The sequence below is a fragment of the Cygnus olor genome, chromosome 6 (assembly GCF_009769625.2).
Source record: "Cygnus olor isolate bCygOlo1 chromosome 6, bCygOlo1.pri.v2, whole genome shotgun sequence".
Lineage (NCBI taxonomy): Eukaryota > Metazoa > Chordata > Aves > Anseriformes > Anatidae > Cygnus > Cygnus olor.
The window spans coordinates 34,421,672-34,493,760 of NC_049174.1; the positions used below are offsets into that span (position 1 = coordinate 34,421,672).

Sequence of the window (72,089 nt, forward strand, 5' to 3'; positions counted from 1 at the left end):
TCATTTTGTAATCTTTTATTTGGCTCTTACAAGTCTACGAGTGTCAGAATTGGCTTCTTTTCCTGCTGATAAAAAGGGTTTAAGTGCTTGTAATGGAGATGCTAATTTCCCCAGAGCTGCCTGCCATGTGCTGCCTTGGAGGAAAGGAAAAAGGAAAGGCCATGGCTGGCTTGGTAGGGCTGAGGCTTCAGTGCTCATCTGCTCACAGTTAGTGTCTTTGCACGTGCTTGTCAAAGGCATTCAGTCAGCAATTTATGCCAAAAGAGTGAGGTGGAGGGTGAAGGAGTACGTTCATGTGTTGTCCACAACAGCACTCTCAGGCAGGGCAGAAGGGTTATTGGTGAGGCAGTAAAACCTGTACTGGAGCCCTGATCACTGGCTGCTTTCATGGTCAGTGTATGTCTTACATCTAGCCTTCAGCTTCTTCAGCTGTTGCATCAACACCTTTCTCCATCAGTTGAAATACCTGTTGTTTTTTTTCCTAGCCAGTTCTCTAAATGTGTAATATAAACCTCTTTGAGCATGATACATTATTAGAGTTCGCAGCTGAACTTGCTACTGGCTTGATCATGAGCTCCTTGTATTTAGGATTAATTTCCCTGTAGTACACTTAACCATGCATGCGTGTGTGCACAGACATGCACAGAGCAAAAATGCCTGGCTAGGATTTGTCAAGAAGTTGTTTGCTGAATTCTTGTGCATGAGCAGTCATAGGAATGTCTTTTGCAAACCAGAATGAGAAAGGTACCGTTGCAGATTTCTTAAGTTGTGGATTTTTCTTCTGTGCCCTAAGTAAATACCACCTATTGTTATCAAGTAATTGATAAGCAGAATGTGCACAGGTGATGAGGGCTTTTATTTCCAGTGAGTTTGAGCTGGAAGGACTTGACACCTTCACACTGAAGGCCAAGTACTCATCCTTCCCATTTGCACCTAGCAAATTTTTTTTTTGCTCCTACTCTCCTGGGTTGACAGCTGCTTGGGGAATAGGTGAGGAGAAATGACACTGAATAATAGATCCTGGCTCTGTTGTGAGCGCTGTGCTCAATAGCCTGTTTCTGAGTAGGTGGATGGCAGAGTTATCATAACTGCACTTGGAAGATCTGCAGGAAGAATAACTCAGAGGGGAACGGTGATCTTTCTTTGGTCCTTGCCCAGGAACTGCGTTAGCGTGATGCGTGTCCTTCTGGGGCCCCGTAATGGGATTTGAACAAAAATGTGTGCCAGAGCCTGCAAGTTGTAAATGATACTAGTCAGGCTGGCTGGGAAATGCTTTTTCGATTGGTTAAAGAGAGATTACCTCTTGTTCTTTAGATGTGCTGCTACATTGATATGCCAGGCATGAATATTACTGTCTTAATAGCCTTCAAAAGTGACAAAGTTATAGGATCTGTTCATTAGCTTTGCCTTTGCTTGATAAATCATTAAAAAAAAAAAGAGCTGTTTTTCCTTAAAAATATGTAGTACATATTTGAAAATGTCCATAGAAATGAGGGAAATTCTAAAAATCAATGAGCTAGAGGGTTTTATGTTTAATAACACAAGTAGATATGTGCAAAATGAAGAAAAACAGCTCTTCTAGCAGATCTTGGTACTTCCCTCTTACAGCTGTTGTTACCAATTCTTAATTTGTCACTCTCATTAAAGCTTTGCCAAACACTTCAGTCCATCCTCTTACGTGTAGGCAAATAGTGGTTTGAACCAAGTCAAATTTTGGGGGTGTGACCAATTTAAGGTGCATAAAACTGGTCAAGTTCCCAAAGAATGGCTACTTTGAGTGTATTGCAACAGTTTTGAAAGCCCAGTTGTGCCTTTTAGCAAGTGCAGTCCTCGTCTTCAGAAAAGGCTAGTTTACATATAGGTAAGCACGTATATGAAAATGTACAGAGCAGAGGTATTTTTTAGGCAACACATTAACTTTGGTATCTGCAGTTCTAAAGGGTCTCCATGCTTCTTGTAGGTTTTTAAATATTGCTGCAATGGAAAGGTAAAGAACTTCAGGTTTTGTAGATTGCAGTGTTTTAAGTGTTTTCATATAAAGTACGGATTTGAGTCCTGACATACAAAATGCATTCATTATATTGTTTTTAAATTGACCACAAAACTCAAGGCGGCAATCCTATCCTGTGTAAGAGCAAGCTAACCTACAAGCTCCGATATTCGCAATGTTTGTTGAAATGGAGCTGTTTTGTGGTGGAGCAGAGCAGCTCAACACAGGAGGCGATGTTATGCAGCCATGGGAAGTCAGGGCTAAGAAGTATTACACATTTGAAACTTTATCCGTTGAGGTCTCATTGTAGGAATCCAAACATTACAATGAAATCCTACCAGTGCTGACAAAACTGTCCCAGGATCTCTTTTAACAACCATCCCCTATTACCTGCTGCCTTCCATCAAAAGTTAGACTGACAGCCGAAATTACTGATGTATAACTTCAACCTGATCCCTTCTGGCCTTTGTCTACCTATTTTTGTAAGTAGTGCAGAATATACTCCTGTGAAGTCTATCCCTGTCATTAGGAGTCATCTTGTATCCTGTGATCATCTGAAGATCCACTTTCCTGTAGAGAACTCTACAGATTTATAGGGCATCATCTCAAAATTGTTAGTTACAAAGGCCTTAAAAAGCTAAAATAAGGCACTGCGGGTCTGATGTACTGAATTATCGCTGTGTACATAAGTCAGGATTCAGGGAAAAGAGGCAGACATGATGACGGTACAATTTATTTTCTGAAATGTTAGTTGAGTGGAATATTTCCCTTATTACAAAAATGCATTAACCAAATACACATGCATATTTTGAGCATCAATATTATGTTTTCATATCCTGCGCTAGATTAAAATGTCAATCATAGTATCCATATTTCATGGTCCTCTAGAAGCCTCAGGGAAGGTGCACATGTCTAGTGTTACTCATGTTGCGCCAATAAAACAACACTCGAGACGGAAATCTGTGCAGGCCATATCGCAAGATGTCAAATTAATTGTACCAAAATAATGAGTTAGCACCAAATGCTAATTAAATATTGATGGAAGTCATACTTTCAATTATCTTCATTATGGTGCAATGTTTTATGTAGACATGAAATGCTTGGAATGTGGGCATATATTTTAATTAGTCTTGTCATATAAAAATACTTGAGTTATTTCTCTTCCGTAAAATCCATTTTTAATGCGCTGGAGGTCCATGACCTAGTATCTTTTTGATACAGTGAAATTTATTAAGTGCTGGTGTTCATCCCTTTTTTTTCTTCCTTCCATTACAAAAACCCAGAGAAAACAACCATCTTTAATGGGGAGGCTCTGTAAATAGGGGTTGTGCTGCTGCTAACCTGGTTGGCCTTGCTCTGCCTCCATGCCTTTTCTCCTGGTCAGGGCACTAAAACTTGGTGACTCTGCTTTGAGCCTTTGTAGGATTTCTAGTTATGGTGTGAACTTGCTACCTGAAGTCCTTTGGTTCTCCTGGAAGTAGAGATCAGTTTCACCTTGCTGAGAGATTTCTGGGCATTTGTTCTAATTGATGCTCCTTCAGTGTCTCCTCTCCTCCTTCACAAGGCTTTCTGTGCTCGGCTGAACTGAGATGGTGGCAGGTAACTTGCTGCAGTTAGGCTACAGGAGCAGAAGGGGAAGGGTCAACCGCGGCATCTCGGTGTCAAAATGGATAGCGGCTCTAGAGTGGTTTAGCAGAAAGAAATCCAAAAGCATCAGTGTTGCAGCAGGAAACTGAGCTGAGGCAGAGGAACAAGTAAGGAAGGTGTAAGAAGCCAGGAGAACAGGATGGCAGGGCCTGCTCCTCTCTGCACTGGGGAAAAGGCTTTTAAGCTGAAAAAGAATGAACAGCTTTTGAGATAGGGCTTAATTACTCAAAGATGCAGGACTATGTGTTACTAGGACTTGATTGCCTAGAGACTACTAAGAGTCATGCCACAATATTTTTTGTATAGGAAATTCCCTTTGGGGAAAATGGGCAAACTTACCCCAAAACTAACAGTTCAAACACATGTAGTGTGCAACCTAGTTTTCCTCAAGTTCCTTGAGCTTTCATAGAAACACACACAAAAAAAATTCCAAGATTAAAAGTGCTCCTGTAAAATGCTGTCCTAGAACTTTAAGGGGGGAAACAAGTAAGGATTTATCTTTAATAAACTGAGGGTGGAAATAAACATGTGAAAATTAATCCTATCTGCAGACTTTGTGGAAAGGAGAAGTTTATGTCAACCCACTGCTTGGATGGACATTCCCAAGGAGGGCTGGATAAGAGGTCTGCTTGCTGTCTGGGAATAAGACAACGTTGAAGTTGTGCTACTTTGGAGAGGGGGTGCGAGGTGGGGAATAATGCTCTTCTTCTGTCTCTTGACCGTAATTAGTCGTCTTTATAGGGTGAATGCTAAGGATGCCTACAGCAAAGCCTGCATGCTGCACTAGTGTGTGTCCATGCCTCCATCTGCAGGATGGGTGAAAAAAGCCCAGACCCCACAAGAATCGATACAGTCATTTCTGAGAGCACTGGAAACTTGAGTGGGTGCTGGTAGGTGAGATATAATTAGAAAGGAGGGCACAGGGCTTTTCCTTGTGGAAGGTGCAGCCTTAGTGTTCTTATCTGAGCATAAATTGTTCATAAAAGGTGAGCCTGATATTATTCACTGTGGAATACACATGAACCCTGTGAGACGCATCTGAAAATTACCAGCGGTGAAGCATGGCAGAGCAAAAGGAGTACTTCAGCTGAAGAATAGATAATGCCCAGCAGAGCATAACTGCGGTACCAGCTGCTGAGAGGGTAATTCAATGCTCGTAATGATTTTCAACTTCATTCTAAAACTATCACTTTGGAAGTATTCCTCATCTAAAGTACAAAGTTTCCCCAGACCATCAGAATAGAATCTCTTCACATCCTCAACATGTGAAATTAATGACTGGATATTATGCTGAGAGCCATTTAATTAAAAACACTGCCATTAATAATGCAGTTGGAGACTGTATGTGTATTATGTAATTAAAGATAGTACATCAGTAAATGATACTATGCAAAACCAATTCAAAAAATTCAAATGAAGCAGTGTAACATAAGGAACTTAATTCAAGTGGGAATAAAAGTCAATGTGAAATAAGCTCAGTTTTTCCTGGAAGCTGCAATTAATCTGCTTCTGGCAATGCTATTCAATACTTATGTTTTAAATAAAGGGTTCTGCTTGTTTTAAAGGTAACTGGTGTAATGTATCAAACACGTTTCTCTCTCCACTTCCTTTACCAAATAAAATTACAACTATCCCTTCTATCTCAATGCACTGAGCGTGGATGATTTAAGGGGTCTGGACTGCCTTGCATGCTATTCATCCATGGTACCATTTTACTTTGAGCAGCGAGGTTGTGCTTGGCTGTCACAAAACACTGTGGGTCTCGTAAATACAAATACTTTACAACCAGCAGAAGGAAGTTGGAAGAGAGGGCACTCCCTTGGGACAGAGCAGTCACCTGGCATCGCCTCCAGGAAGCTCAGCTGTGCAGGTGCCTTGGTTTTGCAGGATTTCTTTAGCTAATCCAGATCTTCAGTGATTGAAGCCAGAAATGCTGCAGTTAAATGCAATTGACATAAGGCTACTTAATTCCAATCCACTTCTCGAGTACTAGATAATGTTAAGTAGGCTTGCTTATCATCTTAAATGTGGCATCTTGAAGTATTTTTACTCCTTTGTTTTACCTCACCAGAAATATGTGTTAAATATTCTGCACTGGGCTGCTAGGTTCGTGGTATAAGTCAGCTCAGCATCACCTGCCATTGCGGCGTGTGCTTCGGAAACACCTCAAAAGGTGGAGGAAGAGCCTAAGTAGTATTGACATAAAATAGAGTCAAGGTGTCTTAATATTCAGTTCTCTTATCGAGCTGAAACATAAAAGCTTGTATTGAAGTACTTCAATTAAAATCAGTTTGATGAATTTTGAAACCTGGACTTTTTTAGAGCAGACCACACAAAAACAGATGTGAATTGTTATGCAAGTGGCTGTAGTGGGTAATACTGGTGTTGCCACGTACCCAGAGCTTGGCCCTGTAGAGCTGGCACTGCCACAGGTGCTGCCCCTGGGGTGGGACCATGGGGTCCCTGTGTCTGTGCTGCTACCTTCTCCGTGTCCCTGTGAGACGCAGCAGCCCAGCATTCATCCTGCCTGTGAGCAGTGGCATTGTGTCTGGGCTGGAGAGCCCCACGTCCTCCTTCACCCGAGAGGAGCACCCTAGAAGAGCTCAGTGTGAGTTGTTTCCTTGGGGACTTCCAAAAATATGGATGAGGGGTGGTGGTGGGGAATGCAGTCACTGCCCACCTGTCTGGAAAACTCACAGGTGGGGGACATGTATCAGCTCTCAGGGCTGATGAGGTTTTTATCACCTTCATCGGGAACGCCTGTGTGGTGTTCTGAGTCCCAGCTGGAAGGAATTGAGTTACCTGCTTTGAGCTTGCCTGCGACAGTACGAGCTGTAGGCTGGAACGTGGAACATGGTTAAGGTTTAACAGGTATGCTCAGAGAGTTTGGGCAGCTGCAGTGTGCTGTGGCAGCCTTGTGCAACCTTCACCCTTTCCCTGATGTGGCTCAGTGCTGGTGAGCGCAGTGGATCTATGCCTTGGCATGCGTGTGGGTGCTGGCAGCATCAGTGCTACCTATAGGGCATGTAGACCAAAAGATCCCACGTCTTGTTTCTTGGGAAGTAATGTTGGCTGTAGCAGATAAAACAAATTTGACCAATGCTACAAGATCTAGGCAAACACAGTGATAACTTTAGTTGCTCTATTTTTTATTTATTTTTTTTACCATTTTAAACTTTAGGGCTAATTCATATAGCCTCACTGTCTCATAGTCCACTCTTCACTTTCTTGCCAATTTGGAACCAATTATAATGTATCACCTTTCAGGAAGATCACCAGCGTATTTGGAGCTGTTAAGATAAGGTAGCCGAAGCTTAATTGACTGCATAATGATGGCTGAGCCACATACTGTCTGGGAACGAGGCAAGAGACTAGGGAAGCTGAATTTGCATCTGAAGTGGCTAAAACGTAAAGCAGCCAAGGGCAGGTATACAGAATAACTGGAACGTGAGATGCTAGGATCAGGGTGATAATAAAACTGTTTTCTTTACTAACGTTAGTCAAAGGGAGAGGTGCAAGGTGAGTAGTGGGACATCAGAGGAAACATTTCAGAAGCAGATTTTGCTTCTCTCCTGGGACTGTGCCCACTGCCACGGTCAGGTTGCGTTCTGCAGGGTCCTGTGCACTGCTCCCATGGCCCAGGTCTGGATGAGATCCCAAACCCTGCCTGGAGATCCTGCTTGAGAGTGCCTGCAGCTTGAAGTCTTCTTCTGGCTGAAAACCTATGGGTGTTCCAGGCTGGTGAGCTGAGCGATTTGGTGGGCAGCAGCAGTCTGCAGGGCGATGTTGCTGCGCCATGAGGCTGGCAATACCCAACAGATTGCATCTAACTTACATCACTACTAATGTAGTAGCAGCTGTGCTGCTGACGTGTGGCTTAATTTCTTTTCTCTAGCTTCTGAGACCTGAACCCACCTGGGACATGATATCGACCTGTGACCCTGATTTTGGAGACCTGTGAGGGGGTTATGCTAATTCCTAGTTTTTAGTCAGTGACTGATACGGTACAGGTAATGTTCTCTAAGTATACACTTCAGTGCTAGTTGCCCATGTGTTAGAAACATCATTTTATTTATTCATTTTAAAATACAAGAAGGAAACTGCTTCTGGTGGATGTATCTAAGAGATGTTCACAAGAGGCAGAGATGGGAATGGCATAGTCTAACTTTTCAAATGATACAGCCTACAGCTAAAAATGTATTTGATTGATGTGAGTTTCCTTGAGCTGCTTAGTTTGCGACTTGTTATTGTCTTTTCTGCTGTGCATATTTGAATAGGAACAGTGGTAATGACGAATCATTATTATACTATAAATAAAACATTATCTAGATTATGCTGGTCAACGGAGCATAAAACAAATAGCAAATTCTAATGTCCTTGAATTACCCATGATTTTGGGGGTGGGAGGCAGCAGCTCGGGATGCTGATTTGCACTGAACACCTTCATATCCGAGTGATGGGGAGAACAGCAGCCAGCATATTTAGTAAGGAGTTTAAATTCTTATTTGCATTTATATAAATACATGCAAAACTCCACTGTTGAGATTTGGATTGATTTATAACTCAATATATTAAACTTTTTTGAATTAGATGAGAAACATTGGTTCCTCATTCATAAGTCATTCCTGCTCACTTGGGACATTTTCTAAAAAATGGTGTATTTTCTTTACTTCCAAGCAATTATTTTAGGGTGCATGACATTTAATCTACTAAATTCTTATTTCAAAAATCTCTGGATAAGGGTCATGAGTGACAATTATTGAAATTTGAAACTTGTATAAAAAGTCATCTGTTTATACAGAAAAATTCGTTTTAAAGTAGTGCCTGTTCTGTGTAAAATTAAATTTTGTTCTGTTTACACAGGTAGTGAAACTTGAGTAAATGAAGTCTGTCACTGTTAGGTTCATTGGAGCGTAATTTGCTTAACTTGCTAGGCTGAAACACTTTCTTTTTAATCTGATTTTTGAGTGCAACTCCTTTCTTGCAGTGATTTTTCTCAAAATTGATCATTAAAAATGTTCTGTAATGATTTGGGGCTGATTTTTAAGGTACTGATCAGAAACAATGCAGTAGGTGGGGGTGAGTGTTGTGACATAACAGGTTTTGGTACCAGGGCTCCTTCCCTCACAGGGTCGAGCACAGAGCCAGGCTGCCCAAATGCACTGGGGCTGGAGGAGGAGGAAGGGGAAAAGGAGGAAGAGGAGGGTGGTGGTATATGGCTGCCATTGCTGAGCAGGCCAGAGCTCCATGTGGGTCATCCTCTCCCTGGGCCAACGTTTGGCCTGCTTTAAGGCAAACCCTGAGCCTTCAGGGGCAGCCTCTCCTAGGTGCAGGCCCCCCAGGCCAAGGCCTTTTTCTATGTGGAAAACCTTCAGCTCTCGCCGGCCTATGTTGTGTTTGCTGGTGCGTTAGGAGAGTAGCAGGGCTGGCAGTGGTCACTCCTCAGCCCTTAGGGGAGAAGGAAAGCTCCTGGGGGGGATTTATGGATGGGCCCGAGACTTGATTCAAGTCATCCGCTGCTGGCTGGGCACCTGTCTTCTCCGTGTGTGAGCCCATTTTGCTACCTGGCGCTTGGCTCACAACAGACGGAAGCTTGAGGCCTTTCCCCAGCCCTGCTTGCCAGCCCCAGGCCCTGGGCCCTCACCCTGTGGTGCGGGAAGCCCAGCCTGGGCCCTCGCTCTGCAGCTGCAGGTGGTGAACCCAGCTCCTACCCCAGAAGCTCCCCTAGCACGGACAGACCAAGCAGCGGGCCCCTGAATCTCCACAGAGCCTCTGCTGGGGAGGAACCCAGCAGACATGAGCCCAATCCCTCTACTTTTAATGCCCTGGTTCAGGGGCCTTACATAATTATTAAGCAGTTTATGACCATGTTCATCAAAACATCCACTTCTCAGCTGCCATAAACGCTATCAAACCTATTCAGCCCAGGCTTCTAGCACAGTTAGGTGCAGGGCAGACTTAAATATCTCATAGAAGAACAAATTCCAGTTGGGAAAAATACTCAGTGATGTGTTGTAGTATCTTAGTTTTTATGCATAAGGACACAAAGTGATATTGGGGAAAAAATCAAATATACCACAAGTGAGTGACAGATTTAGCAAACTCTCTTTATTTACATACAAATACATGTACACATATATTCTGTATATGTACACATATTCAAGTGTATATACATATATGGTTTCCACGTACTCTACAATAAATAGCATGTAGGGTTTTCTTTTAATTGCCTACAGTGCTGAGTAAAAATACATGGCAATAAAATCATGGCTTACAGCTAAGTTACAAAAGCACCAAACACCGAACCCATAGCAATAAATCCAAGCTTATATACAGCTAGAACGAGGACACGCTATACAGAATACAAAGTAGAACATCTTGTAGGAATCGACGATAACTGACAAACTAAAAACATCATTTAGAACAGGAGAGACTCTATAAAATGGAGGAAAACATTTAGATTTGTGATGAAACAAAACCACACATTTAAGTTTGTCACCTAAAGAGAAAAACAAATTAACCATTACCTTTATATTTTTGACAGAATAAATTTGTGTGTGTGACTTTACCGTGGAAATCAGAATTAATCTCATGAGTGAGTCCTTCTGAGCTGCCAGTCATTTGTCTGGGTGCATAACACTTGAGCAAAGTATTTTAACGGTACTTCATTTAAGCTGCGTGTAGCTTCTTGGGCCCTGCGTGTTAGTTTGATTATAGGTTAGAAAAAGCACTTCCTCAGCCAGCTTTTTGCATGGGACTTGTAATATCAGGCTGTCACAGTGGTCTGTGATAGCAAACCAGCAGCAGCAGTAAAATCAATACTGAAAGAAAGCATGGGGGATTTGTGCTTGGCGCTGTACCGCTGGAGCTAGCTGCTACTGACTTCAGAGGGAGCGACAGCTTTGCTTCTGAAGCAAATTCCTAGCCAGACCCTTGGTTTTTACAACTAAGAGATGCTTTCTGTACAAGGTGTGAGTCTGGCTGAATGTTTTCATATCGATAGCAATTGTTTGAAATCTGCTTTATGAGGTGAAGATGCATAGATTTTTGTTGTCCTCTTTGTTTTTCATTGCTTATGTACTGACCTTCAATATGCAATGCAATGCTAAGGAAGACAACTGGGTGCCGTTAAGCAGAAAGCTTGTGTTACTCAGGCATCATCCTTATGCTGTGATGTATTTTCTTTGCCACAGTATAGTGGTAGCGAGACAATTGCTTCCTTTAAGGGGAAACCAGCTCCTGTTACCATTTTCAGACTTAAACAGAGATTATCTTTTTCCAGGGTATGTACATTCTCTGTCACCATGAAACTAGTACTGGTGGGTGTGTGCAAACACTTGAGAATGATCAAAACCAGTGATGACCACAGAAGGAAGAAATGTACACCAAACCTGCACACCTGGTGGGTCTAATAAACTAAAACTCGTCAGTTTTTAGTTACATCATTGCATATCCATGGGTAAAAGTCTGAAGGAAGAACTACTCACTCTTCACTTCAACAAATACGTACAACTACTACAACTCATAGAAATGCAGCTTCCTTTCCTTTTTCCTAGAAATAACACTTTCTTTCAATATTTAGACTTGATTCTTTGAGCCCTGTGTGTAGAACATTCTTTGTGAAATTAGTGGGAGAGCTGTTTATTTGGGTTTCCGTATAAGCAGCTGAGAATCACTTGTTCTTTATACTGTCACCTCCTAAAGTTCCCAATAAGAAACAGGATTGTTTCCTGCTAAGTGTTGTCCAATTCAAGTAAAAGATAACCTCTCTGCCATTGAGTCTTCTTTAAAAAAACTTATTTTCACGATTGATGCTCATTACAGACAAAATTTGCTTTGATTTCTTTTTTTCATCATGTTTCTGCCTGGTGGTTCCCTTGTGAACGATGAGAGCGCTAAAGTGCAACGGTCTCAAATGAAAATGATTGTTACATAAACAGTTTGATTATTTACGATACAGCACAAGCACAGCTACAGTTTTAAAAGACTTTTTAACCTGATAGGAAAACATATTTCTCCAGAAGGTTAATGGGAATGCTGATTTTTATGACTGATGCTGGATCTCTGCAGTTACTGGCGGCTGTCTCAGCCAGAGGACAGGTACGGAGTCTCGCTATGGTAGTTGTAATCAGGACAGACCTTCTGCACCAGTTTGTAATCTACGCTGTAAAAAGCAATGTAAATGCAGATAACTTTAAAGGGTTTAGAACACAACCAGGAGACATGGCTTTGAGTCTGCTCTTGATAGCAGATCTTGGAGGGGTCGAAATTGCACAAGGCAGTTTTTTTAGCGCGATCTGTTTTTTCGTACTCGATCCGGCAATTGAAGGACTTGGATTCCTTGGTCTCCAGCGTTGACTGTGGAGACGACTCAAACTCAACCACCTTGGAAGGTGGCACCAGGCTTACAGAAACGTTCCCGAGACCTGTGGAGTTATGTCGGAAATAAACACTGAAGGTGCCGTTGCCATGATCAACGATTTTCCCTGTGATCAGGAGGTTCAGTTTAACAGTTTTGATGTTAGAGTGGAAGTCGCCCCATCCAAACATCTTCTTGAATTTCCCCGTTTTTACAATAGGTCTGCGTTTAGTTCGTGCGAGAGATTCCTGAACCTCCGTGATGTTGGACAACCAATCCCAAAAGTTTTCTGTGCTGTCTGAGTAGGACACCTGGCCGTGTTTCAGTACTGGAGATGGCTTAACAAACAGGCGTAAGGGATTGATGATCCTGGAGTGGACCACGTTGTCGACCAATGTCTCTGCAGCATCCTTGTCTTCCCAGTCCAGCACATCTGTGGCTTGCACGACTTGATTAGCGTCACAAAATACCTGTTTCAAAACAGAAAAAGAATTGCATGAAGTGTGAAAATAAAAATGTCAAGATCCAAAAGGAGCCATTCATATTTCTTTTTATATCAGTGGGGACTGAACCACATCTGTGCCAGTCCAGTCACGCAGACTTCTGTAATGAGTAATTTCTACCGCCCCATGAAAGCTCAAGGATTTTATTCACAATAGTTTACAGCAGATGCAAAAAGCTCAATGGGAGCCATCCAGGGGAACAAATGCATAAATCTCTGGACAGATCGAGGACTGTCACGTGTCAAGCAAGGCACACTTTGCTCACAGATGTGTTAGATAAAACCATACCTAAGGACATAAGAAAACCTGAACAGCAAAGCAGTACCTCTACTGAAAGATGGGGTGACAGAGAAAAGCAGATTTTTTCCGTTCTGTTTTCTTTTCTGCTTACTTAACCTGACAATGCTTAAAATCCTCCTATCTGCACAATAAAATGTTTATTATACATTTGTATTTTTGGTCTTGCCTCTTCCATTCCTTCCCTAACTTGGTATGCCCACTTGTGCTCTCAGTTTGAGTCAGACTGTGAACGAAATCATAGCTTTTGGTGCTAAGCTGCCTGTATTTTTCAAGGCCTAACCTGCAAGAAGTGCTGAGCAATGCCACTCACAGAGCACGTCTCTTCATTTCTCAGAAACGTGACTAGGGCAAGCTAAATCTAATGCAAAATAGTTTGCAATCAGAGAGCAAATAACAATTCGTAGCAGTGACAAAAGGTGTTAGCTTTCAGACCCACGTGTCTCAGTAAATATCAGGTTCCCAATTTAATGCACACAGATACTGCCCAGGTACATTCTTCCTGCACACCCTGAGAGGGGAGTCCTGTTGAAAATACAGAAGTTGAGCATATGCTCAGGAAGTCAGAGGTAGGACCTGTGTTTTGACAGGCTAGAAGTCAACATTTGACTTATTTTAAGGCCCTTAAAGTCTTAAACATAAATTTTGTAAATGTGTTTGCATGTTCATTCTCCTCAGGGGTATCCTACACCAGCATCCTCACAACAGAAGCTTTTCAGCTGTGTTATCGTTCACCAGCATGTTACCCATTGCATGAACGGCATGAAAAGCAGCTTAATAGGGAAAGAACAGAGTTGTAGCATGTCCCACCCCCAAAGAAAAACTCCCTCCTCCTCCTGGCAAAATGCTGCCCCGAGTTTGTCATGGATCTTGCAGGGCCGGGCGGGGGATGGCGGGCTGGAGAGGAAGGAGCGCCCCTCCATAGGTAAATTATTTTCTTCTTTAGATTGGAAAGGGGGAAAAAGACACCAGCGATCACTCTCAGCCTGAGACCTTGTATGTCAAGTCTCTGCCGCCATGCTACGTTTTTTATGGCTGAGCTACAGAATTGGTAAAATAGGAGATCCTAATGGAAGCAGAGACGGATGCTCATCTGTGCCAGCACGAATACCGCTGTCATAACGATGCTGGGGGAAGCTGTCACGGTGATGGAAAGCTCCCGGTGAAGCACCGCATGTTTATGCATGGGTCCTCAGCCACTGCTAAGCCAGCCCAGGGGCTGAAGGTGAGCCGGGTGGTGCTGGGAGCAGCTGGCACCGCAGGGAGGGAGCTCCCTGCCGCAGGCTGGGGCTGGCGCTGAGGATGCGGGGCTGATGCAGGCGGGATGCTGTCCTGCGGCAGCCCTAGGCTCCAACGGGGACAGGGCTGAAACACCAATAACTTTGGCTCCTACTCGAAGTGCTAACGACCACTCAGAGGCCCAGGCACCCACAGCTGGTACCTGGCTGGGGACTGCGGGGGGCAAGGTGAAGGAGCACTGCTAGCCCCAAAGCCGCTCGGTGCGCGCAGGAGGTCCCGGCTTTGTGTCCGCACGCAGCTCTGCCTGTCCTTTGGCAAGGGCACAGGGACACACACAGCCGTCCTTCTCGGCTGCTTTCCTTCCGCAGTGCTTATTGGTATGTGTGCAGCGGCTCTTTGGCTTTCCTCCCCTTCCTTTTAGGAAGAGATCTAGAGGGCACTGAGCCATGTGTTAGCGGTAATGCTCGGCGTATGGCTCTTCTGGGGGCGCTCACTCCAAATGAGATAGCAGAGCATTGCTTTCGGAAGTGCTTCTTTCCGCAGGCTCCGATATAAAAAGAAGAAATATGTAGTATAAGGTTCGGGGGAGCTAAAGAATGGGAAACATTACCGCATGCTAAAACAAATCAGGATTGTCACATCGGGAAGGTATTAGGGCACAGTTATTTCAAAACCGCGGTGGTAGAATTGCGGAGTTGTGCCATGCCAAGCCACTGCCACGACGTTTAATTGCGTATGTGTTGCAGTGAAGGAGCAGCTGGTACGCTCACAGTGAGACCTGCCGCTGGAGCTGCAGTGACATGGGCTGGTTCATGTGGCAATGAACTGGCTTTCATAACACAGGAATACAAAACCATTAATGTGCTGAATCATGAGGATGCGATATTCCTGTTTAAGGCACATACAGCACCCAATAAGCACTGCTGCTTCCTTAAAATGAGCATTTTTTTCCTCCTCTCTCAAACAGGTTGAAGGCTACAGGACTTGGGCAGCCTTAATTCTTGACTCTGCCTCCTCCTGCTGCTGTCCTGTTCCCTCATTTTGTTACAGGAATGAGGCTCAGGGGCTGACAAAGTCATCGGCTCAGTCAGTCACACGAAGGGGACTTTGCCAGCCCTGGATGGTACATTTGTTGTGTTCTGCAAACGTTCAATAAATGGTGTCTAACAAAGAATGGCCTGGTTCTGCTCGGTGCCCAGCGCAGCAGCACGAGTGAGGGCGCCTTGTTCAGAAACATGAATAATATTTGTACAAAACCCTTTGTGTGTGTGCACAGATTTCTGCTATGTTAAATAAAGCTTTCTGCAACATGAGAGAACCAAGTCCCTACACCTCATTTGCTGCTACACATTGCACAGACCCCTCACGTGACGACAGCCTTTTGCTATTAGCAGGGATGGGCCGATGCGTTTTGTTCAGCTGGATATTCACTTTGGTTAGCAATTTCCGGGAAATAAAAAAATCCGTATTAAAATAATGCAGTGCATGCTGGAAAAATGACCTCCTCAGCATCTTCCCGTCTCACTACGATGCTTCTCTATAGTGGAAAATATTGCTAGGAGGGTATTTGAAAAAATACTAGCTTAGGGAAGTTTGTGTATACATTTAAATAGATGGCTATTGCTGTAGTTCTCCTCTGCTGCACGTGCATTTTCCCATTCCCTCCAGCCCATCAATTCCCAAGCAGAGGAAATCGCCTCATCCATTTTCTGCATTACAGAGGCTGTAAACTGTCATCCCATTACCCCCAAATTTCCATCAGACCGCAGACACTTGCCCGTACCGGGCATTATCTTGGACCTGTCGTGCTGTGCAGAACCCACAACACGCCTTGCCCTTTTGGTGGGGTATGCTACCCACAGAAGCAGTTCAGACCGAAGCATAACATCGTATTTATTTGTGTGGTTTTCAGCTTCAAACCACTGGCTCTTCCTGCGTGCTTCTCTGAAAGACTGTGATTTCTCTTCAAAGCCTTTCCCTTCCATGAATGATTCTGATCATGGCAGAGAGGCACAGGGTTAAATGAGATCCCTGTGAACTATTTTTGAGAAATTAGCCCGTGTTGAAGCAACACCGGTATCAGTAAATGCTGTATTTTTCGTATTTGTCCCATTAAATTTGTGCTCCCACACCTTCCTCTGTGGGCAAGGCACAAAATAAAGGAGGAGCAGACGTGCAAGCGTTAATGCTTTGGGGATTTTATCCAGGTTAGTCATCAATCACCAGCAATCATTTCTATAGCTTCACCCCTGCCAGGAATCATTTAAAAACTGCCGGCAATTAGCTGAAATAAATAGGTCTGGTGGGATAAACTGCTCTGAAGCACCAGTCTGCCACTCGCCGGTGCTGCGGCGAGTGTTTTATCCCGCAAACAAGAGAAAAACTTGTCCTGGGGGAGCTTCCAGTGGGCTCCGAGCTCTCTGCTGGTTACAGCCCTGCCGCTGCATCGCGAGGGTTTGTATTCATCTCACTGCTGTAGCTGCAGAGGATGCTGCCCTGGCTTCCTCGTGCTAATCTCAGCATCTTGCAAGCCACGCGCTGCAAGAATAAAGCAGAATCATTGAGCGGCCTCACAAAAACCTTGCTCTGAATGGGGGGGTAGGAGGAAGAGAAATAGCTCTGCTTTATCTGTTTGAAAATTCAATGATTTCAACACATTTATCAAATTTTAAATAATTTATGTCTTGACAGGCCTTATCAATTTTGCAAAGCACACACATTAACCAGATACAATGATCTCATATTAGCTTTTTCAGCATCTTACACCAGAGCCCAGGAAGATTAATAAAAACTCAGACCGTCATCAATTAAATGGAAAAACATAAAATTGTGTTCCATTATAACCTTTTTTTTTTGCAAGAAAATGATGACGGCTTCTAATAATTCATCACAACAAGCTGAGTTTGAACTTTACCGATTATTAAATACGTTTTTCCCAAAGGCAGAGGCTGCGATGGGTTTTATGGCAGCAGATGTGACTACTGTCAGGAATGCTTCAAGAAATTTAGGAATTTAGCAACATCTTTTAGCAGGACTATGTGTTGAGAGCCACGTTTGTCCCATCCAGTCACAGTCTCATTTTGCAGGATGTTATAAGCGCATGAGCTGCAATTGTAAGGTGGTTTAACTCTCATTTACCACTGCAGCGTTTGCTAGGAATGAAAGCTTTGAATTAACAACCGGGGTTGTTAAAGGAAAAATTATTTTGGATACTCAGATCTTCAGCAGCCCAAACTTATGCTCAGGTTTTTGCTTGGAAAACTTTGATTTTGCTTCCCTTCTCCCAGAAATGCTGCTGGGAAACTTTTGGCTTTCCCTTGAGGAAACAAAATAAGAGCTCGTGCAGGTCAGCCTGCACCAAGGAACGAGTCGCTGCTTGCAGCGAGTTGAAGAGGTTTCATTGCCAGGCAGGCCCAAGGTTTTGCACCGATTCCTCCTCCACTGGACTTTGCGGGCCCCGATGCACGGAGCCATGGACACGCGGCTGCAGCTGCAGCAGGTGAGGGCTGAGCTCGTTGCAGGAAGCACGGAGCATCCCGCCGCGATCTGGGGCTTGTGCCTTTTCCCGGGAGCTGTTTTAAATCCGATAGAGGAGTTGAGATAAGCTACTTTATTAGAAATTATTTTCCTAAGTTCAAAAGTGTCTGTAAATACCTGAGGGCCTGGCAGCAGGGAATGCGGCTCACATACTGTGAAAATATTGAGAGCTGCAAAGGAACGCAACTAACTTCTGCCTTTCGCTTCAGCTGTGAGGAAAGTATAAAAATTCCTCGGAGACGAAGCAAAGCTAACATAAGGCCCTGTATTTGACTGCTGGCTTTACTTCCTGGGCTGAATTCTTCCACCACAGTGATGGAGGAGGTGCTGGGTGACCCGAGGGTGCTCAGGGTGGCAGCGAAGTGCCCTGGTCAGAGCCGGGGGTGCCCCTGTGCTGGCCCCACAGCGCGGCAGCCTTTGAACCTTTGGTGGTGGACAGGAACAGAACAAGGAGGGAAGTACGTTTGTCACAACTTCCAAAATGAAAGGAATGACAGAAGGCATCGCAACTGGAGGCAAAGATCAGGCACTACCGAACCTTACAGCCCATTACACTTCCCACCTGTAAAGGAATCCTGCAAGGAGATGCCCCTCGCAGAGGGATGCTGTGTGCTCGGGGCCGTGCCACGTGCTGCTGCCAGCCACGAGTGGCGTGATGCCCTCCTGCACCGAACCTCTCCAGAAGCTCTGGGAAAGTGTCAGAGCAGTGAAACAAGGACGTGACAGGAAGAAAACGGGGACTGAGTCAATCAGACTATCGATCCGTATATTATTTGTGAATATTTATATTTTCTGACAATGTGTATCATTGCCTGAAATTCAACAAATCCTGATAAACGCAAATATAAACTTAAATACCTGAAGGAGACACGACAGTAACAGCAAGCCCAAAGCTTTCTTTAACTGCTTAGTCTTTTGCCTTTCAGGAGTTTCAGACTGTCACGGAAGGTAAGGCAGAAAACATAAATTGGAAACATAAAAGCAAATGTGCAGACTCAGCACCATTTCCCCCCACTATAATACGGCAAGTTCCTCTTTTATTCTCATGGCAGAAATACGGGAATTGAATGAAGTGGGTTCGCTGAGCGCCACTGAAAGGCGCTTTGCCATTTTTCTGTGAAAGATCTGAGAGAGAAAACCTCTATCTACATCTACGTACCCCTGAAGGCTAGGGAAGGTAACAGGTAGAAATCTTTACTTTAACGAGAATATAGCTAACATTCAAATAACCTACAGACAAACATATCAATCTAAAACAAATAGGCATGCTGAGAGAAGTTCCAGTTCAGGCTATGATTTCATTGCATATTTTTCAACAAAATGTATCCTCGATATCGTATTTTAGAGCAAAAAAAAATCACTTCAAAATTCTCCACTTTTTGTGAGAAAGCAAAATAGTATTTTACTAAAACAGCACTTCAACAAGGAAAGAAATTTGGGAGGAGGAAGAAGCAGAAGAAAAAAGAAATATATATTTTTTAAAAAGCTTGTAATTAATTCTTTTTCCAGAAAGGTATCTGTGGAAAGTGTTTGCCATTTTACCCATAACCCCTACTAGTAGTTTCAGCTTAAGTGTACCCTCCAGCCTCAATTGGATAAATTGCATAGATGGCTTTTAAATGATATCCGTGTATTGCATTGATCTACCTTTTTGCTGAAACAACAGAAAATTTGTTCTGAGAAATGCTTCTTGCCAAAAAATGCGCACAATTCTGCTGTTGAAGACTTCAACTTATTCTACTTAAATCCCTTAAAGATTCCCTTAAATCTAAAATAGAGATCTTTGAGATAAAAAATAGGTATCTTATTTGTTTATAGAAAAAAAAAAAACGGTTCATAATTTTGTCTGACATTGATTAGATATAAATATTGTTATTACTAAGTAGTTTTTCTCTTTGCAACTTGTGAGGCATCCGGCTCTTTTTGAAGGGCAGAGAAGTAATAGAGATGTAAACCATTTTGGGACTGATCTGAAAAGCAGCGTTATAACAGAACACCTAGATCGGTCATGATAGATAAAGAAATCTTAGTTGGGATCTGTACTTATATAAGTACCTAAAATATTCGAGAAGCATGTGTAGTTGATGAGAGGCCAGGAAAGGGAATGCTGCGGTGGGGGGGCTCAGCAGGGCAGCGTCTCTGTTAGAGATGAGCTGCCCTTCAGCAAGTGAAATAAAAAGGTCGTCAAGTCTATGAAATACTAATGGCATAATCTGGCTAGATGGGACTTCTGAAGGACTTCCAAAGTCAGATGGCTAAAAGCTGAAAATCTGACTTTAAAAGAGGAAGTACGCTTTTCTCAAGGGCAGTTTCTGATCCTGGTAAGTGAAGGGGGAAGCTGAAAGCTGACCAGAGCGTGCAGGCTCCTTGCTGCGGTGGGCCAGGGGCTCTGGCCATCTGCCTGTGTGCCCGGGATGCTTCTTCTGGTGGGCGCCTTCTGGCCCCATTTGCTCCTGCCCTCCTTACAGCCTCCCCCTGACCACTCTGCCCGCTGCCAGCGAGGCCGGGGCACCAGTCCAGCTTTCAGAAGGAAACACGTCAGCTGCTGGGGAGGCTGCGCCGAGCTCCTTGAGGTCTCCGGCCCCGCTCCCTGGGTACCCGCAAAGAGCTTCAGGTGCTCTTTGAATCACTGTATTCAGCTGCAGGAAGTTCAGGCTGTGCTCACGCAACCTATTTTGCACGGAGCTTCCCTGGTGCTAGGGACATGCATCGGCTTGTGGGACTAAGACTGGTCCTTTAGGATGAATCTGGCATCCCAACCAATATTTAGTTATTTTTAGAAGACATTTCTTTTGCCTGGTAAGCCTGTGAGATGTCCCAGGTGCTTTCAACCTCCACCATGCCACTTACAGATGCTGCTCAGCAGCTTGCATGACTAAAACCTAAAAAAGCTTCCTCCGACAGCAAATTGAAATGGAACCACTTCAAGTCCTTTGCCAAGACAGCACCTGCTGACCATTCGTCTGTTGAACTTTACAGTTAATAATTCTCCTTCCTGCTTATTTCTTTAATGCCTGGGAGACTTTGCTTTACATTTGTGGAGATCAGTTCATTAAAATACTAATTTCAAAGTGTAATTATCTGTTGGTGAGCACCGCTGTTTGAACCAGCGGTAGCCCTTATAGGCTCTGAACAGCAGGAGAGTTCACAGCTGCCCCAGTCCCACAAAACTCCGAGCAGGAGTCACCGAGGCACTCGGATGGAGGTGGGCATGCAAGGATTTGGGGGGAGAGGGGTTTTAAGAGTCACAGTAAACCATTAAGATGATTTTATGTGTCGGGGAAACCGCATTAATGTAAAACTGCTGTACCTGTTAGAAATCAACTTGATTTTACTCAAGTTGTCATCTAGGTTTTGTATGCCTTATAAATTTTAAATTAAAAATCAATTACAGAACAGCCCTTAATCTCATCTCTGGAGTTGATTCATATTCGGATGAGAACTCCAAGACTCAGCTGACCTCCCACCATGCTAAACACGACACAGAAAATGGTGATTTTCTATCTCACCACTCACATGCCATTATTCTTTTTTTTTTTTTTTTACAGCATTATGAGGTAGAGTTTTAATAATCTAGCCAGATTAAATGAATAAAAGTATGCTCCTGACAAGTTAGAAACAGAGAGAAGCTGTACGTTTCTAGCAGATTTCAAACTCTGTATTATTACAGCACGTAAGAGATGATTAACAAAGAAAAATATTACAGTTATCTACTCCCTTTGAGAGTCTAACTAATGAACCTCTAACAGCTGCTGTTGAAAAATCAGTAACACTATCACTATCAATTTCAAGACAAAGCACAGCTGACAGATGTTTGAAGTGATAAATCAGGCTGCACAAGGATTAAAATAACAAGCCCCAAATGGCCTTTAAAAGACAAAGGTGCTGCAGCAAACTATTTTCAGCCACTTTGGATACTGTCAAAAGTTAGATCGCTGATACAATTATCTTGCAAAACAGTAATGGCCAAAGTAATATGTTACGCAAAATCTAACAATGGCAATACTGGAGCCAAGTTTTTGAAAAGAACAGGTTTTATATTCATTTGCGCTTTTAATGGCAGGACTGAGAATGCCGTGCTGCCCCGAATATTACTTCTGGGAACGAGTTATGAAAAGCGTGCTCTGGGCTGAAGCATAAAATATAACTGAATTGCATTCTTGTACATTTTAATTAATCCTATTTTAAAGCGAGGAGTTACATTTTAACAGGCAATGAACACACTTACTTAAATATGGCATCAGATTTTTCTGTTGCTTCACTGCAGGCTGCATTTCCTAACAACCTGAAGAGATGGAGATAGTTAAAAAGGTCCAACTCAGGAAGGCAGTGTGTGTGTGCTTGCAGACTGCTGCCTCCCATGGGACACGGAGGGGAGAGAGAGACAAACTCAACGTATCTGAACTTGATTTCAGCTTTCACTGTTGTGTGCCTCTTGCCAGAGGGTGTGTAACTCTGTCATGTTAGGAAATATCCCATTCGAGGAATGAAAACCACAGATATTGTCCTGACAGTGGCCTTGGGCTTGTCAGCTGGGCACACTGCGTGGTGAGGGGCCTGGCAGCGGTGCTTGGTGATCCCTTGTCAATCTTTCACTCCGCCATCTGAAGAGGATGTGTCCAAGAGCTGGGCGAGGATATGAGAAACAATTTTAATCACAAGATCAACGCTGGCCTCCAAAAAAACCCACTTCACTGCTTGCTTTCCACGTGGTGACCCTGGAAATCTGACTTCCAGGCTCCACTGGAGGGTAGGCTGAGGCGGAGGAGGAACGCGGCCTACGGCTCTGCAAGAGCTGCTGCTTGCAGGGCTGAGCAGCACAGCACCCCTGGAAACTGGAGGCAGGCATGAGGGGGAGAAGGCCAGGGAGAAGCCCCCTGCCCGCGGCCTTGGGGTGCCATGGGGCCTGGGGCCTGGGCCTGGGGCCTGGGGCGACAGCCCCCTGGTGTGAGCACAGTCCGGCCCCTTCTCGCTGCCCACCCCAGCGTGGGCGTGATGTGGGGGAGACCACATCAGTTTTCTAAATTAAATTAAAGTCTTTTTCCTTTTGAAGCCACCTAGCGTGAGGGAGCATACAGGGGCACTTCCAGATATTTCATTGCTGCCTACACACAAGCATGCATGCTGCTTTCCGAAATGAATTACTCTCTTAAAGAAGAGAAAATCATGAACCGATGCTGCCTTATTATTAAGTTTGAAGGCGAAACAATATTACCCTTTGACCAGCAGCAGTCAGCCATGCGTGCAGCTGCTGTGCACTGCATTGTGGTGTAGTAGCACTGACTTACACTGTAAGGTCCTGTTTAAACTCAAATTTAATCCCTTTTAATTTAGTCAGCCATCTTTTGTGTCCCCAAGAAAAGGAAAAACAGAATTCCTTCCAGCTTGAATTTGGTTGTTCTTTGAAGATTTGGGGAGCAGTTAGAGATTAGTTGGTCAAATCCTTTCTAAATTAAAAGCTTCCTAAAATAGAAATATTTTCCTTAGCAATTTTTTAGCTGCTTATCAATCTAAGAACTCAACTTTCTGGATTAATTTTAATAACAAACAGGGAATCCACAACTACTCCCATTCAAGACCCCTGCTAGATACATGAAATGTTAATTCCAAAATGAAATGGCAGTTTTGAGATGCTTAAGAAATGATGAGGTCCAAACTTGAAATCCAGTCGCCATGTGATTTTTAACAGGGTTTAACTGGAAGTTGTTTAGTCATCTGGCTTGTACCCAGGTGCACCAAAGTCATGACTTGGGTTTCAAAAACAGAGAAGGGATGACTTTGATAGCCAGTTCGCCTGGAAGACTGTCACAATATATGCCTGGCTTGTTCCCAGAGTAATTCACAGGGGTGTTTAGTGTCTAGGATCTTTAAACATGCACTCTAAGAACACAGAAAGGATCTGAAGAAAGAAAGGCTTACATCAGACATAAATGTTACGTTAGCACAATAGGAGTTAATACAAATTGCTGTCATTTGCATATAAAAATATAATTTCAAACCTATTTGCTCCACATATGCTATATCTGTATCAAACAAAAAGGGAATACATTCAGTGCATCTTTAAATCTTTCAATCTTCCTTTTACTGTAAATTACTGTGCACATCACCCCAAGTATTAATTTGGTCTCATCACAGGATGCATTTGATGCATTTCAATTAGCATATACAGAATAACGTTTCCAGGTTGTATAAAAGAATGATAATGGCAGGGTGCTTGCAGTTGGTGAAACAAGCACTAAAGGCAGATAAATCACCCGCTGGCAGACCAGGGCTGGGGGAGATGGGACTCTAGCACAGTGCTTTCGAGGCACACACATCTAAAATGTATAGCCTAGAAAATGTACAACCCTAGAAAAGAGACAGCAGGAAACATTCTCTTCATATGCGTATTAAAGGTGTTTTAGAGGAAAGGCTATGAAAATGCATGACCTTAAAAATTCTTCCTTGTGTTACCATGAATAATGCAAATAGGAATCCAGATTTCGGTGGATACATGTGTTCTAACAGACAATGTTTCTGTCTACTCTGTTTCCCAAACCTTTGACTACAAAAACCTCAGAAGGCCTAAATATGATGTCAGTTTGGATAACCGTTTAATGAGAAATCTCGGCCCTGTTGGCTTTGTTGACTTCGCTCACAGCAGACTTTTTTTTTCCCAAAAGTTTAGATAATGTCTGTGTTATTCGCAGTTCTCTGTCAACAACCCCTGTGATTCTCTTCACTGGTCCTGCCCTTGACCATGCACAATAACAAAAAAAAGTGTCTCTTTTAAATCAGTGTTTGTTTAAATTTCTTTTGGGATTTTTGTTTTTCTGTTGATCACAGTCTTGAGCTCTTGGGCAGATAATGAATGTGCTTCCGTTCTGCTTTCCAGAATCCATAACCGCAAACAAGACTTACAGGTCACTGCTTAATTCACTTACTGTCTAAAAGGGTTTAACATGAAATCAAGTCTTTCTCATTAAGTAGCCAAATTCTGAGTCTGTACACAAAACCTAAGCAAAATATATGAGTGGGTTTGGGACTGAGATTAATCATGCTGCTTGTTAAAACTCAAAAACTGAACAAACTGGGGTTGGGAGGAACAGCTTTTTAAGCAAAAGATATGAGATGTGATCTGATAAGCAGAAGGTACAAGAGCTGATGACGTGTAAGTAAAGTCAGGCTTAAAAAGGCACACATTCCTTCTTGTTTTTAATGCGTGTTTTCATACAGATTGTGGAGATCAAAGGAGACAAATCTAGCTGTAACTGCTGCCTAGGCCAAAGCTGGTAATAAGCATAAGACAGCCAAAAAAGCAACTCCGTTGTAAATGTTTTAAAGTGCCTCCTCTGCATACCAATGGTGGTTCTACAGGGACTGCAAGCAATCCCTTGTACGAAAACTGAATGCACTGCCCTACTCGATCAATTACGAAGATTTTTAAAAGTCTATAAATATGTATGTGCATGACTGAATCAGTAATAAAAATGTGATTTTATAAATCTCCAAGTCTTCGTGCTCAGGTCAAGAGACTGCGCTACATCAAACAACGTTACGAGTCCCGATACCTGAGAAGTGCCAGCTGGTTGTGATGATGAAGCCTTCCAGGAACGGCTGGCTTGCCTGTGCCACCTGCCTGCACTGCTGCAGGGGAAGGACACAGGGAGCTCAGCACTGGCACCGGGTGGCACCGGCACAGGACACGTCCAAAGCCTGGGGAGATGTCAAGCAGCAGGAGGCAAGCATTAAGTGCAATTAAATTAGCCCAGCCATTTTTCTGCTGTTGCATTAGTGAGATAACCAGGGAGGTCTTTGTTTCTTCTTTTCTCTGCCCTTTCTCCAGCAGTTAAAGAAACACAGTCTGGGTTTTTGGTGCCCTGAGGCTGTGGTTCCGCATTCCCCAATTCCACAGTTCCCTGTGTGCCTGGCTCACCCTACAAACTTAATCTGGGTCAGGCTTAACCATCAAATTAGCCAGAGTATATGCACGGTTTTGGATTAGAAATTTCTAAATAAATCTGTTTCACCTGTTCCTCCTGTCTGGGGTAGAAGCAGAGAACCTTTCAGCTGCTGTTTGAGGCATAGCAGCTCCTCGCTGTCCACCACTCATGCACCAAGGAGAGCAGGACTGCTGGACTCGCAGTGAGGTACATGTGTTGCTATCACCCATGATAACAAGAACTTGAATACATTATTTCACTGAACAGAGACTTCGTATTTCCAAATCATGCTCCAGAAAAAAATCTTGGCAGATCTCCTTCCAGTCAGCAATGGGCAACACCTCATTAGTGTAGATAAGATGTTCGTGGCTCGCGTCTGAGTTTGCTTACAGCTCGGCTGAATTTCAGCCAAAATTCTGATAGCTGAATATGGATCGAAATGTCTAAACAATTTTGATGTGCACTTCATTGCTGCTCAATACTCGGAAGGGGGTATTTTCTCCAGGGTGCCAGCAGCATGCTTCCCTTAGCTGCTTTTTCTCCCCTTGTCCTCATGGTCACTATGCACAGCAAACCTAGCCCAGCTGGGAGGGAGGAGGAGATGTCGCTGCGCTGCCCACTTGCTCCTCTCTCTGGATGGGGCTGCTGCTTTCCCGGCCTCCTGCTTCTCCCACTGCTGTCCCTGCTCTCAAGGTACAAGAGCTCCTCCTGCTGAGGTCTGGATTGAGGAATGTGTGTCTGCCGTGCACCAACAGCTTCCCTGCTCCTTGCGCACCTGCCTGGTGCCATCCTGTCTGGTGCTGTAGGCTGGCAGTGGCCACCACCACCGGTCCTTGCACTGCTGAGGGTCCTCTTCTGTGTCCCAGAGTGTCCTGTAAACACCGTCATTCCAGATTACCGCTGAAAGGGTGTTCAGCCATGTACACACGAAACTGAGAGAAAGCGATTAATTTGAAAGGATGTAGGTACTAAAGAATCAGACAGAATTCACAGTTCTGCATGTAGAGATGTATTTCTTTTCCTGCAGATTAAGCCCACATGTACTACACCCGGGTCATTTTGTAATAAAAACCTTGCATTTTGCATGTCTGTATAAAGAAAGCATAAGAAGAATACGACCCCCTAAGAAGATACAACCCATACAGCCATTGATGAGTTTCAGTAAGAAGCATCTCAAAAGCATGTTGGCTGCAGATTTGCCTTTTTGCATCTGATAGCTACGGGCTAGGCTCATGCAAATAACTGATATGTGTGATCGTTTCAGAAGTGAATTATAACATCAGGTAGTGCTGAGAGAACATATTCTATTGCAGAAGGTCAAGAATGGCTAGCCACTGTCCTTGTTTTTAATTATTTATATTATATGATAAATGACTGAACAAGATATATGTGCTTTTATTGCTACACTCATGACTTCAGCTGAGCAGCCCTTATTTTCTGCTATATGTCTAATATTGTAATTAAACCTTGGTATACACTTTGGGAATTATTAAAAAGCCTTCTGAGCTGTGCTGCACAAAACACTCCTTACAGAACCATTCCTTTCCTGATTTCATTCATGTTTATATTATTTATATAACCGAGAGAGGGAATCAAATCAAACAACCTACAAAAAAAGAGTGAAAAACAGGGCCTTACTTGCTCCCAGTAGTAAAGAAATGTAGCGTTAAGACTTGAAACTCATTTCCAATTTTCTGTGTTCGTAACACGGTCTCTAAACAGTGCATTATCTCACATACCAGATGTGCAGCAGTATCTAGGTACAACAGGGTGTGATAAGTATGGAATTTCAGTCTTATTTCTTCTTTTATGCTTTAAGTCAAATCCTTACTCTGATTTTAATTTAGGCTTCTGCCTTGTTTTGGTGTATTTTAGAGGGTGGGAGAGTGGTGGGGAGTTTGGCATTCAATTACAGACATGGAAAAAGAAATCATTTGGGATTCAGAGTATCTTAAGTTAACAGCACAAGAGAAATCAACATCCAAACCTCTAATTTTATTTAAATTGGTGTAAAACTAGACTATAGAAACAACTTATGCTGATGTGATTAACTCCACTCAAGTGGAATTTGGCCCCAAGACAACAGTCTCTTGGCTGATTGCAGCAAGCTGCTTTTGGAACTAAAATAAAGTGGAGGGATCTTGAAAGTTACTTGAATCACTGTCAAATGCTATTCTGAAAATACTATTTGCCTATTAAGTAATTTGAACACATTTAAATAAATAACCCATTTATTTTTGTGTTACTAAGAGGTACACCAATAAAAAAAAACAATTAGTGTTCTCTCTCAGCTGAGATGTGGTAACCTCATAAAGCAATCAAACGGTGTTGCAAGAGCATGTTTTTCATGTATAAGTAGTCACCCTGGAAATAGAGGAAATAAAACTTTGCACCAGGCTGAATATAAAAACTTGGATGCAGCATGCTAATTTTCTGGTATGTTAATAGCATTTGGGAGTTGGAAGGTGGGAGTTTCAGCTCAAGGGAAAAGAGAGACCACAGTGGGGGAAAACCGGCTTTATTCTTCAAGGCACTTTTCGTCCTGCTGTTTCTCAAGGAAGGTTCCTTTGTCTGCAAGGAGTCTTCGAGAGCTCTTTGGATTCAAAGGAAACTTCTTGCTGGTTTCTGTGGGCTTTGACTGGGGCCCAGAGTCTGAACATCAGCATGGTGCTGAGCAGCCCCATAAGACATGAAGGTTTCTGTGAACATTGAAAAGGTTCAGTTCCTTGCTGGATCAAATGGCTGCACACCTTTAAAGAAGCTGAGCATGATATACAGTGCTTCCAGTCAGCCACAAATGAATGAGCTAATTAAATTATTTTTTTTTTGCTCTGGTATAGTCCAATTAAGTTGCTAAGCCAAACACATTGAAATAAATCAACCATATTGTTACATAATTCTTTTTAATAAACAGAGATATCATTACATGCACTAGGTTCTAAGGGTGCCAGATGCTCCTAAACAGGGAGTCTAATTTATATCATTGATTTCAAGAAGCAACCCATTCATGTGTGATAGCTGTTATCTCAGTTTGAAGTATCTCATATATAAATGAGAGCACAGATGAGCAAAACGTGGACCTTACTTAATTCCCCATCACACAATCACACAAAACTGTTGTCCAAAACACTGAATAAACGGCTTTGCAGAGGTTGTTCTGTTTAATGCAGTTAATAGGACTGCAGCAAAACAGAGAGGCAAAAATACCCTCTCAAAATTATTGCACCCAACGTGATGAAAAAACACTTGACCTTCAGAAAACCAAACATTTTGCTGAAGTGAGAACCTAAGCGGGAAGGTTGGCTCCCTGTAACGTGAAGGGGGGTTCATGGCCTTCCCCACGACTGCCAGCCCGTGATGCTCCTCAGAGCAGAGCGCTCCGGGAGCCAGCGGGGACTGCCATGGACTTAGTGCCTCACACAGGGCAGGAAAGCCAGTCCCCCCTGCAAAAAAAAAAAAAAAAATAAAAAAATTATGTGCTTTAGTTTTGATTAAGGTTTCAAGGATACCATTAGAGGAGAGGGGAAGCAGAGGCGTTCCCCTCAAATACTGTCAGTGATGTAGGCTCCCTCAGAGAAGGGCGTAATGCGCAGATCTCACCCAGTAATCAAAGGTTGTTTTTATCTTTCATGCCCTTGGTTTAGGCTTTCTTTTTCTCCCTTGGAGGAGATTATACAAAATAAAAACCGTCTTGGTTTGTTTTTTTTTGTCAGCTTCATTGGAGGGCTGAGTGAGTCACAAAGAAGCCAAGGTAGGCCGAGGAAGGTTACCTGACCTGCTAGGCCCTCAGCAAGCCTTTCCTGGAGAAACTGCCGCTGAGCAGTAATAAACTTCACCCCTCGGAGATGGACGCCACCAGGACATCATTGAGAGGGAAGAAATGGTGATTATTGAACATTTTTGCTGCTCCCATGCCTACCACCCGAGTTTGTTCCTGTTTATTTTGGACCTCAACGAAACAGCTTTAGCTTTGTGTGTTTACTCGGACAGTGATGATTGAGAGCTACTTCTCTGGAAAAAAGCTGAAGGAAAAACCCCTGTGGTTTCCATTTGGGCATTAGAGGCTTGATGTGTTTTGCTGTCACATTCTATTTTTAAATGCATGACACTGCACAGGTGTTCAGACTCCAAATCCTTGGCTAAATCTGTCATCTCTCAGCAGCTTGTCACTATATCAGCTAACAAACTAAGGGAGAACCAAGTTCCCGTATGGTAGAAAACTGCAAGTGCTTGACAACGGTTGACCATAATTTCTTTCCGTCACTGAATTGATCAATTTTCAGGTGTTACATTTGCCGTGAGGTTCATTTGTCTACCTAGAATTACTCAATTTAGTAATTTATCTACAAGCCCTTAATTTGTAGGACACAAGCTAACAGACAATTCAAAATGCAAATCATTTTTGCAAGAGCAAAAGTTGTTAGTCTGACTCAAAGCACAGGCTGGCAGTTTCACCTCTGAGCTTGCTATCCATAATACACCAGTTGAATTCATAAAGACACGATTTATGGAGAATTGCAAATCATCTTCCTGCATCTGCCTTAACCAGACATTATTTCTGTACCTGTGGGTATAGCTGAATGTAATACAGCTAAGAATCTAATAATCAGTACTTAGAGAAGCTGGTCTTGAGATTCTACTCCAAAAGGTGGCTAACCCACACTCATGTTCTGGAACTTTTTGTTCAATCTTTTGCATTGCTGATGAGGACTTTAGGGAAAAACGTACCACGTTCGAGCTACATAGAAGGAAGGTTGAAGCAGTTCGTACAGGACCGCTGCTCCAGGATGACCAAGAGAGCGCATGTTGCTGCTTCCCCTGGAGCACCCTCATCCTACAGATATGTTTCCAATGCCCAGAAGCACATTTGCTTCTGAATCCACATAGCTATTTGCTGCTGTGGTATTGGAAGACCAAACTCGAGACCCACGCTTGCAAGTTTTAGATCTCCCTAGAGAGACCTGTAGTGGATCATCAAGTCCACCTAGCTCACCTACAAGGAAAAAAAAAAAAGTGAAGGGCAACTATTCCTTTGTAGGAGATTCTTTAAAATTTGGCTTAATGATCATTTAGCATTCATCACTAAACAAGAACAGTGGTGCCTGTGTCAGTGACATACTATTGATTATGTAGTGTAGATTCATTGCAATAGATGAATTTGACTCTGTGCACCTAGCGCAACTAATTCAAGTCCCCTGAGATGTTGATTCTATTCCCTATGCAATCTTTACTATCAGTAAAAAGAACTGAGTCAGGGATCCCCTGAGCAATCCCAACCCGTACACAGACTATGAGAGCGATGGGTATTAACCAAGCATGCCGAGCGAGCTGGCTGATGTTTCTATAAGGCTGTTCTCTATCAGGTTTGAAAGGTTGTGGGGACTGGGAGAAGTCCCTGAGAAAAGTGGGAGAAGTCCTGGAGAAAAGCAAATGCAGTGACCGCTCTCAAAAAAAAAAATAAAAATGCTAAGAACAATCTGGGGGATTACCAGCTGCTCAGACTTCCTTGAGCCCCTGGGGAAATCATGGAGCAAATCCTCTCTAAAGTTTTGTCTGGGCACATGAAGGGGAAGATGATAACTGGGAATAGCCAGTCAGATTTACCATGGATTTACTAAATTTGCCATGCTTGACTAAACCGATTGTCAAACATTTATCAAAAGACTAGATCTGGGGGTTGGGGGATAACAGAAGAATGTCATCTACTTTGGTTAGCCATATTTAACGTGGGATGTTACAGCCTGGATGAGTAGACTACCGTTTGGGTGTAAAAGTGACTGGACCCTTGCTGGGAATCAGTAACAGAGTCCCACTCTTCTGCAAGAGTGCAGACAGAATTCACGAAGGGATTTTCTAGGGTTAAGTTTTCATAATCGTGAGTGTTACTGAAAGGTTTTGAGGTGGTTTGCTATAAAGCACAGTGTAAACAAACAAAAAAAATCAGAACTACTGCATAAGATGATTTATACAATGTTGTTTACTTCGTATTTCTTTATAAAGTTAGTTTCAGAATATATTAATTGAAGTTGTTGCTGTCAAGACTGAAGAATCTGAAGGATGGACTTAATACCCATGAACACTGACAGGTGCAAGTATTTAAGTTAACTTCTTCCTCTTCATATTTGCAGTGTGCTTTCATCTCCCAAGGTCCAGACTTATGCCAGAGGTGCAATAAAACGTGACAAATGTCCAGCCTTCCACAGGTTAAGCAAGCAAGGCCAGGAGAAGAGGTACTGCCACCCCGTCCTCCCACTTGTAGTCTTTCCTTCATCGGAGAAATGCTTGTGCCAAGATGCTGGAAATGATCCATTTAAAAAAATATTTTACTAACAGCTTTATTTTTTAAATATGGTGACTAACAGTTGATTACCTCAATTATAAGCTGAGAATGGCAGCATATAAATGAATTTTCACGTCCCTTGAAACAAAAAATGTATGTACTCTGTGGTAGACTCAAAGGATAGTTTTTGTCTGCTAACTTCCAAGGACATTGCTTTACATATATATACACTCTGTGATAGGATGAGATGTTCTTCCTTGCCTGGTAATATAACTAGACACAGATTGCTTCATACTTAAGTTGTCTGGAAGAAAGTGTACTTCCTGAATTATGGTTAGGACCAGTGTTCAAAAGCATTTCGAAGAGAACAGAGGTTTTAGGTGTTTTTTTTTCTTTTCTCCCCCCTAGCTGATGGATTTCAAAATATCCCAGTACAGACATGATTAGCACTGTGTGGGATCAGAATTTATCTCAAAAGCTAACTTTTGAGAATTGCGTTTATATTTTACGAGGTTGGAAAACGATTAATTGTGATCTACTGGCATAATCTATCATCCTACATATCGAGGCTGCATTGCAGACCCCATCACTTCCAGCACTGGGACACATTGCAGAGAGGACTCAACCAATTGGTCCTAGAATTGGGACTGCAACCAGAAAGTGAGCAACCAGATTGGAAAAATAGACATATGTACACACTTTAGTGACTCACATCAATCAGTTTGACTTATCTATACTGTTTTTCAGAACAGTAAATTTAGTAAATGCATAAACGATTAATACATTATTATAGTACTGTAATTTATAAAAAGAACAAAATTTAGGAGAAGCTATAATGCATCTACTATTAAACCTTTGCTATGGGGTAAGAGACTGCTAAAATACCCACCTTGCAAAGACTACTTAAACTTGACAAAGTACATCCTGGAAAGGTTATTCTGTATCTTATCCTCCAGGATCAATAATTCTATACTTGGAGCCTTCTCTGTACTGATTTGTGTTTCCATGCAGTCTATATTTCAGATGGACATGCACCTTGATGTTCTAACAAAATTGATGAATTTCTCCCACACATTTATTGTTCTTATTTCTGACTACTGCAAGAAAAAATAGCGCCTTGTCTAGCTCTTAATGGAAAGTTTATCTATTAAAGATGATCACTTGTATGAGAAACAGGTTGTGGTGCCAGGTAAGAGGACTATTTTACAGACTTCTCCAAACACATTTCTTTCAGGAATAGGAAATGTGAAGTAATGTCGGGTTTATATCAACAACACATCTGATGATTTTCTACAGCCTCTTTCAGCAGAAGCTTTTCTCACATATTGACAGCTACGAAGGTTGCCGTTGCTTGCAAAGAAACGTGTCCCTCAGGAGTCTGTGGCATGTTTCTTTAGCCAGAAATTAAGAGACTGAGCAAAATATTCAGGTATACAATCTGTTTACGTGCAATTCCTGCTGTTACTTTTCTTTTCAGCCACCACTGTATTTTCTCTGAGCATTGATGGGTGTTGAGCCCTGTACATGAAGCAGAAGGCACTCTTCAAGAGCTCGCAATGGAAGCAATATGTTAGGGAGATTGGTAATGATGTTTCTGGCTAGATATGAGAACATTCTCCCTGAGCGCTAAACTGATCAAAACTGCATAACTGTTCTCATCCTACCTTTTGGTGGTGTGCTCATTAGCTTGTGCATAGTGCTAATACAGTCACGTAGCTCACACCTTCAGAATATAGTCCTGGTGTACACAGTGTGTCATTCTCACGGGCTGACTGCTGGTGTCCAGAGTAAAGCTGCCTAGATAAAGTGTCCAGAGATGGATAAAAACATATGGTAGTGAACGCTTTGCAGTTTGAAGTAGAATAAATACACTATCAATAGAACAGGAAAGAAGACAGTGGGATAAAAGTACAAGGTATTTAATTTCACTGGTTTCAGATGCGCATTTGTTATTTTATTCAAAAGAAGAGTTGGTCAAGAGTATCATTCAGAATATACTGTCTTCCTCCTGAATATAACCCATTTTCTTCATCTGCAAAATTGCTGGATTCTCTAACACTTAGATGGTATCTTGTAACATCAACAAGCTGTCTTACTACTGACTGGGTCAGCCCTGCAGATATCTTTACATAAGAGGCTCTGTGAAAGCCAATGGGAGTAAGGAACAAAAAATGACAAAAGGCACTCCAAACACACATGGTCAGTAACAGAGATCAATAGAGAGGCAAAGCTTAATGCGACTCACAATGCTACCACTGTGGTTCTTCGAGGAGAAGGTCCCCAGGAATAGGCAAATAATGCAGCCTACAGCAAAGCGTATCAATAGTGACAGAAAGAAGATAGCTAAGCGTAACAGGAAGGAATTAAGAAAACTTTGTGCATAATATTAGGAAAAGCTTACTAAACAACACAATGCTGTCAGCTCTGAAGCTTCCTAGGGACTAGTGTGAGACCTAAAACAAGCTGAAGAAGAGTACTAGGAAGTGTAGTGCGGCAGCAATCCTGCATTATAGGATATTGGATACCTTTGCCTGGTGTCTGTCTTCTGAAGTGAACTGCAAGAATAGGGAGAGCTCAAGAGACAGCACACAGTTTTTCAGAGGTTCATAAGGGATGCCTAGGTCCTAAATCTATAACTTTTAAAATCACCCTGTAAGACATATGACCCAAGTAGTCCTTACGTTTTAAGGATGAAAATTGCCTTTAGTTGTTTTGGAGCACATCTCACCAAGGACATCAGCCCTAATCGACATATGGGCTCTGTCGGGACACGAGTCCAGGCATTTCTGCATCAATTTCTGCTGAAGGATCCAATCCAGGCCACGGTTTTCACACACCTTATACTAAGGTCAAAGAAGGAGGAAAAATGGTTGCAGTGAGTCCTCCACCCCTTTGTGTTCTGTGCATCTCCTGGTAGGTGTGAGAGGAAAGCCACCTTCCTGACCTCACTGAATTTCAGCTCGCGTATCCCACTTCCAAATCTGTGTGTATTCTTTCTTCCTCCTAAAAGTGAATCTAAACAGCTTTGAGGGAAGGGACTGAGCACCCTCATGTAATATACTGTCTACCTTGGTAAATATGATACTGTCTTGAGAGACACAGGCTCCCTTTCTCTTCCAGTACTGTAAACTAGGATAACCGCTAATTTATTTGCGCATAGAGAATGTAGATATTATCACTGATTTATTCATCAGTCCTTAAAAGCTGTTGTATGTTAAAACTAAACAGCTTAATGTAGCAAGGCTGCTGGACTCAAGTGAAGAAGCACTCCTTGCAACCTAGGGGAAGGCTCTGCAGCTTCTAAAAGGGACGCATTTAAGTCACTGCTCCTTTCTTCCTAGGATCTTATCGGGTAGGGATGGCACTTCTGTGCAGCGAGATCTCCTGAATCCCATCTCAGGCACAATATGCAAACCGCAGGTGTTTAATTCAAAGCTGCAACTGGGGTAACTTCTGTGCTATCTTTTCAGAACTTGAAATTATCCAGAACTGTAGAAAAATGCCTGACCGCTTTTAGTTAAGATGTTATTCTTAAACTGAGGGAGTGAGCAAAACCTCTGTATTAGCGTAGGTTTTCTTGCCTGACTAAAATTGATTACTTCTTTTCCAGTTGAGTATTTTGAAGAGGAACCCGAAACAGATGAATTATGCAGTAGCCCACATTTTCATCAAAGCCAAGGAAAGATTAAAATGTCTTGAAGCCTCTACATGCCTGTACAATAACAAGCAAATCCCTGAAATGTCGCTGTCCCAGGAAGTCCTAAAGAACTTCTGATCAGGACTCAGGTTTCTTTTGGCTTTCAGACTCGTTTCTGTTTAGAATATTGTTTTAGCCCATTTCATATGAAAAAAATCAAGCTTCCTATGATGCTGTTGCCATAGCTGTATGTCAGTCCTTCTCTAACAACTGTTCAACCATTCTGTGCACTTCAACTAGATCTGAAAGACCTGGAGATCTCAAAGATAATTACATTCCTATTAAATAATGGTACTGGGAAGACAGAAGTCAGGGTATAGGGCCCTTACTCAAGAGTAGAGAAGGCTTATTAATGCCTGCTCACAGACCAGTTTATCTCAATACTAACATCCTTCTGTGCATTCAGAGAATATCACTGGTACAGGACAAATCAGATACAGTGACTACTGGTTTGCATTATCAGCACTACAATTCTAATATCTAAATAAGACAAAATGGAATTTCCTTTACATTCATCTGCTTTATTGACATGAATTAAAAATAAAGTCTAGTTGTTGATCTGAACAAGACAATGCAATCCATCAAACCCAAAGAAAGATACAAAAACTATTACATTTTTTTATTTTTGACATATTAATTTTGTTATTCCACCAAAAATAAAATTTGTTGTTCATTGAAAGAACATTGCAAACCTCACCAGAAGGCAAATTTCTACAAAATGGTGTTCTTGGTCACCATAACACAAAGTTAGGTATTTTTGACCACTAGGAGATCCTGGAAAGGTGGCTGCAACTCCTTAGTTTCCTGTCAATAGAGTATGTTTTGCTTAAAAAAAGAAAAAAAAAAGTGCATTTGGGCAGTAGAAAGGAAAGAATTCTTTCTACCTGGTCCCAGTTGCTGTAGTTTGGATCATGTGGACATCTCCAGGAGGCAGAGAAAGCCTGGTGGGACTTGGTGGCTGGGCTGATGGCTGGACTTTACCATCATGAAGGTCTTTTCCAACCTAACTGATTCTATGTTTTTAACAGAGAAGACTGTGTAGCGTGATTTAAAACTAACTCAAACTTTAATGTTTCCATGACGGGAAGACTAATTCCATGGCTGTACATCCACAACCAATTTCAAGCCACACAAGGGTTCAGCAGCAGGATGAGCCTGAGTCCGGCATCCACCTCCAGCAGTACCACAGCATCCATCCCAACCCAACAAGGAGTTTAACGTCAGTCTTCTCCTTGCCTTGAGCGTTAATAACATTGACAAAACCTCATCCATTTTAAAAGAAAGTAAGGTGCAATTTAGCTAGTGATTGCTGTATATAACTATTTCAATCATCTAAATTAAAGAGGACTGGGCTAACACACCAGATAACCAACCCTTCAGCGGTGTCACAGCAACAAAGGTAACATTATCTGCTATGAATCTTTCCACGAAGCTGATTAGCATTTTGTTAGCTTAATGAGTGGAAAACTGCCCAGGCTTTCGGCTTCTCCCTCGCATGTTGTTTGCTCAGGAAACTGAAGGACTGGGTTTCGCTCATCCCTTGCTTCCCATTGTGTCACTCTAAAAATGCCCCTGTCTCCAGCCAAAGAGTTAGATTCAGCATCTCTCTTCAGCTGCTATGGTACTTTCCTCAAAAAACAACCAAACAACAAGAACACCCCACACCTTTTTCTTTCCTCTTTTTTTTTTTTTTTGAGTATCTTACTGTTTTTCTTTGCTTTTAAACTAAGAAGGCTTCAAACTAAGAACATGTTTTAATAATCCATAGTAGAGTAAAACAGAAGCAGCAGGTTTTGTAATTAACCCCAAATGAAACGATAAAATTCTGGAAATAGAGTTTTGTTTCTTACAGACACCACCAACTTCTGATACATGAGAAAACACAGAACATGTCTACATGGCCTGCGACCAGGAGCCATACACTGGTGTGTGGCTTACATCTGGAGGCTTTACAGACAGATTTATGCATTAAGCTTGCCATTCTTGCCTCTCAGCAACATTTAGTGGCACTAGTTTCTGCTGTCATATCCCAGTTCCAGACTTAAGCTGAATCCCAGGAACCAAGGGATACAGCAGGTTTAGCATGTGCTCATGGAGACCATAGTCTCATAATGCGCTATCTGCCCTACAGTATATGAAATAAATATAATTTCTAACAAAAGATCCTTAAGATACATTATAAAAATATCCTGAATGTCATTACATTTTCCTCCTCAGTGTCACTAAAATGTAGGGATAAAGCTATCTCTTTATGTCATTCACATATTCTTTTTAGTACAAACTGTATTTCCTCAGTTTCTACATACATGGCTCTGAGAGGACTACAACCCACATATGAAGCATTTCACTTTAAATACATACTCTTAATTATACATTTTGCTGGACATCTGGAAGCACTAAATACCCAACTGTTGTGCTACTGCATTAAAAGCATAAACGTATTTGAATCGTATCTGAAGAAAGCATGTGGTACAGCACTACAGTCAACTTGGAAAATATGTGCAGTGCCACCTAAGTATTAATGGGTTAAAAACCCTAACCAGTAAGTCGTATGAATCAACATACACACAGTCATACACTATAGATGCAAACAGGCTGGAGAAGTCAGCTTCTCCTCTAACAAAGTTCATCCTTGCCCCTGCTGTTGTATTGAGGCAGGCCAGTGGAAAGGCGGTCAGCGGTACAGGACATTCTAGCACACTGGAGGCAAAAAGCGAGAAACACACCATGAGGCTCTGGTTTATGTTCAGCCAGCCTTTGTTCCTTGGTTTCACAAAAAAATGAGTGCACACCTCTTGACTATGAAGTGCTACCATTACGTACCTGGTTCCTGCACTACAATCTCTGAAGACTGCAGTAACCAGCCTGTGGGAACTACAAGAACCCAACTGCTTGGGGTAAGGAGAAAATTTGGGTTGGGAATCCCGCAGGTGGTTAAGCTGGCAGTGGTGGAGGAAGGCACTCAGCAGTACCAGCTGCAGCTGAAGGTTGGAGGGAAATCACTAGCCATGAGACCCTCCAGGGGAACAGCAACTCCAACTTTCCAGACACACGTAATGAACAACAGAAGCAGCCAGCAGATGCTTGCAGGGAGAGAAATAAACAAGGAAAAAAAAAAAAAAAAAGCTGAGCAGCCAGCCTTAGAGGAAAAAACTTCAGGGTCCATGTCTTACCATGCTGGGATGCTCAACTTAGTGGTTCTCAATCCCTTTTCAAGGCACAAAAACCAGCAACAGCGCCCAAAACTGCTGATGGAAACCACCAGGTTCTTGCACTTGTGCAAAGACTCAGAACAGGTCAGGGAAACAGACCTTGCTTCTCTCAGTCCCTCTGTCCCTCTCCTCCTGCAGTGACTGCTCAGGTTCACTCCACCTGCCCATCAGGCTTTTTGATTTCCATCATCTTCCTCTCTCTGATATTCACCTCCTATCCCCACAGCCAAGTCCCAGTGTTCCTCAGGTCAGCCTCAAGCACAGCCAGCTCCTTCGCCAAAGCCCTTAAATCCACACAATAGCAGAACAAATACAGCAGCACATCTATGCACAGTGGTTTATTTTCCTAGATATTGGCTACAGCACGATGAAAATCAGGTTGAGTTTATACTGGTGATTCATGGTTCTAGAAATAACCGGTCATCAACAACCCAAGTGTTGTAAAGCCAAGAAATTCTCAAATGATTATTCATCACAAACATAAGCCAAACATGCTGGATTTGGGGAAGCAGAACTAAAGTGCTCTAAATAACCTTAACTCTTCACTGTAATGGCACAATAACCATAATTGGTCCCAGTGCACATAAAAACTGCTTTTAGAGACATTGGATTTTTAGTTTTATTTTTTTTATTTCTCCCTATTCTTACATTTTCACTTGCCTGCTATTAGTAACTTATATTGCTACCAGTCGTTTGGAACAAATAGAAAACCTGAGCTCGAGAACTCCAGCTCTTAAAGCTCTTTACAAATAATTCCACCTTAAGTTACAGTCAAGTTGCTCAGATTGTGTATTTACAGCAAGTGCTGCCATCCCAGGGAGCACAGAGCACTGCACCAGCACCAAACTCTGCTGCAAGGACAAAACCACTTGGTCTTCTGTGGACCCATTTTCATAGCTCTTCATTTCCTCTTCCCATCTTAAGATGTTTCCTTGTCCTTCGAATCCTGAAATAAGCTTTAGCTGCAGCTAAACCGATGGCTGGCTACACCACCAGCCACAAGAGATTCCCTGCAGCGAAGGAACTACAGTGTTTTCTGTGCCCTGACCTGCAAACCTCAGCTTTGGTGAGACATCCGCAAACTCATCCAGCCGCCCCTTCCACCTCTTGTTCATCTGGCAGCGTACCGACGACCCCCAGATTTCGGCACGGGTTCACGGCTGCAGCCTGGCATTGGGGCTGCCCTGTCGGCTCGTATCAAGATGTGCATATCGTATCGCGACTCGACACGCAGACACGGCCGTGCTGCAGGACTCCATGCAGACAGCAGCGCGCTTTCAGCGTGGCAATGGCACAGTGAGCTTCTGGAGAGTGAGCCACAGAGCAACGGCTGATGGATGAGATGAATTTACAGAGCATCAGAGAAAGCCTGCAAGTGTGGGAAGTGCTAAATTGCAGAAAAGAGGTTCTACGAGGGTGAAACGTGACTGACAGCGACTTAACACTGCTGATCCTCTGCTTCTGTACAGGTCCTCCCATTTTTAACTTTAACTCTGACTGATTCTTCACCTACCCAAGGAAACCACAAACTACAGCCACAAACAGGGTAGGAAAGGAAGAGAACGAAAATGAGATGGGGAAAAGGGATGGTACAAAGGGAAACATACACAAAGATACTTAGGCTATTCTAGTGAAAGGTCCAAACCAGAACATCTGGAAATCGAGGTCAGGGTGAACACATCAGTCACATAAATGGGAACCTCCCTTGTGATGCGATAAAAATGTCACAGCCAATAGTTTTGCTTTATAGCTGGGAATAGCAAAGTGGTGAGCTACAGATAGGCAGGCAAAAATCAAGATTAGAGACAGATTGACAGAGAAAATGCACTGTCCTCTGAAGTACACCTGCTTTTAGACGCGTTTTCCTTTAGATGTGTTTTTAGATGTGTTTTCCTTTTGACCCACAGCTCTGAGCTCCCTCCTTGCCGAAACCAAGGCTCAGGAAGCAAGCAGAAAGGTGGGACTGACCAGTGCATCCCAATTAAGCATTTGGGCTCCACTGACTTCTCTGCTTAGCTTCCCTGGCAGTTACACTACCATACAGGTAACAAAAGTGCTTACAGCACATCTCTGGTAGGCAGATCCCAAAGCTCTTTACAGTGGCAGACAAATGCTCTCCATGTGCCAATGGAAAGACTGAGGCTTGGATTTTGAGTGTCCTGTGCTTGGGAAGCCCGGGCTACCTTGTGGTCTCATAGACATCACGCAAACTGACTTGCTCAACAGTTTTTAAATAGGATCCACAAGCTTTCTGCGCCCCAGTCAACCTACAAATAAACCATGAAAAACATCAGGCACCAGCTCCACAGAACTGGGCTAGAAGATGTGATGCTGCTGCAAGCTGAGTTTCTTGTGGCATCTTAACACCCCAGCTAAACTAAACCTGGCCCATCCACCTTGATGCATACTCCTCATTTGGGATGATGAAAGTCCCAAAGTGCTGAAACCAGCGTTTCTTGGGCTGTCTTAGCTTCAAACTGCCTTCACTCCCTAGATTACTCCTAGTACCTTATTAAACCAGAATAAGACGCAGGTGTACAATGCCTACAGCACCGAGAACACCAAAACAAACCAAAAGGAATGCTGGGCTGAATGTATTTCATGGCAAATATCTCAGTGAAATTAAGAGGGATGGAATTTCATCCATGTGCTTCCCGATGACCAGTTTACCTTTCCCAAACGGAGTTTGGAGTTTTACGTGGTGGCTATTCTCACTGCAAGGGCACGTTACACACTGCAAGTCTGCAAGGTGACGGTGACAAAATTAACGCAGCCAAGAGAAACACACTTCTGTTTCTATGCCCCACGTAATATAAATATTTTAAATGGAAATGCAGCTTTATCTCAGTTTTCAAGCTATTTCTGCTGATGAAGCACTGTCTTGTACTACAGCATGTTATGAAATGTTCTTTCCTACTTAAGTTGTTAAGACCTTTTAACTCTGTTTTAAAATCATGCTGTAAAATTTTTGGCTTAACTGTCAGGCAAAATTATATTCATTATAGGTAAAAATGTCATCCCTTACAAAGGCCAAAACAAAGCATCATTGAAATTCACAGAAATAGATGCTATACTCAGCCTAGGTGGAGAAAAATCTTGAAATAATATACTTTGTCACTATTTTTTTCTCATCTATCCAAACACTATTGGGAAAAAAAAAATCAGCTTTTAAATGTTTGTAAAATAACTAACTTCCTCGGTTTACAAATGGTGACAGCTGCCCACTGCTAACACTAGAAGCGAGTTACTTGAGAGGACTGCTGACACAACTTTAGCTTTAGCTATGGGCACTGGAAAATGCTGCTGCAATCCCTTTTTAATTCCAGCCGGCCGAGATCAGGAGCGACCCAACAGCTGAGGCGCCTGAATACCCTACGGAACCACGGGTCCCACCTGCGAGTGCTGCTCTGTCCCTGCCCCTTGCCAAGGCAAAGAACTGCTTATACTACCTACCTACAGTGAAAGCAGACCCGAGCTGATTCAAATCCTGCATTCAGCCCCCTGCTCCCCCTCTTTTAAAGCAAAGGGTGAGTCTTGTACATTTTAAAGACCCCTGTTTTAAAGCTATTTTAAACGAGGGTATGAAACATGGCATTTTAACAGTGCAAATTAGGAACATGAAAACACCAAATATTAACGGCATGTATTTTAATAAGATCTCCTTAAAATGAAAATTCCTAATACCTCAGTCTTTTCAATTTCCAATATGTAGAGCTCCATTATTTATACAGAGATAATTAAGAAGGTATTCAGCAACTATGTGAAAATTGAAAAGCTTACTGATGACTAACAGTAAAGGAAAAGCATCTACTACTGACAATACAGCATATCAGTTTCAGGTCTTCTTATCCATAACAGCCTGGACACACACTGACCAAGCACTGCAAATTATTTTTTGATCTATACTGACAGCACAAGCCAAAATTCACTTTCAAACCCAACGCATTTATACAGATGCCAGTTAGCACCTCAACCTGACACAACAGCATGTTCCAGCCTTACTGCTTTACATACCCAAATATGCAAAGTAGTTTAAGAGATACAGCCGTGCTCATACTGCATGCATTATTGGCACGCCATCTACTAGTTAAAAAAATAATCCAGGAAAGCGTTACAAAAATGTATCCACACTCCACTGAGAAAATACCAAACATGAACTTCTGATTGAATGGTATTGCATATAACACCGTCACCTAACTAACACTGTTCAGAAATGCAGTGAGATTTTCTGCCAGCATCTCCTCAAATTTGTGAAGTTTTACCCCACACCTGCGCATCTTTATAAAGTGGGCATATAGATGACACACTTCTGTATTTGAAAGCCAAGCAAGAGTTTGAGGTTTAATGAAAAAGTATTTCTGGCTTCATTAGAACATAGAATACAGTTGCAAAGATGTTTTGCATTCTACCAAGCCTGTTTTTGCATTTAAAAATTAAGACTGTGCCATCAGTAAGGGTTTGATGGCAGCACTTCTGGGTTACTAGAGTGCTGCTGTATTACAACACTGCAAGCCACAATTTTTTTCTTTGCTGGCTGTAATGCTGAGCATTCTGTGTTTTATTAATATTAACCATACTCATTGTTGGTTAAGAAACAATTGAGAATTAGCATCACCGATGCTTGCCTGCTGAAATTGCCAATTAGATTCCAGGAAGCCACCAGGCACTCCAAGTATTGCACAGAGAGCAGAGAATAGCTCAGAGACTTGTGTTCCGTGCATCACCACCAGCACCAAATATTTGCCCGCAACGTATAATAAGCTGTAGCTTTAACCAGATGTTTACCAGAAGTTAACCAGATGTTCTGGAAACGCATGCCAAAGCGTTTTCATATATATTTTTAGTAATAGACGAGCACTAAAAGGCAGACCTAAAACACCTCTACAATCTCAGACATTCTCACTTTGCTTTATTACTTACACTAACTTGTGTAAGCAATAAAACTAATTGTCAACAGAACTTTGCTGGTTTGTACGTGAGGAAAGCAGAAAACTGAGCACTCCTGAGAGTTCAGTGCCGCATCCACCTGGAAACCTGCACCGGCTGTGTGCGAGACAGCAACTTTGCTTCTTCCAAGCAGCCAGCCTCCCTGCAAAGCACGTTTAGCACCGCAGCAAGTAACCTCACGACGCTATCCGAAACACTATCCACACAACGATCCCTCGCGATACAAGCTTTAATGAATCCCTTTGCTATCTGTCTAATAAATGAAACGGGGCATGGGTGAGAGGGCTCGCAGGTGCGAGGAAGGAGCGTTGCTATTTAGCCCCCTTCTGCTCAGCAACTTCGTCATCCATTTACTGCTCCCCATCCGCACCTCTCACCACTGCCTTGCTCAGCTGGGAGCCGCCGTGCGAGCGAAGGATGCCAACAGCCTTTGGTCGTCCGAAGCGGGTGCCTTATCGCAGGGCTGCAGCTCGGCGCCTCGCTGCTATACGATAAAGTGCGGGAGCGAGAAACGTTACACGACAAGCACAATCCAGAGAACGGATTAGAATCTGACATAAGCTTCCTTGAAAACTAATCAATCAATTCACGCCGCAACGTTAGGAGCCGGTTCTTTGGGAGGGTGGTTAATCCCTTCAGGGTTTATTACACGCTCCCTGGTGACTACGGCGACAAACTTTGAGGTGCGAGGCAGCTGGGGAAGAGGGGCAGAAGTTTGGCAGCACGAAGCGGAGGTGATAGGGGAGCACGCAGCGGGCTGCCGCAACCAGAAATTCCCGAAATAATAATAACAATAATGCTGGAAAGGGGAAAAAAAAAAAAAAAAAAGAAGTCTTGAAAACCGCGTTTGGTTCGGCTGCGGCCGCTGGTCCCGAAGGGAAGCGTACCGCCGGAGGCCACCCCGCTCCCCTACCACAGGATTTATATTAAAAAAAGGGGGGAAAAAGGGATTAAAGGGAAGAAGGAAGCCCCTCAGCAGCCAGCGGTCGCTCCGGGGGCCGGCGGCAAACTTCAGGAGAGCGCTGCCGGGCCTCGCCCCCGCGCTCCCCTGGCCCGGAGGGGTGCAATTAATAAAGGAAGATAATTAATAAATAAATAAAGGAGGGTTGGGGGGAGGTCGGAGGGGGGGTCCGGAGCCTGGAGAGGGGAACAGAGGGGGGCACTTACGAGCTGCAGCAGGACGCCCTGGAGCACGACGAGGGGCCGCAGGGGCACCATGGCGGCTGCCGGTCTAGGCGGCGGCTCCCTCGGCGGGGCCGTGGCGCATCCCCGCCGCGGAGGGGGGCGGCCGGGGCTCGGGGAGGCGCCGTGCCCCCCTCACAGGGCGCTGCGGGCCGCCGGCGAGCCCCCGGCGCTGCCCCCGGCTCTGCCCCGCCGCTCGGCTCCGCGGGCGGCCATGGCGGGCGGGGGGGGGGGCGGGCAGGGGGCGGGAGCGCTGACGGCCCGGAGGGGTCCCCTCGTAGCCCGGTGGTGATGGCTGTGGTGGTGGTGGCGTCCCCCGCTGGGGGAGAGCCGTGGTGGGGCTCCCGCTCCCGACGCCCCGGCTTTTGCCGGCAAGTTTAAAGCCACGCCGCAGCGGCCGCCCCCTCCTCCTCCGCCCGCCCGCCGCTGCCGGGGCGGGCTCCGTGCGGCCGGCGTGGTGCCGAAGGGGAGGCGGGCGGAGGGCTGCTGCCGCTCGCAGGGAGCCGGCCGAGCCCCCTCCTCGTCTCCAGCCCACCCTCAGGGGGGGAGCGGAGCCCTTCGGGGGAATTAAGCCTGCCCACGGGCCGGCCTCGCCGTCTCCGCGCTCCCGCCTGCCCGGCCGAGGCCCGGGGTGCCCGCAGGGCCCCGGGGTGCTGTGCCCGGCCGGTCCCTGTGGGTGCTGAGGGGCTCGGCAGGTTCCTCACATGGGTCTGGGCAATGGCATTTGGGCATGAGGGCACAAGGTGCCGTGACATGAGGGGAGGCCGGGAGGGCTGCAGCACCCACCTCCTGCCTGAGGTGCAGTCCTTTTAATGATCAAAGTCAGTGAATCATAGCATCACAGAATCATTAGGGTTGGAAAAGCCCTCCAAGATCATCTGGCCCAACCATCCCCCTGCCACCAGTATCACCCACTAAACTATGTCCTTAAGCGCCAGCTCCAACCTTTCCTTGAACAACCCCAGAGACGGTGACGCCACCACCTCCCTGGGCAACCCGTTCCAATGCCTGACTGCTCTTTCTGAGAAGAAATGTCTCCTCATTTCCAGCCTCCGCTGGCACAATTCTCAGTGAGCACTCTCTGCATCCAATTTTAAGATATGTGCCATTATCAGCAGTGAACCTGTTCCTGTGCTTTCAAGCTGCAACCTCAAAAGGAGAATGAAGTTTTGGGCTCGGTGGCCTGCTGTGGAGGCCGGGGTGCCTGGGGCTGGCAGAAGACCCGGCCGTGTTCAGCATGCAAGGCTGTGGTGGGAGCGCTGTTATCCCCCTGAGCATCGCCCCGAGTGTGCAGTTTGTGTGGGGTGTGACACATCAGTGCTCGGCTGCTGGGCTGGAGCTGAGACAGGAGCTTGGGTTCTCAAACCCTGCCCATCATTTGCAGCCTGGTGTCCTCCCAAGCCTCATTGCCCTGTTCAGGTTACTCTTTGAGTGCCCTCGTACCTTCAACTTAAAAAATACTTGCCACTGGAAGGAGCTTTGGAAGTGCTTTTACTGCACACGAGTTTCCCAGACGGCGGCCGTAGCTATTTGTGTGCTGTGTCCCTGCTGCTGGGTGTCAAAATGTGTCATGCAGTTATGAATGAACCACTGACCGCATTCCTTCATTTGAGTCCAGAAAATACGCTCAGGTGTAGGGAAGGAGACTACATCTAAACTGAACAAGTCCAAAATGGGTTCACGTGCATCAGGCTTAAAAGAAGATTCAGAGAAGTACCCACTGAGGCAATGTATGATAATCCACGTAGTTTGTAGCACTACTTAAAAGTTCGTATAAAATGTTTGTTTTAGTGGTCTTTTACTATAGAATAATCATCGCAAGCTATGTTAGGGCTTCCCTGTCAGAACGTAACCCCACAAGCTGTTTTCCCACCCTAGCTGTCCAACAAATCAACACCTCCGTGTTTAAGAGGTTTCACCCTAAAAGGGTGTTTTCTTTGGTGCTGACCCTCTCCCCCTGCACGTGTCAATGCAGGGATTATCGCCTCGCCTGGGGCAGAAGGACGCGGAGCGGGGCAGGCAGCAGCGGTGTCCCCGTCGCGGCTCCAGCCCGGCCATCGCGGCCCGAAGTGGCTCCGGCGACACTTGGACATGTCGCCAGCGCCCTCTGCTGCCCGACGGCAGCGCCTGCGAGCCCCCCGAGGAGGGTTTCGCTTCCCCGTGAGCCGTAATGCCATTATGCAGCGGGGCGAGAAGCGTTATGCAATTAGCCGGAGTTGTGAAGGCCGAAGCCGGATGAGGTATTTAGATGGATCTTTCTTAAAATGAAAAGCCGCGCTCTATAAATTCAAGGAGAGCTGAACTTCTGTAATTGGCTTTTAATGGAACAATAGTGGTTAAACTAAAGCGCTGCAGTTCTATCCTATTAAAGGCGAGCAGACTCAATTTAAATGACATTAACTTTGTCACATAAACTATCAGAAGCTGGCCCTAAATCATACTATTTCCAGATTAACTACCCATAAATGTTTGTAAAGCACTTTGAAGATGAAAAGTACCATGCACAGTAAGTGATAAGTGATATTGTTATTTGTATTACTTCCCAGAAAAGTCACGGTAGCGATGGTTAAGAACAGAACGTAAGGCTGAGCTTTGCACCCCCTGGCTTTGGTTGTTAGCATGATCTTCAAATGTCATTTGAATGCGGAAGTGAAAATTTTCCGGTCTAATTTTAAGGCACAGTAACAAATAGTTGGTTCAGCTCGAGAAATAACAGTTGCAGGAAGTAATCCTGCACTCTCTCTAGAAGTGGATTGATGATCCAGCTGTGGAAAAACTAAAGTAACAGCTTAAGGTCCTACTGAACCATCCCAGCTGTTATGAGACGGTGAAAAACACCTGATTATCACATGTTCTCTAGTGGTTGTGCACAAAGTCAAGAGTGATTTTTATTCATCTATCAAGCCATTTACAAGGACAAACAAGTAAAACCTGTAGTGAACATCAAAATCATCTGTCGTTCAACCCCAATTCAGTTTCCAAGTCCTTCAGGTTAATTTAAAGCACCAGCTCCAACCTTTGCTCTTCTTGGTCCTCCTCACTCCATTTCCGATATTAGGAATTCTGGACTGGAAAGAGCAGCCCGTGCCGTTCGGTCCATCTCCCTTGGCTGCAGACAGTGGGTGTAGGTCCTTTTGGGAAACGCTTCAAGCTCCATCTTTAAAGTAGTCAGCCAGGAGTGGGGAGAGTCCCGTACTGCATTAGGAAGAGGTTCCAAAAATTCACTCCCCTGGCATTCAGAAACCTGCTTCTAGCTTCTAGTTTCCAGATTCACTGTGCTTGATACCCAGTTTTATACACACTTGTCCCTTTGCAGCCATGGGGTTTGCTTTTAACATGTTCTTCTTCATCCCTCTGGTAATGTCTACCCCAAAAAAATGATAAGGTGTGGACAAATTTCCTCTAAAATGCTACTAATTATGTGAGCCAGGCAGTGTCTCAGACAATAGCACTCAATTTCCAGTATCATTCTAATAAACCTTTCTTTCTTTTTTCATTGGAACTAATTTTTCTTGAAGATGGGTGAACATCCAAATTTAGATGGTAGTAGTCATGTGGAACATCATTAACACTTAATGTATCACTGTTGGAAATACATTCCATGAGACATAGAGTTAGCATATTTTCATTTTCAAGAATGTCACATATGTGACTGAAGTCTGTCTCCTCTGCTTTGCTGTAACTAATATCTTCAACCCTCCACCAGAATTTTGGTTATTTCATTCTAGACCTTGAACATACCCTGTTAAGCCATACCTTACCCTCTCCACAACGTTTTCCCTAATCACCTTCTCCAGCATATCTATTTTTTCCCATCCAACATCCCATGACATTTTGATTGAGGTCCTGATGGATGACTCTATTTCATTTGCCTAGAAAATTAGTAACCTAATCAAAGACAGGTAATGAAACATTCATCATCCTCCATGATCTACCTTTTGGGGCAAAAAAAAACCAACAAAAACTAATAACAACCCACAATGCAACAAATTAATCCCATTTTCTATTTACCTATGTTTCCTTTTTTTTTTTTTTTTTTCTTCCTTCAGGCTGTGTGCATTTCTAAAGCTCACGTTTGCTGTTATTGTATTTCTCTTCTTTTCATGTTCTCAGGCAGAATTGCATTTGCTCTTCTACATGTTCTCATTCCTGACTGTACAGACCCATTACAGATCTTTCCTACTGCATTTACTGACTTGAAGTTTCCCAAGACTGTTGGTTCAGAATTTCGGGCTGAAGGTTGCCTGCCACTGCTTCTGCACCTCCTCTTGTCAGACCATATCAAACCGTTGGACTTTGGTTTTGCCGTGGCTGTTAAAACTTCCATTTCCATTTTTTCCTGTCCTTTATATTAGTTATATTTGCCAAATATCCAGAATCTTCATTTGTATTTAAAACTGAAGCAGAATATTAATTTTAGGGCACATCTAGACTATCTTCAGTTCTTTCTTCATCCTAAGGTATAGTGCCTTAGGTTTTTTCTTTCCATGTACACTTTTATGAGGCTGAAGAATCTTGTCTACTTTTTCATTTGAATATACATGTTTCTCACTCTATTACACTTTCTGACCTCTAAAGTGTTTACATTGGCTTTGATTTTCAATCCTTTTTTTGCCATTTTTTGTGGTCTGTGCTTATATTTTATTTTTTTGTCCAGTTGGACCCAGCACACTTGACACCGAGACATTAAAAACTTTAGTTGCCAGACTATTTTCTTGTTTCTATTCATTTAATTTGGACAATGTGAAGATTCTTTTTTAAACCATTACAAGTTGATTTTCTCTAAATGTCTTAACTATACACTAAGAAAATATGCCTGTCAGCAAGCTGACCTGCTCTGCATCGCTGCTTCTGGGTCCAGTATTCATGCATTGCTGCCAGAGTGTTTTAGTTCATTCTCTCATCCTATACAGTGTCTTTTCTATAATTTCTAAATCTTAATTTTGTCACTTTTTTCTCTACACCTGCATTACCAGCAGCACTTCTTGTCCCTTTGCTTTCCATCCTCATGCCTTCTGTTTTTATCTGCATTCATTGTTTCCTCGTTTATCTGAGGTGCTCAGTTGTCATTAAGTTGAGCTGCAAGCTTTGCTTGAGACAGAGATCGCCTCTCCACTGGAATTTTGTATCACATCAGTTAACTCTTTTTCTCGGTGCAGCCAGCGTACTGCCTTTCTCTGTTGTGAGTAGTCTAAATAGAGAATAACAGCCTGCTACTGCTGTTTACTACTGCTGCATTAGCTCAGGTGATGGATCTGTGCTGTAGCACTGACAAATTCTAGCCCAGCTCCTCAAAGGGGGTTGTTACACATTTAGATTTAAAGCTTGCTTTTGTAAGGCTATAAGTGACCACTGTATTGAGCTGGTTTTCCGCCGTATGCTTAAACATGATTTTTGACCTTGAAAACCATTTGAAAGAAAGCGAGCTGACTCACCAGTGCTCACTAACTCTTTCTGAATTCCTATAGCTTACATATATTCGAAGGAGTTTAAAAATGAAGCAAGTGAAGTATCACACACTTTATCACACACTTTACCAATGAGCACAGATCTGTGCATAAATAAAGGGGCGCATCCAGATCAAATGGACAAATGAAGCCTTTTGGTAGACATGCTGGCACTCCTGGAAGAGCCTTGATGAGAGCAGATCACTAGTTAAAACTGAGAGGCGGGTGGTAATGGTAATCAATACATTTTAAACCTTTTTACGAACATGAAAGAATGAATAAAAAGGGACATCCGGGAAATTAGTAATTGTTAGTTAAAGTCAAATGCCTGGCAAGATACCTGAGCAGATATTAAAGGAATTAATGCAAATGGACCTAGAAGATGAATCAGTAAAATAGTTAAATTTCCAGGGTTTATAAACAACGGCTAGAAGTGTATAAAGCAGGATCATGGGAAATATTTTACAAGATATCATAATGAGAAAAAGTAATGATAAAAATTCAGTTTTAAAGGAAAACAAGTTGTCTGTAACTGGATCAGAAGAGCTATTCAATATAATTCATCTTAGAAGTTATACTAGCTGGAGTTGTATACTACATATACACATACAGCAATCGTAGCATTTGAGGGCAGAGCGTCCCTGCATTAATACTCTCAGATTTTTTTCTACCTTCAGAATTAATATATTTTCCTCATCAGAAATGGATGTATTCTTTCATCAGTTAATTTCTTGCAAAGGAATATTTTGTAATTTAGATGGGACACGCACGTGAGATTCATTTATGTTGCAGCTGCCCAATTTCCTTTAGTTATAAGTTCTAAAAAGCTTTATTTTTGAATATTTTTTTACCATGTTAGAGTTTTAATTTTTTAACTATTGTTTTTTCCATAGAATATGAATAAACAGTATCATTACAACTGTACCATGTTGCTTATGTTCGAACCAAGAGACAAAACAAGCAAATCTGCATTATGACAAAAATATACGCTGTGTATTCTGCTAAAAAAAAAAATCCTGCTTAACATTATGAAAAAAACATCACAGAGCTGTACTAAAATGAAGGCTGTGACTTGAGATTAGAATTTGCTATTGCATTCATCTAGTATTGAAAATATAATGTGATCTTTGGTTCAGTGAACGCTTCCAAATCCACTTCACTTTCACCTTTATTACACTTCTAAGTCATAATCTCTTACATAAAAAGAAGCAATTTTTTTTACTGTCAACTTTCATATGGGGAGTGATTAAAAAAGCCTGCACTGAACACGTGTGATTACTAAGTATCAAGGTGAATCTGGGTAGCTCTGGAAGACAACTGAAATATGTTTTTAGTGTTTTTTAGAGTTTTAGCTAGCCAGGAACATACAGATATGATAACATGCCCAAGTGAACTTTTTGAAAGATAGAGAAAAACGTTTCTTTCTGTTTATAAAGAGGCAACAAGTGGATTTTTAAATCATCATTTTTTCTGGCTAATTTGACCAAAATGGGTATCTCTTTGTCTGTATCATTTCCAACATAAGCAATTATTTTAATCAGTGATTAAGACGTTGTGGTCTGCATCTCCTTACATATTATTTACCAGCAATTTTCACATTTTATTGCTCTGTTCATCACCTGCATGAGACTCCCCAGTAAGCTCTACCCAAGCTATATACAAAGTATATATCCAGTGCACATGTTGCATTGGTCCCTTGTGAGATAAATGCCACATAAAACATCCAGAAGATGCGTTACATTATCAGAACAGTTACAGCAGGCTGACAGATAATGCAGCTACTAGGCTAAGTTTGTCGTTGGTTGTTTCTTACAATTGGTGCACATTCTTTGTTTTCTTCATCGTCTTCCACAATGCCAAAGCAATTACTCACAAGACATTTTCATTTCCGAGAGATACCTAGTACCTTTCGGGCTTTCCTCACATCAATCCTGGCAGTACCCTATGGAAAGGGGTTGCATTTCCCAGACCCTGGCTCTAAGCTTGCCATTAGGCAGCTGAAGTGACAAGTAAGCACAATACGTGTTACTGATTTCCTATACACAGTGCCACCGCGATGAGATCAAAGAGTTAGAGCCTGTAATGCAAGCCCTGCTGCTGCTAAATTTGGGATAGGTGTCGTAGGGCACTGCAGCCTGGAGTTGGTTACTTAGTCAGCTGTGGGCTGAAACTTATAAATGTGTGGGTTTTTTTTCTGCTTCATAACTCAGAAATTTTCTTTGATGTTCAGTATAAAATGTTGCACTTTGAATGATAATGAAAAAGAAAAAAGAAAAATAACTAAACAACAACAAAAAAAAAAACACAAAAAACAGCCAACCCCTCAACCATTTAAAATCCTTAGCTTCTAACAAATAATTTTTCACTGTAAGGTGATTGTGGTCTTTGGCATCATACTTTGGGCAATGGAAACAGCCTCCTTCTCCCTCCCTTCTGGTCTCTTTCCCTATGTTGCTTTACATATCAACTCCTTTTCCTGTTCTTTCTCAATTCTGTCATTGTCGGCCCTTTAGCACAAGGCACAGGTGCCCCTGGAGCAGGGACCAGCCCACTGCATCCACCTTTAAATTGTGGCCCAGCTGGGTACAGAGCTGTTGGGGAGGAGGGAAATGCTTTGGGAGGGTCAGGGCTGAGGAAATAACCCAAGCTTCTTGTTCTGTTTAGGATCCAGGTCAAAATTACTGAAGAAATTTGGATGGCGCAATGTTTTGGCCCTCTGGAGATGCAGTTTCCCTGTGTGGATGAGGAGAGGCAGACCTTGGCTTCCAAGGTGGTTTTTTTGGGAGATGTGGCAAAGCCTGCTGCCAATGTGCCTAGTTTATGTTGAGTGGGAAGAGCTTTGGAATTAATCAGAGGGACTAAGGAGTCTTCCCTGAAACAAGGTAGGGTTTATTGTGGCTCTTTATTTTGCATTTATTGGAATCTTATTTGAAAAAATCTGTGACTGCTGGAGGCTGGGTGCTTGAAATTTGAGCAAATGTGGGAAAGGAAAAAAAGAAAGCCTGGTTAGGAGAAATTGTTTGCTGGACAGGATGCCCAGGAGTACAGGCATGGGTTCGTAATGAAGTTTGCTATGTATTCCAGTCAACACTATTTAGCTTTGTCCCTTGCTCTGGAAAACATGTCTCAACAAGGGCAAGCTTTGCCAGCTGCCTGAAACTGGCATATTGAGGACAGCTGGCTTAGCTGAGGAGAGCAGCAGTAACTGATGGGTGGCCTGCTGCCACTTCCTATGTAGGGCCAGGCTGTGGTTTGTTCTGCGTTGACCTCAGATTTTACTCCTCCATAAAGCTGGTGTATGAAAATTGATGTACTGCGGTGCTGCTGTGCTACCTTTGAAAGGTCTGGAGCAGGCCAAGTAGTGAGTAGCGCTTTTCTGCTTGGAAAGTGCAGTAGCAATTAGTCTGTAACGGCCTTGAGGTTACAGGACTTTTAAAATTTCAGCCTGTTTGATACTGCTGACCTTAATGGGAGATGTGGTCTCTGGTGGTGGGGACACCAACCCGTAAAGCTGGGCTGACTGGGAACTGAGGAAAAGAGTGTTGCAGCTGGTGAGTCTGGAGAGGTTTTCTGCCTCTTACAGTGCAAAGAGGCATACGTGTATCCTGTTGTTTTTGTTTCCCTATGCTGGGTCTTTGAGAAATGTGTCGCTTGTTTTTCTCGCTTGCTGAGTTCTGTCAGCTTTATTTGTAAGGCTAAGCTGAAAAGGCCTGTGGAAGCCTCTGCCATCTTTAAAAGTCTCAGAATTAGTGAAAGAAAAAATTGACATTAATTTTTATTTTCTTTTGAGTGAGCAATCGAGAGGGAGGTAGAAAAGCAAGGGTTTGCCCAGGTGGATTAGGAAAGTTAGTTTTTTTGAATCAGAAAAAATTCCTCAAAAGCATTACATATAATTAAAAATCTTAACAAACTACTTTGATCTGATGATTAGTGGAAGCAAGTACTACTGTAACTTTTCAATCAGCAGATATCATCAATAAAGTAATGAATCGAGGGAAATATCCTTTGTAGGACTAAATAAATCATGAGAGACAGCCTGGGACTTGGTGCAGCCGTGCAGTTCTGTCCTTATTAATCAGATCACATCCGGCACGTTGCAGCCCGAGTATGAATGGGGAGTGTAGCAAGCAGAAACCTTCCACGGTGAAACTGAAGCGTGTGATATTTAAAGGTCTATAGGTCAAAATTCATTTTAGAAGTCAAAACCATTGCTGTAAACAGATAATGCTCCTTGCCCTGCCATTAGCAGTATGTTTCCAGTCGTTTCAAAGCAGGAGTGGACATTAATTTGGGATGTGTTTTGCAGGTGTCACACTCCAGAGGAGTTTGACTGATAAACTCTACACTTCACATTTCATGCTGCAATAACAATACATTCAGGATCAAATTTTATGGCCAGTGGTATGTTTTTCTGTTATTAAAATAAATAAAAAAAATTGTAGACTATCAATGTACTCGAGGGACAAAAAGTATTTAAATGTTTCTTCCTGAAAGGCAAGTGTGATCTGACATGTATGGACTCCTTCAAAGTTACTCCACAAAGCTTACCAGGAATGTTTGTTTAGCAACTGCAGTTTCCATGGTCTTACAACATTTGTAACTATTTTCTAGAAAATAGTTACCACTATTAATTTTCTAGGACAAGCAATGTTCCAGATGAAATCTGTCGATACTAGTGCTCAATGCAATGTGTGTGGCAACATAAACCTTCCTGAAAGGAACAGAAAGATGCAGGGACATCCAAAAAAGAAAACTCATTATAGTGAGGTGGCTTCTGTTTGCTTTGTCACTTGTCCTTCTTTTCACAGTGGTTGAAAGGGCTTTGAAAAACCTTATCTACTTTTACTGGAAGCTGATTTTAGTGGCCAGGTGTGAATGCACCAACAGGGAATGGTCCAAGTGCAGAGCTCTGCCTACACCGAATGGCCTCGAGCTGTGGCTTTTGACCCGTTGTCTTCAGGTGAACATTTTTTTATTAAAGGATTGAGAAGAATAACTGGAAGAAACATGCTACTTATAAGTAGGTTGACAATTGCAGTATACAAATCTGCTTTTCCACTGGAACATTTTTAAGGGTCTGTCAGCAAAGAGAAGGTGAAAATCATGGATTTATCTATTCAGTCTAATAAAGCAGTGGTTTTATGCAGTTGGATGTGATTACACAGTGAGACACAAATTATTTCTTCCTTTTAGAAGAGAGACTGCCACATGTATGGCTGTTATATCCATGGTGCCTTTTGGTTCCTTCCTGTGTTTTTCCTGCAGTGTCACAACTGGCACACGTTGCATAGGGTTTGTACACACAACCTTTTCTGTGCTGATGCCTTCCCAGAGCGTGCAGGTTCTTATGCACCAGGGCTGGCTGTGGGTTATCCTGCAGTTATTCCGCAGGGCAGAGACAGCTACTTAGTGCTTCTCCTCCTTCCGTTCGTGACTGGCTAATGAGACTCAAAACATGATCAGTTGCTCTGTAGTGTGTATTTCGTACCAAAAGGAAATCGTTGGCTGCAGGCAGGAGGTCATTCAGTGTTGCCACTAACAGCTTTGGGTATTTCTGCATCAAAACCCAAACCGAATGTTACAGGCACTGAACCTTCTGTAGGCACAGGTAGGCTTATTGTTGCTTAAGTTAGCACAAATGAAGAGGTTTGTTATGTACTTCTACCTGCTTCTGTGTGATCAGTGCTCTGAACCAGTGAGAGTCTGCTGCTCTCACTTTTGTGTCAGAGTTGAATGAGATGCAAAGAAGTCCTCTTATTTTATGAAGTGTGTGTTGTTGCTCTCTGCTCCCTCCCAGCAACGTGACTTGACAATAACAGAGACAGCTCTTCATAATGCATTGTCAATAGTTTTTTTTTTTTTCCCCCAGAACAGCCTGACATACCTGTAACCCTCCTACTCAGGGTTCAGCTCTCTGTGATCCCAGACCCAGCTTGTGCACAGCACGCCTGCGTAACCGTGGCTCAGACTTCTGAGAAATCTGCTAAACTGATAGATAGAGCCGTAATAAAGCACAGGGAACATAGCCATGCAAAACAAGAAAGGTGAAACTACAGAGATAAGGCAGGTGAGAAGTGTACAGAAGGCAGCTCAAGGACTCCAAGGGAGAACAAACACAGTGTTGCACAATTCTAAGGAGAGTACAAGGTCAGGGGATGTATAGATGTATATCAGACAACTAATTGGTTTATACTTCTACATGTGTGTCTCTAGCTTCCAGATCTCTTTATCCATGCTAGATGTTTCCTCAAGTGACACAGGGAGGGCCAAGAATTTGCCTTCAGAAGGAATTCCAGGGAATTGTGCCTTCAGTTTGTCTAAGCATGGCTTATTCTCAGCTGATTATGTGCCCACAAACTTTCTCCTTTCTAATAGCTCCTCCTGTCAGGAGTAAGCCAGGCTTTTAAAATCATCTTCAGACCTTTTGTGCTTAAAGTCTTGGAAGGACTGAAGTTCACCTGTAGCCTTATCAGTCATCAGAGCTTCACTCACAGCTCTCAGCTGGCTTCTGCAGCTGCACTGCCTCTTCGGACTCCTGACCTCTTTTGACTCAGCTTCATGTCCAAAGCATTTGATACATACAAGGAAAGAATGTCGAGGGGGGAAAAAAAAATTCTCAGCTCTCCTGACTCTTTCTATAAATGGTTAAATGAAATAGCTTTGTAGGTACAGGCACTTGCATAAGGATAGGGGTTGCCTATTACAGGCAATACTAGAAACTAGTCTGCAATGTTTTTTTTATCAGAAAAAAATATGAAAGATTGAAAAGATGATTGAAGTATTCTTAATGTGGAGCAGATCTAACCTGTGGTGGTGTTCATTGTATATTGCATAACGTGTGAAATACATTCTCACCTCCTGCAGTCTGTCACAGCCAAGTTTTGAAGCATTTTCCGAAGCTCATGGTTGCTAGTGGCTTCTGTATTTGTAACAGAATATCGCTCACTATTGAATCTGGTTGGATTGCAGAACTGAAGCCTACTTCATTGCCAGAATCTTTGACTGGTGGCATTGGACACATGTGGAAGCTTGCTGGAGAAGTGGTACGCGATAAATGTTAACCTAGACAAAAAAACAACGGTGGAGCTAAAGGTTGCTTATAAGTAAGCAACCGCTAATCTCTCTTGGTTGAAATACCTAACAAAATGACAACTTATTAAAGAATTTCAGAGAACTCTTCTACGATGTAAGATTGTTTTTGCTGAAGGTCTGAAGCAATGCAGGCACAGCAGGCTGCCAGAGATTGTTTTGTCCAGATGGGTAGTCAAGATGAGACGTAAATCCTTTTCAGATATAGAGTCAATGAAGAAAAGTGGTATGTGTAACAGCCAGGAAAAGCTAAAGGCAGGGACTTAGAGGGTCTACATTTAGATGTAGACAGCCAAAATCAAGTATCTAGATTGTGTCCATACACCTAGTTCATTCTCATTTTCATTTGTAGGCCTTGTTCTTGATTCCCAATAATGGGGCAGGAAGCAAGAAGTTGGCTCCTCATAAATTTTGGTCTGTTTATCTTCTAACTGCACTTAGGTGCCAGTTAACCTAAGCAATTTGAAACCGTCCAGATCAGATATTGTTAGCTGCAACTCAATGGCTATTCTATTAGGTGGACACAGCACAGTTATCTCTTGCCTCTGCTAAGCTGTGGCTTAATTTCTTGTGTATTTCTACATCCTAAACTATCTACCATGCATGACTCAAAGTTAAGCAAGTCTTTTTTTTTGGTGGTATCGTCCATATATAAAATAATGTTATTCTCTCTCTCTATATATATATGTATAAAATCAACTCTGAAGAATCTTGTTATGAAACCTAATCCACTCTGCTTTAACAAACACTATCAAAATTCTGCTGTTATTTATCTGTAACACCACATGTAATCTTTATTTCAAACAACAGAACAACACATTTCTGAAAGCAGATAAGTTAGAGCTCCATTTCTAATGGAGCAGATTCGTTTTTTTAAGTCCTAAGATACATTACAACAGTGGTTAAACTGGGCTATAATGTGAGGAGACAGAAAGCTGGTTTGTACCTTTAGGAACAGCTGGTGGGTTCTGGCATGCCTGCTCATGCAATATTATCAGTATCTTAAATATAATTACATTAGATCCTGTTGCCCCTGTTTTAACCTCATCTTTGTTAAATACTAATTCAGAGAAGTATTATGATACATCAAGCTCACTAAGATGTGAAGATATAGGGGAGGAAATACTGGAAAAGAGAACTCAGGGAGGAAATAGAAATTAATGGTAAAGTAAAAAGAAAACAAAGAAAAGAGGATGAGAAGAGTATCAAAGTGAGAAAGAATTGTCATCAGTGGCCTTGTTGAATATAAGGTGTGTTCGGGAACTGAGAAGCAATATTTAAAATTAGGATGTATTAGGGAGAGCTAGAAGCCAGACAAGTGGAAGTTTGTTTGCTTGTGTTTATAGTATTAGGTTGATGCAGACCTCTTACTGCTGTTCACCGTTGTAATTGTTACTATTTAAATTGTCATTACCTTGGAGTCTTTAAATCATCTTACTCTATTAATACTGCTTAGGAGTACAATGTATTTGAGCATCTTTCTTTACAGTTCATGTTTCAACTCAAAGCATGCTGAATTTCAAAGGCATGTTGAAATTGGGATTCTTTGAGATAGTCCGTAGCGATAATTGCCTGGTAATGCTCTCTGCAAGTGAGCAGCTGGTTTAAACTTCTGCTCCTTGGCAGATGGACTCTCAGAGACTCAATAACTTGAGGAGCGTGGGGGAGTGAGTGCCTGTCCTGGCAGGCACTGGGAGCACTGGGGAGCAGGAGGCAGGGAGAAGCCCCAGGTTGGGCACCCAGACCTGGCAGGACCTCACGGCACTGGCAAGGGAGCTTGCTTTGGTGTGGGAGCCATACAAACTACCCTTATAAGCCCAAACCAAGGGGATTTGCAGTCTCTTACTTATTTGTAAAGTCTATATGTATTTACATGTTGGAAGGCCCTTCTAAGGCTTTGCTTTATTATGATGTTGTGTGTACGTGGTCTGTTGTAATATTAAAAAAAGCACTATTGACAGAAGCGCTCCCTCTCACTACAGTGCTGATGCAGCTGCTACTTGCTGTGTGGTAAATGTGGAGTTTTGGCCACTTCTGGGGGATAGGGAAAGGCTAATGTGGTCATCTCAAGTGAGGGGGAAAAAAGCATGAAGCCTCTGAAAAATCCTTTGCTCCTTAGCATGTATTTTGAAGTGGCCAAGTCATTCTGGCTACAGCATTGATGTGACACGGTACGCCCAAGCTGGTCACTCAATTTAAAAATGTTTTTTGGTGCTTTTATAAAATGGCCAGCCACATATTGTTACAAAGTGAAAGGGATCTATCTAATCTCCTTTACTAGGGTATGAGAGGACATGTTAGAAGGCTGCCTATGCACTGTGAGAACTCAGTTATAGATATGGCCTAAACTTCCTAACCTGAAAGAATCGCACCCTAAAAATTGAAATAAACTTTACATATGATAGAGTGAAAAACACACTTTTGTTCTACTGGCCATAGCATTTAATACCAATTTTTATTTATAGGAGCAAACTGTAGGTTAGAAGTGCGACTAACAATGCTCAGTCTATCAAGTGCATTTTGGCTCTGAGAATGCAGAGAGTTAGGAATTTAGAGTGACTGAAATCTGTACTTTGGTTTTGTTTTTATTGAAATTATCATACAGAAAATGACTAACAATAGTAAAATCTTGGAGCCTATTATTTTAAATTTTTAGGTGTATGCTCACAGATATCCTGCTGCTGCCTCTTATACCAGTAAGAAAGGAGGAAAATTGTTATATATGTCTGTATATTGTTTGATAACAGGAAAATATATTGTCTTCAAAAATTTTGAAGAGGCAAGGATACAAGAGCTGTTTTTGTTGCTAGAAATGACATCCAGAACTGCGGACACAGGGCTGGAATTCCACATTTACAAACCTTTCCAAGTGGCTGTACCAACAGACTTTGTCCAGCTTATCTCTGCTCTCCAGAAATCTTTTAATTTCTGTGAAACAGTAGTTTTTTTTAAAAAAAAAAAAAAAGGAAAACTTCACTCTTTGCCTCAGCCCCAGAAGGGTTGCAAGCGACATAATGAAAGTGTTTCTCTGTGAGAGAACGTATAGGAATGTGGATTTGAAAAAATAAAACAAACAAAAACCCTACACAATAGTTTCTGTTAGAAAGTTTCTGCTTTAGGGATTTTGCACAGAGCCTTTACAACTAAGCAGCAACATGCTGCCATCTACTGGCAAAATGCACAACAGGCACTCAAATACCAGCAAGTACTATCACATTTATTTCCTAACTTTTTATTTAAATTGGTATGCTGTAGAAAACCACACAGTTAAAAAAAAAAAAAAGAGCAAAACGCATATTTGATCAGAATAAATTACAATGAAATGGAGTGAAGCAAGTGCTATAAATCACAGCATTACGCAAGTCATCAATATGCAGTATGTAAAAATCATATTTCGCATTAGAGAGGAAATGTGTGAGGAAATAAACCGTTTATTTATGAATGTTTCATCCCTTTGCCAACGTGCTGGAAAGAGGAGAAACATGCAGTGTTTCCCTCCAGGAAGGTACTTGAGGTGGAAACGGTCCTACACCTACAAACCCAAAAGGTAACCCGAGTGGTACTTAGCGTGGAAGAGATTCAGTGGAAAAAACGACATTTATAATCACCTCTGAAGCTGTCCAGCTTCACACATCTGAATGAGTAATGGGTCTTGGCACTTTTAACTCTTGCAGTCTCTTAGGAGCAGGTCTGTACGGAATGGGGACCTGTGTACATGCAGCCAGCGCATCAGCTGGGGGGGAAAATGTATAAGCAAAAATCACTTTTCAGTGCTCCTAATGAATCATTCTGGTCCTGTTTTTTAAATGCGTGGTCTGCTCTGGTTTCCCAGCTTGCTATACAACACAGGAAGAAGGGGAAAGAAAAGAAAAATGTTTTCACTGAACTTCGCTGAAAGTTCCTAGCTAAAGATCACTAAATATTTTGTATATGAATGAAGAAATTCATTAATTATTCCTTCATTCACACAAGATAGGAAACTGTATAAAGTCATGACTACTTGATATGTCTGTATATTGACCGGACAGTAAAATCATTCTATTTTTGACCCAGCTTACCATCTGCCACTAGTAATCTGATGTATTTGCAAAGAGGTATCCTTCCCAAAACTGCAGAAATGTCCTGAGCTTCTTAGCTTTTGGAGACAAGTACTGACTCTCAAGGAGTCAAATGGAGCAAATGTCTCGTGAGCCCTCGTTCCCCCTGCTGGCAGCGTGTCTGGCTGAGGGTGCAAACTGTGCCTCCCCTTGTCCCTTCTTGTCCCCTGAAGTCACCTCCTTCCACTTCCCAGCTTTCCTGTTCCATCCACTTTATCGTTTATGGCTGATGAATGGCTCTTGGAGGAAGAAAATGCTTGGTTCGCATTCATCCAAAGCAGTTTAAAATCCCTGTGTTCAGTTTGAACTTCAGTGAGAAAGTTTTCATTCTGTTCCTTGTTGACAGGACATTTATCTTTAGGGTCCTTCCTTTGCACATCTGTGTATGTTGCATTTTTTTCAGTGAATGCATGTAATGCTGGGATGGGTTTTCTTATTATGTGAAATAGTAAATATATATATATTTACTTATATATATATATATATGCTAAAACTTAGAGTTTTGACCATAAATGATGAAAATATCCATAAGCACTTTTATGAGTAATTTAGTGTTTTTTATTCCCTCTCATCTCATTCAGAATATGACCACAGACAATACTTATACTATAGAAAGAAATAGATAACGTTTGTGTTTGGAGAGGAGGTTGTTATTCTGTGATGAAGATAAAAGATTGGCAATGAGGATTTGTAAGCTGACTCTTGTTTGTAGTGTTGGCTCCCTATGATTTTTTGTTATTTTACTGTGCTGAAAACTGGATCGTGACATTAACATACAGCTGGATGTTGATACTGCCTGGCCAGTCCAAGACCAGGCAAAAGCTGGACAATTGGAAAGCTCAAATGCCTTGAAGCTTCAAAGTGCTCAAATGATATCTGAGGAAAGGCTGAGCAGAATGAGGAGTAGCATCTACCTCTTTCCCAGGACATATATACTAATGGTGTCCTCAGTTTGTTACTGTGCTGGAACTTCAAGTAGCAGCAGGGAAAGGTGGTGTTGGTTACGGGGCTGTTGGTCCTCCCCGGCCCCCCCTTTTTTTATTTCCATCCCTATTTGGCTGAAGGACTGCAAGAATTCCGAAATGCTATTCAGCTAGTTAGTAGGCATTTCTGTACAAACTCAAGTCTACTATGATGGGTCAGTTTTCCAAGGCTGTGGCTTGGAGGAGTAAAAAGGCACAGGACACATGCAATGGTCAGCTAACTCACCTGGCTACCATCCCTATGGATTTCTTCCTACAGATTTTTTTTGAAGGTTAAAGAACGTGGCTCAGGTATGTCCAAATGGTTGTGACCTGCTGTCTTCAGGCAGCACAGATGCTTGGACTTCCGCAGCATAAAAAGACAAAGTAGCCAACAGGCTCTTTTCCTTGCCTGGCTACCACTTTGGTTCCTTGCTTTTCATCCTGCTAGAATTTGACTGTTGGTGTGCAGTGTATAAAGCTCCTCTCTTTATTTGGTCCTTCAGGGGAGGGGTGAGTATCGTATGAGGGCGTATGAGTATCTATCCCTCCTGTTTTTATTTTGGGTGAAGTCCAAAAGTCCAAAAGTGGAAGGCACCTGTTTTCTGGCTCTGGAGGGACAGCAATCCAAGCTGGTGGAAATGTCACGAACAGCTGATCTTGAAGCAAGGGCTGTCAAAACACTTGTGTTTTACAGCCTTAATCCCATTTTAGCACCAAACAAATAATAATGTTCTGGCATAGTGACCTGCAGAAAACCTCCTGTTTTCTGTGTTGCTTGCTTTTGAAATTTTGTTGAAACCTTATCAAACATAAATCTGGATTCTGAAAGCAGCAATGTTCTGGTATGGTCATAAAGTCAAACCTTCACTCTGAACGTGCCCTACACCAACATCCAGGTCTGATAGCCTCCTGAGGCTACCTGTAAAGAGCGAAAATGGTAGGAGGTGTGGGATGTGAAAAAGATAAAAGCTTCTACCAAAATAATCTTTAACTAAAGAACGTTCCGAAATAAGTTAAATACAGAACTTATAAGGATACATAAACATTTTTAGTCTTCTACAAGCCTTGATCAGCCAGCTATAGAAACACAGATAGTTTCAATGTTGTCCCTAGCCCTAAATAATTTCAACACAACTTTGCCCTGTATTAGAACCTGTGCTCTCTCTCACGCTAAATATTTCCTGAATTTTTGTATATGGCCTCATGGGAAAAATAGAGGTGGAAATGATGGTGGAATTCCAATGATGGTGGAAACTTTTCTAAAAATGTCTCTATCCTGACTGATTTTTATAAGCAGTCTCTTTGGATGCTGGGGTGGTGGGATCTCTCTGGTAACAAAACAGTTCCTTCTAGCTTTTAATCAGGTTTTAAGCTGAAGGTTTGGCTAAATTTATGTGGCAGAGTATTTTATTGATAGAAGAGTTTGCCAGACCTCTCTGGCAGTGCTCTCTTTTCACTTAAAGACCTTGGTGTAAATCTTTTTAATGGTTCAGCTACAAAAAATTTCAAAGAATCTTTCCCTGCTTCTTTCCATTGCACTATCATCTGTGTAAATCATCTTGCTTACTCATTCTCTTAGCTACTTTAGATTGTTAGTCTTAATGACAGTACTGCAGTAAAAGTGAGGAAAAAAGTATTTTAAACTGTCATTAGTCCATAAAACTTTGATCATTTATAGTAAGTGGGAATTCATCATGGACTTCTAAGAGAAGGGAGAGGTCAGTCATACCATCCCTACTTAGTTGTGCACCTATGTGATAAACCACACCTCAGGGGAAGCATAGAAGGTGGAAATGTAAGGATTAAATGTGCTAAAATTTTGATGCGGCTACTCTTTGAGTTATAAAATATGATGTAATAAGTACCTAGGACTCTTCTTTGAACCTTTCTTGTGCTTTACTCTAAAATATGCAACACTAAAGAGTTATTTTAGTGGTGCAAAGTTTGATTGCAGTAAATCATCTCAGAGTTGTCATTGCTATCATTCAGCAGTTTCTGAAATGTGAATTCCATGCTAATTGTACTGAAAAGGTACTTTCTGTTGTATATTCTATGTTTTTATTCATTTTCATTAAATGTGACAATGTGCAGGAAAGTCTTCCAGGGTAAATGGGGGCTCAGTGCAGAGAAATCTTACAATATCACTAGCGTTTTTTCTAGTTAAATCGTTAACAAAGCTTTTAGTGAATCAGAAGGTCTTCTTTGGGACCTAACACTGTATTAACATGAACTTCAACCACAGACCCTGTTTGCCAAGCTTCATTAATATTGATACACTGAAATGCATTGACAGATCTTAAATGTACTAAAACCAGACTTTTGCTGTAGTGTGTTGAGATGTATCATTTGGCAGACTGACTCAGTCACTTGAAATGCCAATACTTTGTCTGAATACTCAGAATGTAGAACTTGGAACTTAAAGGTGAATTTTCCGTTACCTGCCAAAAGGATTGCTCAAGTCTCCAGGTGTCATCCAGAACAATTCCATTCAAAAATGTTACGAGATTCAAAGCACTGGATAAGTACTTAGGAACACACCTCATAAACCAGAGACAGACATACTGTCATCATTAATAAATATAAGTTGTTTTATGTGAGGAAGTATTGGACTAGCAGTATGTGTGGTTTGTATATATATGTCTGTGTGTAACATATAGATATCTGAAGATTCCTTCCTGCCATTCTGGCAAATGGCATCTCAGTTCATTCAGTGACTTCCCCCATTCTCACTGTTCACAAACTTGCACAAATCCCATTTAGGCTTTATTTTTGTTGTGCTTAGTTTCAATATAAACATGTAATTGCAGTAATAATTTGATGAAAATCTGACCATTCCTTTTAAAAAAGTAGAATGTGAAAAATACACTGTATTAAGCTTGCTATGTAGAACAGTCTGATTTTTGGCTGATTTTGGAATATTCTCACACCTTGCTTAGTTGTTGGTGTGTTTGCATACTACTTTTTTATGTGAACTTATGCTTTTGGTTTGCTGTACTGCTTGCATAAAAATCATCTGACTTTAGCAGGAGTAACCATCTAGGCAAACAGAGCAGAATGACACATGGATTACCTTGTTGAAAAGTGTACGTCTCTTGGCGTGAACGCAAAAATTGTTTTAAGCAGTTTAAGCAGAAAACAAGTGGTATGTACTATGCTGTAGAAGTTTGCCATGTTTTCTCTTTCTGTAGTAATTTATATAAATGCAGGTTACATAAAACGAGGTAAACACTGGGTAAATATCTTTATTGAATTTCAACCTGGATTATGAATAATGATTTTTGAAGTCTTCGAACCCAGAAAACAATATATGCATTTCAAAAAGCTTTGCTCCTAGCTTGCTTTATTTAGCATTCTTGTGAATACTTTTTTTATTATTGATTGTTGTTTTTTTCCTACAAGATTTACTAGATGTACTAGAGTTGTCCTTTGTACAATTTCATTTTCTTTTATTGGTTCCCTTAGGACATTGTTATCCTTTGAATAAGGACAGAAAACTGTGTTCTCCTTCTCGTGTTAGGTTTTCTTCCATACTCTTTATTTCCATTTGAACAACAAGGTTGGTCAGGGAATTCAGAATTAAGACTCCATTTCACATCCTCTTCCTTACCTATCTGTGCTGCAGCTAATACTGTCCTCAGGGTATTTAATAAAGTGAGTCAAGAATGCATCCTGACAAAACAGTAGGGCCGTGTGTAAGGAGATGCAATGCGTCAGGTCATGTACTCTGTGAAAATATTCCTAAAATTAAAGGAGCTGATACAAAAACATTTGCAGACAATTACTCTGCGAGGAGGAAGCTTGTGGAAAATTAGAATGATATCCATGAAGTAGTAGAGAAGTCTTCTGAAATTTTTTTCTTGTTTTTTTTTCCCTGCCCCATCTCTTTCTATAGTCTGACTCCTACTTTCCACTTATTAAGAAAACTCCTTTAAAATGAAGTTATAATCCAGTGGTGCAAGCAATTTCTCTTCAGTTGTGGCAAAGAGAACAAAAGAGTCTTATCTCAGCTTGTTTATCCCAGAAGGACGGATGGTTTCTGCTATGGTTTCAGGAGAAAGAGATACTTAAGTGGCACATTTACTACTGACTGTAAGATTTCAAGGATTTTAAAGAGAAAGAAAATGGGAGCCAAATGAGAGCATAAATATCTTTAAACTAAAAAGCTAAAGAGTTTTTCATCCTTGTTTTATTTGTTCTCTAAAGCTTTGACTGCTGGAAAGGGGGGAGGGGTGTCCAAATTTCAGCTGGAGTAGGAATGAAAAAGTGTCAAAGCTTTCCAAAAAAAAAAAATCCAAAAGCAAGCTAAAAGGCATCCTCTTACTTCAGGATATAAGGAATAAGTTCTGTCTTAATTGCAAGGATGCAAAAACTCAGATAACTGCAGAGCTGCTTGAAGTTGATGCATCACACTAAAGCAGTCAGACTGTCTTTTATTTGCTTTTCTTTTTCTCTTATTATTTTATATATATCTTAAATGTAAGCCGGATTTATTTAGACTCAATTGTATGCTGCTACTCCTGGTTCAAACCGTGAACTCTTCGCTCTATTGGAAGTACCCCAAAGAGATTGATGTGAGAAGCACTTTTAGTAAAACCATTCCCGTTCCTCTGCTTTGGTGTTGTGTCAAACCCTTAATGTGTATTGCTTTATTATGCATTTGTGTTTGAGTGAGCAGCTTAGTGAGGCTCCATCTGCTCAGTTCCGGTGGAGTCCAGGAGGATGTGTAGGATTTGCTTACACTGCTTGAAGTGCAGTAGCGAACTCCAGTCCTGTGGCCAATGCTCCCCTTCTCTCACTTCACAGCTCTGCAGATTAACTGGCATTAATGGAAGCATTTGCAGCTACACATGGAATATTATAGAGAACATGGTGGCTCCATGTTTGCCTTGCAGATGCTCATTTGCATACAAATAGGTGTAGAGTCTTGTTTTGGTTCTTTCCATCTCCTCCACCATCTCCCTTTCTTGTAGAAGTGTACAGGCATGGCAAAATCTATTCTGGTTGCTGTACAGGACCATTACTTTTGTTTCCGTTTATTTGTATTAAAATCCTTCAAAGTGTGTTCTAAAGACTTGCATATTATTGAGGTCGGATGAATGAATCTGTAGTTCCCCAGTTATTCCATCCACCCTTTTAAAACATAAACAGTGTATTCTTTTTTCAAGCCTTAATTTGATAGAAAAATTTGTCCAAAAAAAATCTATTAGACTTTCCTTACTCAGGAAGGTGATTACTGGATGTATTCACTTTGAGAACATCAAGCTTTACTTGGTTTCAGTAACATCCATTCCTTAACCTCATTGTCTTTAGCCATCTCATCCTCACTGAAAGTTTCAAGTACTCCTCTCAGAGTATTCACAAGGATTTGCATGTCACCATCTCGAAGGTTAAACTGGAATCACCGCGTATAATTTAGAGGCAGAAACTAAAAGATTCCATCTGAGTTATGTTATGTAGGTTGAATGCCTAAAACTGGACACTCTAAATATCATCTCTGCAAATTTTAGTCACAGCTAGATCAGCTTTAATTTATTCCTCACTGCAGTTTATAGCATCCCTGCTGCTTACTTCCTTGTTCTCTTACATATCACTGAAGAATATTTCTGTTCTAAATTTTAATGCAGATTCTCATTCTATGTGGTTTTTGATAGTTTTCACCTTTTTCTTTTGGATCTGGAGATGGCATTTGATCCTGAAGAGAAAAGAAAGGAGCTTTCTTTGCTGGATGCTTTTTTTTTCTTTCCCTGTTTTCACTCCCTGTAGCCTCTGCATATTTATAACACCATTCTGGTGTGGATTTAGCTCAGTGTGAAACTTTTTTACTAGCTTTTAATCTTTATTTGAAACATAAGCACCAGGTATGTTTTGAATTTGAAGACCTTCTAAACCTAACCTAAAAGATGTTTTTGGCCCAGTAATAGCTACTATTTTCAAAAGGTTAAGCTGCACAGAAAATGTGCCAAAATGTATTTATAAAATTAATTAGTGATGATTCAAGTCTGTATATTTTTTTAATGTACACTTTAAAATATCGAAATCATGGGATTTTAAATTTAAATCAGTCTTCTACTTTGGCATCTTTGACTGGCACAGATGACGGGCAGCTGCTGAGTCCAGATCTTGTTTGTGGCTCTGCAGTCTTTACAGAAATGTCATGGTTGGGTAGGGTGTTTGGTTGTAGTTACATTGATGTAAAATTTTCAGGGAACCGTTCTTCCACTGAAAGGAGGCATAACTATTTTGAAATAGAGCTGATTTTACTACTTTGGATCAGATCCAGGTGCTGTGACATCTGCCTAACCTCAGAGTGGCTGGAACAACTACGCGGTGTTGTGACCTGCAGTATTGTGGTGTCCTGGCTCCTACCAACCCCACCGTTTGTGCTATTTTTCTCCTGTCATTTCAACTCATTTCTTCCCGCATGAGGCAGAACGCAGTCCTCTTTCCTCCCTGGGCACCCCTGAAGGACAGGGCCAGCAGGTCGGCTGTCAGCAGGGATGAGCACCTGTGCCCAGTCCGTGGGCTTGTCTGTAAGGCACCGTGGGTACATGAATGTTGGCTTTAAGGGAGAAGTAGGTACACAAGCTACACTTACCTGATTTCACCCCCTGGGTGTTGTGGCTATGACTGATAACACAGGGAGAGCCAACGAAGTGTAGTTTTGCAGCACATTCGGACGTGATCTAATTTTGGATGGGGTCTGTGTGCTGCTGCAGGGAGCTGCTGAATTGTTGTGCTACCACAAGCCGTGTTACTGTGCTTGGGGATGGGCTCACAATCACTTTAAACAGTAATTAAATTTCATTTATAAGGGATGACTTAATGTCTGGTAAGACAGATAAAATAACCAAGGAACCCAATTGTTCAGAAAATCAATGGAAGTTCTAATAATCTTATAAAGTACCACTTAATTTCTTTCATAAAACTGCTGGCTTCTTATTTCATTGTTTCCTCATGCATAGGTCAGTTTAATTTTAGGTAATAAATACACTCATTGGCCTTAGAAGGCAACTGTACATCACTTATTTATATAAACTACACTTGCACAGTCTATTTTAAACTTTCCATGCTTCAACAAATTGTCTGGCTGTTGACCTCTGCTGGGTCACACCTGTGTGTATTACTGAGCAACAGCCAATTTGTTGTTCTAATCTGCTCAGTACTCTAAATTTTTGATTGGACCTACAGTCTAAATAATTCAAGTTTATTTAAAGATATAGAAGTATGCTTGCTGCAAGAGTAGGGAGGTTTGTGTTGGGAAATTACAAATTTTTGCAATGCCTCACAAGTGCCTGGCAAACTTTAGAGTAAATATTACTGCTCTAATCTTTTGGGCCTTTTTAACATTACACGTTATTTCAGACTTGTAATGCCTCCACCTATATGAAAACCTAACCAGAGAAGCTCTTAAATTAGAGATGTTAAACCTCTGTACTTTTATTGCAGTGGAACAGATTAATATTAATCTTTATGCATGTGCTAATGACACCTAATGATCAGATAGCTGCTGATATTGTCTTCAATCACTCAAAATGAGTCTCTAAATGGATTATATAATATATAGATACTTTCAGGTCACCTGTTCATCTATAAATATCTTTTTTTTTCCACAGATTCACTTGCCAGATGGAAATGGACAAAAATAAAATGTTATTTCTGCATTTTAATTATATATTCTTCTATAAAATTCAGCTTTAAACAAGGATGAACATATACAAATAGATGTGCATTTTAAATAATCTGGTGGTTAATAACTCATTTAATGAAATGTTAGGGTATGAAGACGAGCAAAACACAGTCTGACTGAGAGGGAAAACTGTAGCACTGCTGTCACTGTCAGTCACAAGTTTAAAATACTCCTGACCGCAAGCCTTTCTGTCAGCAACCTTGAATTAAATTCAGCAAAGCTCCTAATTAACACCGAAATGTACAGTAACCTCCCGAAATTGGAGGTTTGTTACTGTACAAAGGACTTCCGCTAATTCTTGCATTAATTTCACTTAAAGATGAACACTGAAATAATAGCTGAAAGTTAATGCCACATTATTATTACATTATATAATTAAAACAATTTCTTTTGTCAGTGTTAAAAAGAAATAAAAACTAAAAATATGAAGAAGCCCACAAGAGAACCCAAAAAAATCAACAGAACTTGAGGCATTTTCTTTTGGGGCTAGATTAATAGCAAGTATCCAAGAGCCATCTGCAGAGGGCTCAGGCACCTCAGAATACTGAATGTTTCAATTTCTTCTCAGTTACTGCATCACAGTGCTCAAGGCTACTTCAGTGCCTATTTGTCATGCTCCTAAGCACCTGAAATCTGATTTTTCTTACCCACTGTGTAGCATACATAAACACCAATATGGAAAGATCCATAATAAGATTCTAAAGTTTTAGTGAATGCAACACTTTATCAGTGCCATGAGATTTGTTTTAGCCATACTTTCATGTACAATCAGAACAAGAGCTACTATTTTAGTTTTCCAAGGTGACGCACGGTTATTAGAGACTGAAAGCAATCCTTAAATGTTGAGGCAGAAGGAGCTGTGGGCCTCCTTGCTGCCTGAAATGAGAGCATAATGGAGTACCAACCCAGAAATTAGGACTTGGACGTTTTCTGATGTAATGCTCCAAGTCATCATGGCAGACTGACTTGTCAGGGATTCACAACAAAGCCCACACCATGTACCATATGCCATCAAGCAGCCATGCAGGAGGGGGTTTTGAGCTCTTGCTCTTCCTTCCAGGCCTGTGTGTCACTCAGCTGCTGACGTTTGGTTGTGGAACAGCAGTCATGTTCAGGGACCCTCTCCGTAGAGAGAGCAGAACATGCTTTTTTTAAGCTAAATTACTGAAATGTGTGTTTCTATTGTATGTTTTTGGACTCTAAAATGGAGCAAACATCTTGTTTCACCACTCCTGTCTGTGACCTGGCTGCATGGGTTGTCCTGGTCAGCAGGGACGGAGTATGCCTCCATCAGTATCTTTCTGGAACTAAGCTGGTAGCAACCATGTAGAGGTCACTGTTCTTCACTTCTTTGCTGGTGCTCACCCTTTTAAGTTACTCTACATTATTTTGATTACTTTCTCAGTTTGGAATACACAAAGATGGTCTCTTGTGCTCCTGTTCATTTTGACATTCATCAATTTTAGTGCAGTTCAGGTAACCCTTGGTCTACAAATACACACAGGAGCGTGAGTGTGTCAGGATGTATGTAGATGCTATATGTGTCTATGTATTGTAATTTTTATTCAGAATCTGCATACTGGCAATTAAAAGACAAACAAAACCCCAAAACACCAACAACTTTAAAAATAAATCATCAAAGATATAAGTCTTGTTGAAATTCAAATGGATTTGGGTGCTGACAGATGAGTTCTGGTTTTTGAAGCTATTGTCTCAACAATACGTATGTCCTTTTCCTATGGCAGAGGTTAGTAAATTGGTAGCTAGGAAAAGTAATTGGATCTTTACCACCACAACTAGCAATCTCATGTGTCCTTTGAAACCACCGTTGATCTGATATAAGATAATTTACCAGTCCAGAAGCAGTGGTGCCTCCAAGATTTACCCGTTTCTGCTGGTACGGACAGGAATTTTCAGCAGAGGGAGGTGGGGGGCAACAATTTCTAAATCACTTTTCTTTTTTTCTTCTTTTTCTTCTGTTAAACTGCTTTT

General features: G+C 42.1%; 1 protein-coding gene and 2 long non-coding RNA genes across 3 annotated transcripts; 1 reads left to right on the forward strand and 2 right to left on the reverse strand.

Annotated features, from left to right (window-relative positions):
- Positions 1–9,724: 9,724 nt before the first annotated feature.
- NXPH2 (neurexophilin 2) lies at positions 9,725–44,961 on the reverse strand. The gene is made up of 2 exons (XM_040561745.1): positions 44,798–44,961; positions 9,725–12,466 (listed from the first exon to the last, which is right to left on the reverse strand). The coding sequence occupies exons 1-2, from the start codon at positions 44,846–44,848 to the stop codon at positions 11,723–11,725; spliced, it is 795 nt and encodes a 264-aa protein (XP_040417679.1). The 5' UTR covers positions 44,849–44,961; the 3' UTR covers positions 9,725–11,722.
- LOC121072267 lies at positions 28,668–36,062 on the forward strand. Its single transcript, XR_005821097.1, has 4 exons — positions 28,668–29,377; positions 31,623–31,724; positions 33,009–33,203; positions 35,385–36,062. It is a non-coding gene; the product is annotated as an uncharacterized LOC121072267 (long non-coding RNA).
- Positions 39,012–41,804, reverse strand: LOC121072268. The gene is made up of 2 exons (XR_005821098.1): positions 39,732–41,804; positions 39,012–39,629 (listed from the first exon to the last, which is right to left on the reverse strand). It is a non-coding gene; the product is annotated as an uncharacterized LOC121072268 (long non-coding RNA).
- Positions 44,962–72,089: the final 27,128 nt, after the last annotated feature.

Bases quoted from the DNA above. Each gene is read 5' to 3' on its own strand.
- NXPH2 (XM_040561745.1), bottom strand. From the start codon at position 44,848: ATGGTGCCCCTGCGGCCCCTCGTCGTGCTCCAGGGCGTCCTGCTGCAG. The intron at 12,467-44,797 runs GTAAGTGCCCCC...GTTTTGAAACAG, and splicing joins AGGGCGTCCTGCTGCAGCTC to GTATTTTGTGACGCTAATCA.